This window comes from Plectropomus leopardus, chromosome 13 (genome assembly GCF_008729295.1).
Source record: "Plectropomus leopardus isolate mb chromosome 13, YSFRI_Pleo_2.0, whole genome shotgun sequence".
Classification (NCBI taxonomy): domain Eukaryota; kingdom Metazoa; phylum Chordata; class Actinopteri; order Perciformes; family Serranidae; genus Plectropomus; species Plectropomus leopardus.
This window is the reverse complement of record NC_056475.1, coordinates 2,335,869-2,407,957: the sequence shown is the minus strand read 5'-3', so window position 1 is coordinate 2,407,957 and position 72,089 is coordinate 2,335,869. Positions and strand designations below refer to the sequence as shown.

The 72,089-nt window shown below is 37.5% G+C and overlaps 3 protein-coding genes across 3 annotated transcripts; 1 reads left to right on the top strand and 2 right to left on the bottom strand.

Moving 5' to 3' along the window:
• Nucleotides 1-17,441: 17,441 nt before the first annotated feature.
• rps6ka4 (ribosomal protein S6 kinase, polypeptide 4) lies at nucleotides 17,442-33,065 on the bottom strand. Its single transcript, XM_042499518.1, is given in 20 exon segments — nucleotides 17,442-17,665; nucleotides 18,981-19,144; nucleotides 19,780-19,939; nucleotides 20,025-20,216; nucleotides 22,737-22,740; nucleotides 22,837-22,900; nucleotides 22,903-23,005; nucleotides 23,690-23,783; nucleotides 23,911-24,044; nucleotides 25,044-25,169; nucleotides 25,941-26,102; nucleotides 26,213-26,363; nucleotides 27,245-27,348; nucleotides 28,124-28,204; nucleotides 28,334-28,441; nucleotides 28,694-28,809; nucleotides 29,010-29,160; nucleotides 29,965-30,032; nucleotides 30,538-30,609; nucleotides 32,179-33,065. Coding segments are annotated over 20 exon segments (2,355 nt in total). The 5' UTR covers nucleotides 32,267-33,065; the 3' UTR covers nucleotides 17,442-17,452.
• A 4,690-nt stretch (nucleotides 33,066-37,755) lies between these two features.
• Nucleotides 37,756-49,377, bottom strand: stip1 (stress-induced phosphoprotein 1). The gene is made up of 14 exons (XM_042499739.1): nucleotides 49,318-49,377; nucleotides 45,041-45,250; nucleotides 44,080-44,221; nucleotides 42,829-42,970; nucleotides 41,505-41,670; nucleotides 41,285-41,411; nucleotides 40,816-40,918; nucleotides 40,250-40,370; nucleotides 39,465-39,561; nucleotides 39,254-39,378; nucleotides 39,113-39,149; nucleotides 38,906-39,009; nucleotides 38,325-38,497; nucleotides 37,756-38,239 (listed from the first exon to the last, which is right to left on the bottom strand). The coding sequence occupies exons 1-14, from the start codon at nucleotides 49,324-49,326 to the stop codon at nucleotides 38,167-38,169; spliced, it is 1,629 nt and encodes a 542-aa protein (XP_042355673.1). The 5' UTR covers nucleotides 49,327-49,377; the 3' UTR covers nucleotides 37,756-38,166.
• Nucleotides 49,378-51,876: 2,499 nt separating this feature from the next.
• On the top strand, nucleotides 51,877-58,130 carry LOC121953006 (spermatogenesis-associated protein 22). The gene is made up of 8 exons (XM_042499913.1): nucleotides 51,877-51,939; nucleotides 52,198-52,334; nucleotides 53,651-53,788; nucleotides 54,128-54,317; nucleotides 56,016-56,409; nucleotides 56,498-56,618; nucleotides 57,196-57,293; nucleotides 57,902-58,130. Exons 2-8 carry the CDS (start codon nucleotides 52,295-52,297, stop codon nucleotides 58,091-58,093), a joined length of 1,173 nt encoding a protein of 390 aa, XP_042355847.1. The 5' UTR covers nucleotides 51,877-51,939; nucleotides 52,198-52,294; the 3' UTR covers nucleotides 58,094-58,130.
• The last annotated feature ends 13,959 nt before the right edge of the window (nucleotides 58,131-72,089 follow it).

Sequence of the window (72,089 nt, the reverse complement as noted above, 5' to 3'; positions counted from 1 at the left end):
TATATATATTTATTTATTATTTTATTTCTGTTTGACTTTTCTTTTTTGCTAATAACAGGTATTTTTCTTGGTTTTTTTGGTGGGGCTTTTTTTCCTACAAATGTCTTGCTATTTTTGGGCTAATTCCTTGTTAAGTTGCTCATTAGCTTCTTTTCATGTTTTTTCAAAAGAAATCAAGCCAATTTGAATTTTAAAAAATAATAATTAGTTTTAGTCATCTTTTTAAATCATGAATGCAGTGTTTTGATTGTGTAAACGTGCTGGAGTGTGCAGGTAGATTGTCCTTTGCCAAGTTTGTCAAGTGCGTTGCATACTAAACACATGTTAGTCCTCAGTTTGGGAAAAGTTGGAAACACATGAGCAGTGTGTATCTGCTGGTGCAAGTGAGGAGACAATACATGAAAACAACTATGGAGCAACGCATGAGGAGGAAGTAAATTAATAATGAAGATACCACAACACAGATTTCTCCCCTGATCGTGCAGCTTCACCCCCCCGCTCCTCCCGCAGCCACCGCAGCTCTTCCTGCAGCACACAAGCGTCTCTGTGGTAATTATTATGCTTTGCTGTTTGTGCACAAGGGCAGGAATGCTTTTCACATGTCCTCCAGCAGCCTGCGCCCCTTTAAACACATATGTGGCATGTTGGTGCCATGAGCGATCGCTGTAGGTGCTCTGCTGGCCGCTGCACCCATCAGCTAAGAGCGTTTTAGTGCCTGTTAATAAGAGCGGCGCAGAGTTCACAATAGAGTTGATTGTATTTGCTCTGGAGCTGCGGCCCTGTGTGCTGCATGTCGGCCTTGTGCGTGCCTGTAAATGCACTCATGCATTACGGGGGCTTGACCCAGATCACAGATAGACGTAATAATGCATGACAGGTTGTCCTTTTGAAAGCCCTGTGTCCTAAAAGGCAGACTGGCCATTCACAGCCTCCATGTCTGATACCCTCGTGAGGAACATAAAACGTCTGAGATACACCGTATCTTTATCCTGCTCTATAAAACACATCCGCACTGCACGATATTATCACATATGTATTCGGTTATTGCTCTGATGATTTCATTTAGTCAAATATTTGAACAAAGGACGCCATTTTTTATGACTGCACTATAATTTTAAATGCAATGTTTGGTATCGTTGAGATATTAAAAGATCCCAGACACCTTTTTAAATCTTTGAAACGTGAGCAAAAATGTTTGATCCCTTGGAGAAAAAGGTAATAAGCAACAACAAACTAAACCGAAAAGTAGTTTTTAAAAATGGGCAAAATTTACTCCCCCAAAAAAGTTCAGAAAACTTTTGTTTTTATTTTTAATATTTCTGTTTTGGTTTATTTTTTTTAGGGAATTTCCTTGTAACTTTTTTTTTTTTTTTTAACCAATTTCTTAATCATTTTTGTTGAGTTGCTCATGGCCTTCTAAAAATGTTTTTTTTTTTTAAAAAAAAAAAGGGAAAATGCCCAGAAAACTATACATAACTGGTTATTTATTTGAAAATACAGCATTACAGGAAAAAATGTATACTTTTTTGTATTATTTTCAGCACGCAGCACAAGAAAACTGATATCGATCCAGGTTTCGGAGGGTTAATCAGACATGGAAATTACAAATATCTTATTCCATACATTTCCAAACTGCATAGAATATAATTATATTACATGTTATTTGGCATCTGTGTGTCGGTATCATATTGTCTTGCAGTACGCTGCGATAACATGCTGTCTCTGCACCTGTACAGACTTGTAGGTTTGACTTTAAACATGTTAACATAAAAAGCCGAGCCAAGATCTTATTCCAGCTGCAAGAAGATCTAAAAATAGTCAAACAGCAGGATGTCATCTTGGGCACAGTTTCCTTTGCATCTGCGAGCGTATCCAGATTCTATTTATTTATTATACATGGAGATGTGTGAGCATGACATTAAAGATGCATACAAACAGCTTATCCCAAAGACTTTAAAGGAGCTCCTCTCCAAACAAACAAAGATGCTGTATTATTCAAACAGCCTCATGTCATGAAACTGAGTTATTCGGAGTTAATGAGGCTGTATTCATCCACTGAGTGGTGTCACCTGAAGGGCACATACGTAGGAGGGGACGTAACTGTTCAGCCTGGCAGAACATTTACATTTCATACATCACGTAACTAACTCCACTTCATGGAAAGTATTAATAAACTGTATAAATCATCTCCAGCCTGTCGTCCAAATATGGTCACTTCTGGCTCCAAAAAAAAAAAAATCAAGACAGTGAATGCCAAAATGCCAAACTTGAGGCTTCAAAACAGCAGTCCACAAAACCAATGGGTGGCATCATGGTACCCACATCCATTATTTATAGTCTGCTCTGGATGCAGTTACAAAGACCTACAACCAATCAAAGCGACGAAACACGACGAAACACGACGAAACACGACGAAACACGACGAAACACGACGAAACACAACGTGGCGCTGAGCGACGAACAAATGCAACCAGACTATTGTCGATGTGTTGCAGATTTTATTAGAGATGCACGATAATTATCGTGCATCCCTAATTATGAGAATTATCATTATTGTCATTGTTATTATTATTATTATTGTTAACTGCTGTAGTATAGAAGAGCAAGAAAATCCTCATTCTGTCGGTGGATCAAACAAACTCTGGACTTTCACCCACAAGCCTGCAGATTTGTGCGGCTCCCAGCGAGTATGCCAAGCAGAGAAAAGAATTGTACTAAAGTAAAATAATTCAATCTGCAGCTCTTTGAAATGAAAGCTGAGCAGTACGGTGGCTTTGAGAGCTCAAAACATGTCCAGCAATTCAACAACACACAATTATAAAAACTACAAGTATGAAAACAAACTTTGGCAGCGTGATCAGCTCTCAGGGCCACAGGAGAAGTTACAGCTTTAGTGTCTGTAAATTCAATACAATACATAAAACATCACGAAGAATCGATAGGACGGAGGCTGCAGTATGCACTCAACGTTCATGTAAACACTGTCCCTGGATTTATTCACGACAGTGTCGAATGTTCCTGCTGAATCTGTGCGCTGGTTAGTATTCATCTCTCTCCATAATCTAGTCTGTTAACGTTTCTCGCTGTCTCCTCAAGCATTTAACCTTGTCGCAGATAGGCTGGGATCCATTAAGATTTCCTGAAAGGGTTGAGCATTACAGGCTCATTTAGGATGACTTCCATTTTTAATAAACTCCTCACAGGCCTGCAGATCAGATACCGAGGAGGTGCACTTAACAATGCCGCAGAGAAAGATATGCCTCATAATTTATACTACACAAAAGCTTAGGAAATCATACCATGATTTTTCTCCCCCTCTCGTTTTGTTCTGCTCCTTCCTCCTTTTTGTCAACGCTCATTTTACGCCGCGGTTTGACATATTCGACACGTGTAAAAGCTGCCTCGTCATCTTCTCAGGTTTGCCCCGCTGAAGCTCCGCTGTAAGTTTGTTTTTTGTTTTTTTTAATATGCTGCAATAATGTTTACCTTGTTTTAACAGACTCGGATTATTTGTTTGCACACGGCGTCACTGCTGCCAACTGAATCTATTACAGGCGGAGCCGGCTCGTTAAGTGTTTGTTACTGTCCTGTGGATGTGATTTTACTTTGTTTTACAGCTCGCTTTAAAAGGTACGCCACGCAGGATTCTCTGTTTCTGTTTGTAAACAGGCTCACCGGCAAAACGCCAATCAATCAATCAATCAATCATTTATTTGTCACATGGATTTATACAAGGTGTCAGCTCCTTTAACTCCTAAATGCCTGGCTCGACAGTTTTCTGTTCTGAGAAAATATGATCTTTTAAAAAGATGGAAAAAAGCAACTTTGCAAGGAATGCCCCACAGATTAAAATATTAATATATAAGAGAATATTATCCCAAAAATAGGATAAAATTACCAGAAAACTATTTTCAGAAATTAGGTGACTATATATTTAAACTTGTGTTTTTGTTTTTTTAGTTGTTGTTTATTTATTTATTATGTATTTATAAGAACATTCAAGGTCTTATTTCCTTACTTTTCTTTATTGTGACTAATTTGTTTTTATGTCTTTGCTATTTTTCTCATTTGCATTTTGTTCTTTTTCTTGTCAAGATGCTTATTGCTTTTTTCCCATGCTTTTGAAAGATTTCAAGCCAACTTGTGCTCTGTAATTTACTTATTTTCTGGCATATTCTTTATAGCATTTGAGGATATTGGAGGCTTACAGCCTGCTCTTCTGCCATTTTTAACTCTACTTTTGTTTAACGTATATTTATATCTAACCGAGTAATAAATTATGACATATATAGATTAAAAAGATAAGATATTACAAGATAAGACAGATAATTTTGGGGGGGGTTTCATGCTTGAGTGGAATGACAGATTATTAAATCCAGTTGTTTTTTTAATTATTAGGTCTAAATACATATATATACACATATAAATTCTACACTTAAATGTGCAGCTATTGAGGCTGAAGCCTCGGCTACATCACAGCGCCACTGATTCACACATTCAGTCCTCAACAAGGAGGCGAGGTTTTGTAATTTGAAAAGTGAAATAAGTGAAATGAGTGAAATTCCTGCCTTGAAGCAGCAGTGGAAAAAAGGGGCTCTGGATTCCTGCTGCTTACAGTCTTTGACCTGGTCTCTACCTTTTTGTGAAGTTATGGCGTCACCTGTGAGGGTGCATGCCTATAAATGTCCCGAACACAGAAAATAAGAAGGAAATCCAGTCAGAGGGCAGAGTCTTTAACTGGTGTTTGTATCAGTGCACAATCACGCCTAAAGACGGACGTGTGCGGAAAGATAATGATCATATCTGAGGGGGAGCTGGCAATGATGGGATGAGAATAAAGCGGACAGGGTTAACAGACAGTTAGAGCGGGTGATGGGTGCCAGAGGGGAGGGTGAGGTTAATGGAACTGGTGGAGTAAAAAGTGCAGGGAAGGCTGTTTAAATGGTATGTGAATTGAAAATGCCTTTTTAGCCGCTGAATCGATACGCTGTTTCTGCGTTCTGAGAACCTGTCGGTGAGCGGAGGCTCTTTTTAGAGTGGAGAGGGCGAGGAGAAACTCAGAGTAAGGACCTTTCTCTCTACTACGTGCCCACACTCATAACAGAAATCCCATTGTGTCGACATATTCATAAGGAAAGTTCACTCTTTTTTTCTTGCTCCGCTCCGTTGCCATCCTCCCAGTCAATATAGCAAAGAAATATGCAGCTGGAAGAATATATAAGTCCTCATCCTTTCCGAGTCTCCTGGCTCGACCTGCATGATTAAGTGCACGCAGCTCAGCGCGCAGCGCATGAGTCAGTTTTCTGACATCTATTCACAGATGTTAGCTACTGCAAAATTAAAGTTGCTTGTGTAAATGCCACTGAGTCAGAGGAGGACAAAGCTGAGAGGGAGGAAGCGGACCTGCACGACAAAGGATCATTCTTACTCGTCCTCCAACACGAGGTTCATAAAGCGCTCGCACAATAACGCGCACACAAAACGGAGAGAACGGAGAGATGATTCACTCATTAGCTGAGAAAATATGAATTCACATGCCGCTGTTAATTTACAAACTGTCACTGGCAGGTGAAAAACATCCTAAATGGCCGATTTTAATTTCTAACTTCAATTAAAGGAAGCTGGGAGCTATGAAAATGTGCTGACCTTCGGGTTAATGAAGCCTCCTCAACGCAATGGCATAAACTCAAACTAAAAAATGCACGGTCGTCCGAGTTCAGAACCTTGTCCCTGACATTTTAGAGTTTAAATTGTCATTTTGTCTGTGTTGTGACACGTTTTTAACATTCCTTCCTAAAGCAGCAACACGTCAGAAAAAGGTTTTTTGGTTTTTTCTATGAGATTTTGATCATTAATTTAACCACTTTTTCTTATTCAAAGATATAATGAAGTAATGAGAGTGAAGTCACGCTCCCTCTGTGTGTCTCATAACCTGAGCTTCTCTGTTTTTTGTTGTGCTATAGCTGGAGCCGCCATGTGTGCACGTTAAAGGGGACCTATAGACGGTGTGCACGTGGCGTTACAGCACGCGGGAGTCACCGCGATCAGGCCCACTGAGTGGCAGCGGGGGCCTGAATGCCGCGAAAACACAAAAACCACATCTAAAATGGGGAGGAGCTATTGTGAGATGAACTGTAAAAATAGATTCAACGAGCAGTCGGAGATATTTTTTTTACAGACTGCCGAAAAGAGAAGAAAATGGATCACCGCAATTTGCAGAAACATGGATTTGCGGTTCCCATTTCATATTTACTGTGCTTAAGTATCAAAAGTCATTTTCTGGCAATAAATATATGTACTCTTTGTAGTTATTTTGTGTCTCGTTGTGGTCTTTTTGCATCTATTTGTAGTAATTTTGAGTGCCTTCCTAGTCAGTAAATGTTGATTTGACATTTTGCAGCCTCTCAGTATCGCACAGAGCAACAGATGCTTCACATCAGACAGAACTGCAAACTCGTTACAATCCGTTTCCTTCTTCAGTCATTTCAAATTCAGTTTTATGCAACTATAAAAAAAGAAACAATAGCCATATAAAGGTTTTTTTTGACTGAAAGTTAAAGATTTCATCAGTTACGAAGCTCAAGAATTTCACGGTCAAGTTGAAGAACAAAAACAAGAAATAAAGCTCATAGATGGTAAGAGTACTGGAATTTTGTTCACAAGTAAAAGTACTTGTGTTAAAAAAAAATAAATACAAGGCAGGTTATGATGATATTTTATATTACTGTCAAATTACAGTCTTTCTAAAATAATCGCAATAAATCCCAAGTAACAACGTGCAGCGACACCAGCAATATATGACCTCTTACTACCAAAACAGCAACAGATTCCATTTCCACAGATGTCAATATTCAGAGCAGCTGATTATCGATTATTAATATGCATACGCCTTTCTCAGTGTAGCTGTAAATCAATCAATAAATAAATCAAAAAATTAAAAAATCAACGAACACCTGAGCAGGTGCAACAGTCCTAATTAAACAACCTAAATTAAACTTGACATGTCAGACAACAAACACTGATGCAACATTTTTGATGATAAAAAACTAAAGAATATAAGATTAGAAACGCCTTTTTGACTTTAGTCTTTTGCACAGAGCTGAACTGCGATTTCATTCACCAACAAGCTCATTCAACATGCCGAATCAGCCAAAAAACAGCCGAGACAGCAGCTTCAGAGTCACAGAGGACTTTATAACTTCACAGGATGAGTTGAGCCCCAATAATGAGTGAACTGACCTTTGTATGTAAAATCTGTGGAGTGAACCTTTAAAATTCACTTTTCAACCTTACATTCTGATATTTTTTTATCCAGTATAATAAACTGTATTTTTTCCATCATACGAAAGAAGTCAATATAGCGTCTTGATGCGTGTTGCATCACCTCAAACACATTTTGAGATTATTGACCTGTTTAACAGACAAATCTAAGACCGCAGCTGCTCTGAAAACTCATCAATAAGTGAGCTACTCCAGCTTTGTGTTGCTGCTGGCAAACGTTTCCTCCTTTTGTGTGTGTGTGTGTGTGTGTGTGTGTGTGTGTGTGTGTGTGTGTGTGTGTAAACGCTGCTGACTGAAAGAAGTGCACTCAGTTCTTGGGTCACTTCCAAGCCGTACGGAGTATAATTGATGATTTTGAGCGAGCGTTCCATCCAGATCCGTCTTTGTCATGCTCGATATATTGCATTTATTCTGTGCAAATCATCCACCCGGGGATTGATTTGATTAATGACTCAATGACACATTATATTCATGTTATCCATCGCCTCCCCATTGCTCAGCGTGGCTGTGGCGCTGTCACTGCAGAGCGCCCTACTGACCCCCGGTGGTGTGGAATTTATGGTGCAGCGCTCAGGACCACGGACAGCGTCATGAAACTGATCAGGGAGCTAATAGAGCATTGTGGGCAACATTTTGTTTGACGCATATATAATCACATCCCACAGATTTTAATAGCCTGTTAAATATTTCATTAAACTCTCTCATTCGTCAGTGTACAGTCAGGGTTCCTATATTGTCATGGACAAAAATTCAAAACTTTTCAATGACTTTTCAAGGACTTTTCTTGCCCTACTTGCCCAGCATTTTTCAACATATAAGAGTTTAACTTATAGATATATATAAGTTAAACTCTATTCAAACAAAATTTCCGCATCCCACATTATGTGTTTATAGATCGGAAATTTGAAAGTCCAGCAATAATTTGTTTTCACAGTTTTGTCTATTATAAATTGTGTAATTTTGGCTATTTTTTAAGAAATATTTCATTCAAAAATGTACAGAAACAACAACAACAACTGTCCTAAATCTTTAAGTTTTGTGTAAAAATTGCCAAAAGAAATCATTAGGAATAAAAAAAGTTGTTTTTTTTTTTGTTTTTTTTTAAAATGGCTACCAAACTATTGTAAATAAAACATGCATTCCAATCTGATTTTCTTCATTTAAAAATAGAAAAAAATCTCCAGAAATAAAAACAAAAGAAAAAAAAAAGAAAAAAAATTTGAAGAAAAAAATTGCCAAAATTTCATTTAAATAAAAAAAGCAAAAAGTTTTCAAGAAAACATACATTCTTAACAGATTTTCTTTTAAAAAATAAATAAAAATAGATCTACATACATTTTTAAGTTTTCTATAAAAATTCCTACTAAAAAAATATAAAAGAAAAAAAATCTAATTCTATTCCATGACTTTTCCAGGTTTTCCATGACCGTGGGAACGCTGTGCAATTTTTAACATAAACCTAGAAAAAGATAATTTCCCATACACAGAACTGAAATGCAGATTTTAGTGCAACATTAGGTTCCATTGCTTTTATTAAAGCTGTGAGGTCTCACACTGCAATGAAACGCAACAAAATATTGTGCACAGCTATAAATGGATCGCATGTTGTTGTTTGATTTATGCACATTTCATGCTGGTTTGTCTTGCTTTTACTTATTTTGTTTTTATTTATTCTCTATGTGTGACTGACTTTTGTTGATTTTGCGTTGTTGAGCATCTTTGAGCATTGTGAAAAGTGCTCTATAAAGAAAATGTATTATTATTATTATTATTATTGCATCTCAAAGGACTTTTATATTTTTGCAAATTGTTACTAGAATAACTGCTTTCATTTCAGTCCTCCACACTTTCATGGGCGTCTGCAGAACTGTTAATAAGCTTAAGATGACACTTTAATTCCATCTTCTGATTAATATTTAATTCCTCACAAATTTAAACATAGTTTCACGTTCCAACGAGGCTTTTTTCCCCCAGCAGTTTGCTGGCTCTAATTCTTGTTGTGCGAGCTTTATGAGTAAACACTCCTCCTGCAGAGACAAAAGTCCTGCCCTTCAGAAGGTGCAGCTGTTTGTAAGCGATGCGGTGCCAATAACGGCGGCCTCTGCTGCAGCACGCAGTCTGTAGAAGATGTGGAGCGAGGAGTTTGATTAGCCCAGAGGCTCAGCTGGGAATTCATCCGCTGCCAGCGATCAATGAGCGGGCTGCAAAGCATGCCAATCAGTTTTATTGGTTTCTCCTTGCTTTTGTGTTATCACATGCATCATCGCCGCCAATATAATATCACCTTTTGTGGCTCCGTGGCAGAGTCGGCGTGGGCGTCCGCGCTGAAATGTGATGCAGATATTCAGGCGCTCAGAGGATGAACCCTGATGACTTTGATCTCTGCACAGACGCAGGAAACACCGTGTGTTCACACGTTACGTTTGCATTTTTTATATGAATCATAGCTTTTCACTTTCACTTTTAAAAACATATTTTTATCAAAAGGCATTCCTAAAGTATCTTTTTAATGGATTGTTTTATTAAAATATGGAGCCTGAAATTTTTTCTTTTGTGTTGTATTTTTTGCTTTTCTAACTTTTTCTCCGCTATATTGTTCAAGACAACATAACACGACATTACAACAGAAACAAACAGTGATAAAAATTAATAGTACTAATAGTAATCAATAAAATAAATAAGTGAACAAATTTTTTAAAAAAAATAATAATGTTAATGGTAATACCAAAATACAACTACACTGAAAATAGTAATTAAAGATAATAAACATTAATTCACCAATTAATCAATCAACTAGCAACAAAAATGAAATAAAATAAAATAAAAACAAACAGTACTAAAAATTTGTAATAATAATAGTAATCAATAAAATAAATAAGCAAAAAAATTTTAAAAATTAATAATAATTGTAATACCAAAATACAACTATATTGATCTGTAGTAATCAAAGATAATAAATTAATTCAACAATTAATCAATCAACTACCAATAAAAAATAAAAATAAAATAAAATAAAACAAAAAAAAAAATCAAAATTATTCTTAACTATCTTACTCAAAAATCTACATAAAATAACCAATTAAAAAATAATTGGCAAAAAATAAATACCAACCAACAAACCACAGCTATTCAAAGAAGACACTACATCTTCCCAGAAACACCTTTGGTCTAAACTAGAATAAAACAATCATTAAGACCACCTGTAATTACGATCAAAGTGACACATACACACATTAAATCAGGTTATGAAGTTAGACTTTAGCTCGAAGCGCGGCTGAGCCTCAGATAAAGGACACAAAGGTCACGAGGTGTCTCAGACCCTCCGCTCTGTGCTCCTCTTTACGGCCACAAACCCTTTACAATGTGGTTTACAGGCTCCCGGCTCGCTGCGACACGAGAAAAGGTGTAATTTAGCGAGAAGGTGTAATTTAGTGTCTTGTCCTGTGTAATGAAGGTCTTGTATCATTAGGTGGCCGCTGTGTCCTTCTCTGTCCTGCCCTGTGTCGGCTGTGTCCCGTTCCCCGTGTCCCGTGCTGTTAATTGCCGTCCTGTCCTCTGGAGCGGCGTCTCCAACATTCATGTGGTCTAATGGGGAAACGTAGTCTAATCCGGCGCTGCCGACCGTCACGCATCACATCACGTATGAGTAATAGAACAATCACGTAATCCAACATTAGACACTTTTAAATGATCTTACAAATGAGTGTTAGTGAGCGCAGTGACGTATTTATATCTCTCACAGAAGAGGCCACATGAGAGAGGGGACACCTGACCCCGGGATGAGATGAGGGGACAGATAAAACAGGACACAGAGGACACAGGACACACACAGCAGCCACCTAATGGTTCAGTAAACTCATTACACACAGCGGAGGACTGCAGCTCCCCGACAGCAATAAAGAAACCAACTATGAAATTAAATTAAAGGCTCATTTTTGGTTTTACGGCATGTAAAGACAAAAAGAAAAAATGCCATATTACAGCATGGGCGGATTATGAGACAATGGGCCCCTGGGCACAGATCTGCAAAAGCCCCCCCCCCCCCCCCCCCCCCCCCCCACCTCCTCTACAGAGGAGCAAAACACTGACTTTGTGTGGTCTTTCGCCTCTTTGTAGTATTTTTGTGTCTCTTTGACATGATTTTGCATCTTTTTCTGTCATTTTCATATTTTTTAAGTCATTTTGTGTGTCTCCTTGTGGAGTTTTTGTGTCTTTCTAAAACATTTTTGTGTATTTTTAATGTAATTGTGTGTCTTTTTTGGTAGTTTGTGTTTCCTTTAAGTATTTTTATCTCCCTGTGGTTGTTTTGTCTCTTGGTTGTTGTTCTGTTTTCTCTTTGAGATCATTTTATGGGTTTTTGGGTCATTTTTTTATCTCTTCAAAGTAATTTTGTGTCTTTTTTTGGCTGTTTTGTTTCTATTTGTAGTCATTTTGTGTCTCCTTGTGGCTGTTTTGTTCTCCTCATCATTGTTTTATGGCTGCTTGTGGCGGTGTTGCATTTCTATATTGAGCGTCTTTGGTGTCTTTTTGTGTCTTTTTTAGTTGTTTTTCTCCTCTTTGTAGTCATTTCGTGTCTCCTCATAGTTGTTTTATGTTTACTAGTGTTCATTTTGTGTCTCTCTGAGAACATTTTGTGTGTCTCTGATATAATTTTGTGTCTTTTTTTGGTTGTTTTGTCTCCTGGTGGTTGTTCTGTCTCTTAGATATTTATTGTCTCTTTGAAGTCATTTTAAGTCTCCTTGCAGTTGTTTTATGTCTGTTTTAGTTATTTTGTCTCTTTGCAGTTATTTTGCATCTCTTTGTGGTCTTTTTAAGTCTTTTAAGCTGTTTGTAGTTATTTTGCATCTCTTTGTGGTCTTTTTATGTCTGTTTGTGGTCATTTTGAGTGCCTTCCTGGTCAGTACATGTTGATTTGACACAGCAGCCTATCAGTGTGGTACAGTGCAGCAGTTGCTCGATATCAGACAGAATATACACAGAATAGTCAACTCAACGTGCAGCCAGAGCAGGTGCATACAACTAATTATCAGTTATAAATATGCATACACCTTTCTCAGCGTAGCTTCACTAGAATCAACTAGAAAAGACACGAAAGTCAGCAAACAAAACTGTCGGCAATAAATAAAATAAAATAAAAATCAATGAACACCTCGGCGGGTGCAACAATCCTTATTAAACAACAGAAATTAAACAGCTTGATATGTCTTACAGAACCGCAGAATAAAACCAACAGAGCAGACAACACATTGATGCAACATTTTTCATGCTGCAAAACTAAACAATAGGATTATAAATCAAAGTTACAACATACAACCATTTTTTTCTTCTTTTTTTTTTTTTGCTATTTTAACTTTTCTCTGCCAAAAACAGAAAATGTCACATGACTTAACCCTGCAACTGCCAGCTATATCCAATCAATTTAAATTCAAAATGATGATTCAGGCCAAGCTCATATATGGTAACAAAGCAACAACATGTTTGGTGACAAACCAGATTAACCCTGAGCTCCACAGCTGCAGCCAAAACACACACAGTCAAGCAAAATTAAGCTGTTTTCACACACAAACAGCAAAGCTGCACTGCCTGTTAGCTTGAGTCTGTTGCTCTTACCTGTCTGACCGGTGAGTCTCGTGCACCGTGAAGTCCTCGGTCTCCATGAGTCCACTCTCTGTCCCTCTGTCCCTCTGTCCCGCAGTAAAGTTTCCCCTCAGATTCATAAAGTTGGCGCAGACACACAATCTCACACACACCTCTGAAGGTAAAACGTCCTCAGCTGGAGCATCCCGCCATACTTTTAGCGCGTTAGCATTTAGCCAGCGTCACGCGACACCCTGGGTGTGTTTGATTTGAATCACTTTAGGTAGGCTACCTGCGGGGCGGGGCGTTAAGTCAGCCATCAGTTAACGCAGACGGGATATTTTTTATAATTCTAACCATAACTATAACCCATAGGGATGTCATCCTTAGTTTGACCGCACTGTTTCGCATTTCTGTCCACTCCGCCTGGTGCACAGGTGTTACCAGGTGACTGCAGACTGTCTCCTCCCGCAGCTCCGCCCTCCCGCAGCTCCGCCCTCCCGCAGCCGCAGACTGACCTGCACCTCCTGTTTCATCACCTTTCCTCTGATCCCAGTTTTTTTATTATTTTCACATTTTAATGGCAGATATTCAAGATTCATTTTATTCTCTTTCACCAAAATTATATATATATAGTTTCACATGCATCTATCTATCCTTGTTTGTTGTTGTTGTTTTTTTTTGTTCTTTTATTAGGGTTTTTTTTAATTTCCAAAAAAAAAAAAAAAAATACATTTATAATTCTGATTATAATATATAATTCTTTTACTTTTTTCCAGCACTTTTTCCAGGTCATTTCCTTTTGTTATTGTCATTTTTCTTTGTAAGTTTTTTTTTTTTTTTTAAATTTGTTTGTTTTGATAATTTTTGATTATTTATTGCCCTTTCCTATGTTTCCCATGACTGATATATAGTTATTTAGATATAGATATAGATATAGATATAGATAAAGATATAGATATAGATATAGATATAGATATAGATATAGTTATAGATATAAGATATAGATATAGATATAGATATAGATATAGATATAGATAAAAAAAATATATATATATATGCTGCCTCACTGGAAAAGCTTACTGGGACTGGGGCACTTAATGGAATTGAGACATCCTTAATGGTTCAGCTGTGCTTTTACTGGTATGAAATGACAAAATGTTTGTGTGGAAAAGGTGTGTTGTCACAGTTATTCACAACTTTTTCATGTTTTTACTATGTGACATATTTGACTTGAAATGTAGGTGAAGCGCCTCAATTACAAAGTCAACTTACACACTACGTCATTTTATAAATGTGCAAATGTAATGCATTCAATGTATAACACTCACAGGACAAAAACACAACACAACCATCTATTTAAAAGTTTATTTTGCACCAACCAAAAAATATCTTGGTGCAAAAGATAAATTCCCAGTTACAACATCAGTGACAGTGCATCTCAGTAAAATAGTAATGCTCAAAAAAGAAGAGAGAGAGAAAAGGAAAAAATATCATTTACTACATCAAAATAATATCAACACCAATAAAAGCACAGTTCCTTAAGTAAAAATTTCAATGTTCAAACACAAACAACCAGTTACCTTTAAAACAGACAAAGGCGGCAAACAACAACAAGGAAATAATACAGTAACTTGCAATAATGCTTCATCTGGTAGAGAAATTTCGGTACAACCAACCTCCCAGCACCATTCACGCTCGCTCTCTCTCTCTCTCACACACACACACACACACACACACACACAACACACACAAACGAAACACACTCACAGTGCCGGTATACAAGAGCCAATTTAATCATCATCCCATTACCACAGCATTAAAATCAATTACATGTAATAAATATCAGTGAAAGCACCTTTAAAGCTGAAATGTGTTTAATTGATCAACTGACTGTGCAACATGTAAAAAAAAAAAAAAAAAAAGTCCAATAAAAATACATCAGAAGACTAAAATACCATTAAAACAATTTTAAAATCATTACATACATCTTTTTTTTGCTTCAAATCAAGGGTGAGTATATACAGATCTCTCAGGTGGTCTCATCAGAGAAACCATATTAAAGTCATGATTACGTGTCTCATTCTGTAACATTATTTCAATTTAAAAGCCCTATAATGTTTTAAAACCACATCTGTAAAAAGATTATTGAGCGACCCTTTACAGCCCAGGTAACGACAAGCTGAGCGTGATGAGGGCCAACAACACTGTATCAAATCGGATTGTATTCGTGATAGCCGCATATGGCGCTGGTCTTATAAGGGCAACAAAAAAAACAAACTGTAATACCCTTTAAAAGTTCACAAAAGGCGACATAAACGCAAAATGCTCCCAGATCTACGTGCTCGAGCTGCGCCCGCAAGCATATAAAACATTCTGCATGACATTAGTGAGATACCAAGATACCAAAATATAGAAAAAAAGTTCTTACAGTTCATCATCACGACAGATTAGCATGCTGGAAATCGTCAGAGCGGCACAATAACGCGAGTAATTTACAGCAAGTATGACGAGAAAATCACGCTCCTTTTCATGAATGCGTCCGCGTCTTCATCTGTGCTACCGTTGGACACTTGGTTGGTACTGAGACCACTTCACGTCAAACTCTGATTGCCCAAAATACTTTATCAGAGCCATCGATCAAGACATGCGCTCCCCGCTGTGTTCAACGGGATCTGTAGAGTTGGTAGTGTCCTCGAGGCGCAGCAGTTCGGACTGACGCAGAACTGCACCTAAAACTACAGCGTCCTCTGCTCTCAAAGGTTTTACAGAACATAAACAGTTTCCCTCTGCGCTCAGTCCTTCCAGCAATTTGCCTTTTCTTGATTATTTACATTCTCTGCAAATAGTGCAACAACAAAAATATCTAAATTTATACAAAACTGCTCTCTGCCTACACGTGGCGCAACACCGTGGCCAAAGATTGGCAGATTTTTGCCAAAAATTACATAAGTGGCAAAGTTTACAATCACGGAGCCCCTAAAGTCCCAAAAGGTGATGTTTTTTAATCTTGGGCGCACAAGTTATCTTCTGGGAACAAATTATTATCTTTTGGGAACAAGTTATTATCATCTGGGAACAAATTATTATCTTTTGGGAACAAGTTATGATCGTCTGGGAACATGTTGTTATCTTTTGGGAGCAAGTTATTATCTTGTGGGGACAAATTATTATCATGCAGAAAAAATGTCATTTTGGATAATTTTTTTTCTTGTGGGAACAAATTACTATCTTTTGGGAACAGCTTATCACCTTGTGGGAACAGGTTACTAATTTTTGGAAAGAATTATCATCTTATGGGAATACATTATCATCTTGTGGGGACAAATTATATTATCTTTTGGGAACAAGTTGTTGTTTTTGGGAACAAATTATCACCTCATGGGAACAAATTCATACCTTGTGGGAAAGAATTATCATCTTTTGGGAATAAATTATCTTAAGAGAATCGCGTTACTAATTTGTGAAGACAAATTATTACCTTGTGGAAAATAATTATTATCTTGTGGGAGCAAACCATTATTTTGTCAGTACAAAGAATACATTTGTGGGAACAAATGATTATCTTGCAGGTACAAATTAATATTATTAGAGAACAAATTATTATTTTGTGGACAAATTACTATCTTGTGGGGAAAAAAAACAATATTTTGAGAAAACAAACTATAATTTTGTGGGAACAAATTAATATCTTGTGAGTACGAAGAATACATTTGTGGGAACAAATAATTATCTTGTGGGAACTAAATTATATCTTATGGGAAAAAGTTATTATTGTGTGGGTACAAGTCATTAATTTGTGGCAATACATTTTTATCTTGCGGGAGCAAATTAATATAGTGAGAGAAGACATTATCATCTTGTGGGAACATAATAATGTCTTGTAGGTACAAGTTATTTTATTTTATGGAAACAAGTTACTATCTTATGCCCAAAGATAGTAATTTGATCCCACAAGATGTTTTTTCAGGACTTTCGGGGCACCGTACAAAGTCACTAGATACAATCAAAGATTAATCCTGCAAATTCCTGGAAGGACTTTTCATTTGCTTTTGTGCAAATTTCTGTGTAATCACAACGGCTCATCTGATAAATTCACTGCTCTGCTGTGTATATATAGATATGGCTTCTGCTCATTTATGGCTCCTTTTTCCCTTTATCCCTATATTATAGCCAGGCACTGTTTCTGACACACAGTGAAAACAGGTAAATGTCTCATTTTTTAAACTTTTAGTGTATGACGCTGTCACCATATTATGGTAAGTGAATACTGAGTAATAATATTTTTTCTCAAGGCCACAGATTTCTGTGCATCTTAAAGATGCCAAACTAGATTTCTACCGTCTTTTCTTCCATCTGCTCAAAGATAATACAGTTTGGTTTGGGGAGAACATGGCATGTTGACAGAAGTTGTCGTAAAAACATGCAGTTTGATTTCTTCTTGAAAACACTAACCTAAACCAGTCTTTTGGTTTGCCAGTATGTTTCTTTTTTGGAACTGGGTGACCCTATCACCACCGGAGGACATCGTGTTTCCAGTTTAAGCACATACCTCTCCGTCTTCCTTCTTTCTTCTTCTCCCCTGCTGTTCAGGCTAGCTCTGCTTCGGGGTCACAGTTTGCTTTGGCTGTGTTTTAGATGCTGTTGCAGAGGCAGAGGAGGACGTGGAGGAGGACGAGGAGGAAGAGGACGAGCTCCACCGCGTCTCCACACCTGTGCTCGTCATCTTCAGCTTCCTGCGTTTTGCGAGGGGAGCGTTGTCGACACTTTTCAGAAAGAAGCCCTCTCTCTTACCTCGGTTGAAAGCCTGATGAGAGACGGAAATGACCAAAGAAGATGATGATGAAGCACAGTAAGGTCATGCGCTGATACTATTTTAAACCCTTAAATAAGCAGGCACATATGAATATTTTTTTGGAAAATATGTTAATTACTATTTTCTAATGTATCTAAACTAAATGACATGATTTCATTTTTTAAATATGACCTTACGATTATTATGATTATGATTATGATTATGATTATTATTATTATTATTGTTGTTATTTCAATTACTTGCATAGCAGGGTAGAGGAATTTGGGCATAATTGTACATATGTATACAATTATACAATTATGCTCTATATCTGTTAAATCAAATTAAACACAAATATATATATATATAATATATATATATATATATATATATATATATATATATACATCTCCCAAATTAAATCATCTCCTGAAATCAATTGTCCATTTAAGGTATAAATCTAACACCTTCCCCTTTATCGAAGTATTCATGTGCCAACATTTAAAACATTTTACAAACAATTTATTTTCTTACATTTCTATCATGTTTTGCATACAATTATTTTAAGTGGAAAAAAAGAAAAATAATTAACATAAAGTATGTTTTAAATGTTTGAAACAAATCTAATCTTTAAATGAACAATAATATTATTTAGAAACAAAACTTTCAATTCCTGTTTTAATAGTATCATCTTCACTGTGGCGACGCGACACTTTCAGTATCCTTTCATGAAGAGTCGCCGTTAGTGCAGCGCAGAAGTTTTCTGGTGCAGTGAAGAAAATCGCTGTAGCAGCCTCTAAATCTGATCAACCATCAAGTAGAAAAACAATAAGAATAAAAAAATGAATGTTTTTTATATTAGTTAGTTTTGGGTTTTTTTTGTTGGTTTGTTTTTTGTTATTACTTTGTTTCTTCCCTTTCTTTCGTTCGTAATGTATGAATGATTTTGCAAAAAAGGCTTTGTATTTTTTACTACTCTCTCTCTCTTGAATTGTGTTGTCCAAAACAAAAACTAAAAAATAAAAAAAAATGTCAGTATGCTGTGTTGTATGATGTGTACTAATTTGACTCCAATAAAACCTCGAAAAAAAAAAAAAACAACTTGAAAACAAAAAAATGAAAAAACAACATCACGTACCTCATGGCAATTGACATTGTTCACGTAGGATTACATTTTAAATTTTGATACAAATGCTGAGTATATTTCTGAATGTTGGCATGAAGTCACATGACCTCTCGCCCCTCAGTTTTTGTTAAATGACTGTATCTCCCAGCATAAAGAAACCATTTAAGTGGAAAGAAGAGATTTCGCAGACAGCGATGTTACCTTGTAGGTGGCGTTGACGTAAGTGCGGACAGTCGGCCCACTGGACTCCAGCACATCTGGAGTGCACAGAGGAGTGGTGGACATGGACGCTCCGCCCTGAAGCCAGCCGTTCTCTTTCAGATCCGAGAGTTTGAGACGCATCTCCGGGTCCACCGTCAGCAGACCTTCAAACACAGAGGACGTGGTCAAAGGAGCACAAAGGCAAGAAAAAAATGTCTCTATCATCCTTTTTTATTTCTTTTCTTCCGTTATCAGATAACCTAAACACTAAAATAAAAGATTTCCCCCTGACTTTGCTCATTTGTTCTGACCAACATACCATCAATCTGACAAATAAAAGCCTCAAGTCTCAATTAGTCTTGCTGGAGATAACCTTAGTTAGCAATGACACGTACAAATATGTACATATGTTTAAACTTTTGTCAATATGTGCATGCTTTACACATTTACTTTCTCTTTTTGTTTTGTTCGTTTTATTGGTAGTATAATCTTTCTCATGTTTTTGAATAAAATATTTGATCGGGTCTCAAAAAGTTTCCTAAATAATTTTATTGTATTTCCATCTTTGCTGAGCAACAGTTTTGTGTGAAAGGAATTTAAAGCCGGTCGCACCAAAATCAGTGCATGCACGCAGGTTAACAAACACTGGTAAACCTGCTAAATATAGGCGATTTACAAACTGCTTCTTTTGTTTTTTTACACTTGCCCAACCCTCGCACGTACTATGTTAGTTACATAATGTGTCCCAAATACACAAAACTAACTGCTCTTGTCACTTCAAACTTTCTACATCGCATACCTTTAACGAGCTCTTTGGCATCCTCCGATACGCCCTTCCAGGCCTCCCCATCCAACGAGAAATCGCCCTCCTTAATCTTTTGCATGATGTCAGCAGCGTATGATGAGGTCATCCCCCGCTGCTCGCTCTGAAATGGCACCTGGCCTGACAGCATGGTGTACTGATGGAAACACACACAGAGAGTCATTAGTACTTCAGTTTGCCTTACCGATGTGATTAAATCAGCGGTTTTTAGATGAAATTACCAAGATGACCCCGAGACTCCAGAGGTCGCAGGCTTTGTCGTATCCCGCGCTCTCGAAAAGTTCAGGTGCAGCGTACTGCAGCGTGAAGCAGGGAGTCTGCAGGGGGGCGCTGCCTGCAGGGCACAGGCGGGCAAACCCAAAATCTATTACTTTGAGCACCGAGTCCTCCCCCTCGCCTGCAAATAGCACGTTCTGCAAGAGAAACAAATCAAATCCATCATCATCCTCTCTTGTTTTTCTTTACTTTCTACAATCAGGGCACCGTTTTTTTGAACTGTTTTTGACACTTTCAAAATCATAGGGGAGAAAACAATGAGCATCTCAACAACATATGGCCCAAAAAATAGCAAGAAATTTGTTAAAAGTAGGGCGCCAGGTAGCTCAGTTGGTAGAGCGTGCACCCCTTATTCAGAGGTTTGCAGCGACCCCGGGTCCGACTCAGACCGGTGGCCCTTTGCTGCACGTCATCCCCACTCTCTTTTATCTCCATTTCCTGTCATCTCTCCAGCTGTCATATCTAATAAAGACTAAAAAAAGCCAATAAAATGATATTTTATTTTATCAAATTATTTCATTTTATTTCAATTTTTTATTACTTTTATTGGTTTTGACTTAGGATTACTTTTACTTTCACTGGTTTATTACTTTATCTATTACTTTAACTCGTGTGTGTTATCATCTCTAATTTGACTTTTATTTTATTTAATTCTGTTTTTAGTTTTTTTATTCATTTAAAATTCATTTTTTTTTTTGCAAATTATCAGTTGTGACTCACATGTCTTGCATCTTGTATGGTTTTATCCTCATTTTGATCTTTTGTTATGTTTTTATTCTTATTTTAAAATGGATTTGATTTGCTTTTATGGTCAGTTGACAGCTTTGTGTTCATGTTTGACTGTGCAGCACATTGTGCTTCCATCTGGAATAAAATGTGCAATATAAATAATGTTTTGCTCTCTTGTTTACTGAACACCGTGGGTTGGTATGTTTCTGCGCAGAGTGTATGCTTTGCACACGTGTTTGGCATTTTTGTGCCCAATGCAGCACATGTGGTGCAAAGGTGGGAGCAGAGGGCAAACAGATGGGAGCTTCATCCAAACAAGCCACATTTATTTGTTGATATTTTAGTGAAAATTAGATTAGATGCAGTAGGACACTGGCTTTTTCCACATTTGACCATGATTCATTATTTGGTATTTCTGTTAATAAACTCAACAGTTTAGATAAACTGTGCAGAAATTATGGAACAGTGTAGATAAACTGTTTTAATTAAAAACTCTCCGACCAGTAAAAGCATTTAGATTGGCATCAAAAATAAAAGTTGTTGTGATTACAACATGCATCTCCGTGCAGGACTTAAAGTTAATGGGTGATTCTTACCACTATCTGTCATTCACAGCTGCTTTATACTACATGAAAGCCGTCTCCTTCAGTTAATTAAATCCCACGGCCATCTGAAGGCTGCAGGATATGTGTGTGATAAATCTGCAGCCCTCATTTTGAAAAGTGCTGCGCTGCAGCGGAGACATTACGCTCTGTCGTCCACTGTGTTTACCTCGATTAAATCATGTGCAAATGATGCTGCACAATAACCACACTAATGTCCCATCACATCAGCTCTGACTCCGTATTCAGCCACGTTAGGCAAGACATCCTCAGGGCTCAGAGGACACATGCAGTTCACAGTGAAAAAATACTGAGACAATTAAAACTTCACTCTGTTCTCGTTCCCTCTCATTCTCTCTCTCACCACATTATTCGGGCCAATAATTCCACTTTCATTTCTTTTTCACATCTAACTTATCCAGAAAAGGTTTCATTTTTAATTACTGAAATGCATTTTTAATTTCAATATCATGTCACAAAGTTGAAATATGGATGTAATGACTTTGGACAAATGTTTTAATCTGAACCGAATCACACATGCAGCAGAGTTATTTTAACTTTTAATTTTTTCATTTTTGTTTTCTATTCAGTTTTGTTTTAGAAACTTTCCAGCACAAGAAAATGACCTGAAACGAGTTTTGTTTTAAAAAAAAAAACAAAAAAACTAATCATGGAAAAAGTGCTCAAGGCAAATAATATTTCTGTATCTCATATTAAATATGTAATTATGATAATGAGAAATATTGATTTTTCACTGGCTTTTTTTCTTTTTCTCCCTTGACATTCTCCCTAGCTTTTTAAAATATAATTTTTTAAATCTACTAATTCAATTTGTGGTACATTTCTTGCCAATCTGCCTTTTTTCCCTTTTTTTTTTTTAAGAATTCAAACCAATTAGTTCAGCGTTCAAAGATTTAAACACTGGTGAAAGGCGTCAAAAAACGGCACAAGAAAAGTGATATCGCTCCAGGTTTCAAAAGGCTAACTAAAATGTTTATTTATACCTAGTTTTAGCTCATGATTTAGTTATATTATTATTTATTATAATAAGGCAACATTTCTTAAATGGGGCTACGGGTACTCTTAGGGGTTTTTTTTGGAGTTCTTCTGAATTAACATTTTTTTAAAATGTTAATTTAAAAAAATATTAGCCATGCATAATTTCGAAATAATTATACTACATAAAAAAATAATAAGTTTAATAAACCACATTTTATTTTCAATATTCTTATTTTTGCAATCCTTCAACTGTCACAACAAACAGTCAGATTCACACCACATTTACTCACTGTCGGTTTCTATCAGAAATGTTTTACACTGGGATACTGAGCTGAAAAAAATATTGTAAAGGAGGTACAATACTGGAAAAAAAAGTTTGAGAACCACTGTTATAAAGAATTAATAAAGTTATTAAATTCCAGCTCACCTCTGTTTGAGGTCTCTGTGCACGACTCCCGCCTCGTGCATGAAGCTGACAGCTGAGACCAGACTCGTAACAGCTGACTGGCCTCCGCCTCTCCAAACAGCTTCTTCCTCTTGATCCTTTCCAGCAACTCGCCGCCTCGCAGGAGCTCCATCACTAAATATGTGTGATACTGACAGAGAAGACAAGTTTATTTAATGGTTTACACCCTTCAAAGTACACACAGTATATTCATGATTTTCTGTGATGTCTTTTCTGTGACTGCTGCAAATCTTTTAAGATGTTTTATATGAATAGTTTTTATGATATTATCATTTAATTTTTGTTTTTAACTTGTTTTTTTTGGGGGGGGGGGGGGCAAACTGAAGATGTACAAAACATCAGGTAAAAGGTACAGCGTATATATATATATATATATATATATATATATATATATATATATATATATATATATATATATATATATGGAAAATATAAGTAAAACTGCAGTATACAAATTATAAAAAATGATACAGACAAGAAAAAAATCGGTAAATAAATAAATAGGCAGCAAGAAACCCAACAAAAATATAAAGTAACATAAAAGAAAAAAAAAAAACAACAGATGTACAAACATACAAATATACAATGCAATCAGTCAGAGGATTTGGGTAAGAAAGTGGCATAATTTTCCAAAAGCTTGACAGTTTTATTGCAATTAATTAAGCTGACTAACATAAAAAGAGCTTTCAGTTCCAGCTGACGAGTTGACTTCTGTATGTGAATGAAAAATGCAGCATTTCAAAATCAATCTAAAATTGTAATAGAATTATTATTAGTAGTAGTAGTAGTACCTACTACCTGGTAGTAGCTGTACCTGATCAGTGTAGACTTCGTACAGCTTGACGATGTTTGGGTGAGTCTCACATTGCCTCAAAGCAGCAATCTCCCTCTGGGTGTTTGCCTCCATCCTGACAGTCAACACAGTCAGTTAAAAACAAACTTTACACTGTCAGATGGTACAGTGTCACTGTAAAGCACAGCTAGGTACAAAAACTCAGAGCTGCTACTAAGGCGGTGCATCGTATCTCCGCTCACCTGCGGCTGACGATCTTGACGGCGTACTCGTGACCAGTCTGCTTGTGTCGGCATTTCCTGCACACGGAGAAACTGCCCTCGCCGAGGGGTGGCCCATGAAGACACAGCTCATAGTGCTGAAAAAACTGTGATTCCTGAACAAAAAAAGGGATTGTGTGAGTCACAGTTGGCTGTTGTTTAAGAGAGATGTGCTGTTAGTTTGGGGTTTTGTTATTGTGCAATAGGATGCAGCTTTCAGTAGTGTGAAAAGGATTTTGGTGTGCATTAACCAGAATGTGATACAATCTAAAAAGTCAATGTTTATGTTCCCATGAAAAGTCTGCTGTTGTGGATTGGCTTTACATAGAGATATAATTTGATATTTGATTGAGATAACATTTGTCCTTTATTATCTATAACTGCAATCATACTGTGGGGTTTTCCTTCATGTAATGAGCTGTAATACACATTTTTGATGTTAAATAACTATTTGAAAGCAATCAGAAGGTAAGATTTTACTGTTTTTGGCTGAAAACAAAGAGGCAGCTTTACTTTGTTTAGTCTAATGTGCAAAACATCAACGACACAACCTAACCAGAGATTTTTCAGATTTTAAAGATACCAAAATATTTCTTTCCCATTTTTTCCCTTTTTCTTTCTTTCTTTATTTCTATTGTTTGTAACCTGCCAAGGGACTACAGATGTAAATTAGCAGTCCTGCTAACTCATATTGACGTTTGTATTTTACACTGATGTTCACTGACATGCCGTGTCCTTTTTAAATAAACATTAAATAATATAAACTATGAACAGTTATATAAACATTATAAACATTATTACAGTCTCCTCCTGATTGTGATATTTCTTCAATTTTGACTAGCCCTTGAAATAATGCGACAAAATATGCTGTGAAACAAGGTCAGCCAATTTTTGTTGATACAATAAGTTCAATGAACTAGTTTCTCTTCCTGTTTTCCTTCCTGTGTGTCCTCATTAACAAACACCACTCAGCCTTTTTAAAACACTGTTTTAATTTTGTCTAGACCACAGAAGTCTTTCTCATACAGATGCACCTCTCTACCATAAAGTAAAGACCAAAAACTAAATGCCAACTTTAAATTGTGAGCAAAAATTCACTGGTTCAGGGTCCGTACCTCTAACATCGCACTGCGTTGGACTGAGGCTGAAGCTGGACGATCGGCACCGATATGGGACTGTACGAAGTCTCCCATGACTGCGTTCTTGTTGAACAGGATGGAGGGAGCAATAAACGAATAACCCTGAAATAACAGAGAAGTCATGTTAGGTTCATGACGAGGCAGTACACTTTGAAATGTCTGCTATGAAAGAGCGAGAGCAGACTGCCTAAAATCAGACACGATTTAGGGAAAAAAACACTTACCTCAAACTAGGGGTGAGCGATATGGCTTTAAAATAATATCGCAATAATTGAAGGCCATATCGCAATACACAATATATATTTCAATATTTTTAAATGTCCTTAAAATTAATGTTAACTACTAAAATACAAAATATTGAATAAACTACAGTACTATGAAGTTGAATAAAGTAGCTACTGTTATACAATTAAGTTGAACACAGTGCTGTTAAAATAAATTAATAAAATAGATTTATAAGGGATTTAAATAAAGTACTTTTGTGACAAAACTTTCAAAAGTATTGTAATTAAATCAAAGTGGAAAAGCCTCGCTTTTTGTGTGTGTGTGTGTGTGTGTGTGTGTGTGTGTGTGTGTGTGTGTGTGTGAGAGAGAGGCAGCAAGCCTTAGGAAAGAGAATCAAAACGCTGGTGGCTTATTAAAACAACGTGACAATTTATACTTGATGCTCACGAATCGTGATAAAGTCATTTCATATATCGTACATGGAACAAGTCAAAATATTCGAAATATCACTCACCCCTAACTATAATCTGAATTACTGTTAGGCAATCATTTACTTTGTCAGAATAATTGAATTTTCAGATGGTTATATATATTTTACTTGGAAATCTGTCTTTTCTAACGGTCAAGGTTGAGCAAGCAGACGCTAACCTGGAACAGGCGATCAGTGCTTGGGGGCGTGCTCGCCGGAGAGTAGACGGGATCCATCCCCGTGAACTCCTCAGCAAAATTCCCTACGTCAAGTTCACTCTTCAGCTCTGGCTTGAATGGACTTGCCACCTTTTTCTGTGCCAGGTCAGCCCAGTTCAGTCCCTGTTTGGTGAGGAAGCAAAAAAGCAGAGGAGGAGTTACGGATGAATGAGAAGAAGTGACAGAAAGGAGAAGAGCGACACAAATTGACTGGCTGTTGAGGTGAGTCGGACCTTGAAGAAGGGATGTGCTTTAATGTCTTCAGACCCTCGCGGTCCAGAGCCCAGCCTCTTGTGGGGATCTTTCACCAACAACTTCCTCAGCAGGTCCTGAGCGGTGGATCCGATCATTGAGGGGAACGGCGGATCACAGCGCAAAATACGTCTGGTGGAAGGACGCAATAAAATAATGCCCATTCAGATGGCATAATACCCTCATAACATACTGTATGACAAAATCCCAAAGCAGTTTCAAGTTATTCACTGTGGTATGACCTGGGCCACACTGCCTATGTGAGGAGAGCGTTTGTATCATGGAGAGTGTTTTTTATTTGGGCGTCCACAAGTTAGAGCAGCCACACAGTCTGCATGAGGAGCGCAGGTGCAGCGCGGCTGCTGCTCTGCTGCGGCACATGAAGAGACTCAGAGTCTCGCTGATACTGACTATGTGATGCATGGTTTTCAGCGAAGGTAGACAGTGGAAACTTTTTATAGTCATGCTGACTAAATGCAAACTTTTACTGCAGTTTTAATGTGTACATCTGTCAGACATGAGAAAATATAAATAAATTTGCTTTAACTCAACCTTTCCTGTTTCTGATTCAAAACAAAAGCCCTCTGACAATGTTCCCATCATTAGAAACCCTTCATTTTTTCCCACAAGGCTTTTTAATTGTGCAAGATTGTGCTGTTGACAATTCAGTGGCTTGCATGGCTCCATAAATTACTGGAGTATTGGTTTTTAATTGTGGATGTACAGTAGTTAATTTTAGCAGGTAGCTCTGCAGCAGCGCCGCAGCAACAATGCTGTCTGAGTGAACACTGCGGGCAGCAGCAGTTCAGCGAGATAGCCGTCACGCGTGGATCACGCGTGCAGTGAGGCCAGGGTGTGAGGATAAAAAACGTATAACTCACAATTCCAAGTTGTGCCAGATTAATCAGGAGATACCTCCAACACAATGTCTGAGATCATTTTTATGATCTTAAAATGAGGAAGGTTGATCATATAAATACATGTTTTATGGAGATGGAGGCAGCTGCACTCACTTTGACACCTCACTCTGGGAGTTCCTCTCCCCCTCCAAGGTAAAAGGAGACGCTCCTGTCAGAAGTTCAAACATCAGGATCCCAAGGCTCCACCAGTCTACAGACTGAAGAAGAAAACAAGTTAAAAAAAACATTACAGGAAAAAGGAAAAAATATGAGTATATAGGGCACCTGCTGTGTTTTTGTTAAATTGAACCTGGGTTGTCTGTTATGATACTAATTGCCTTCCATAACAACAAAGTTGGTGACATGAAGCCTCAAAGGGACACCTGATACTTGTCGCTGCATGATAAGCGTGACGTATATGCATAGATATGTTTTGACCAAATATATTTTTTAGATGATTAGATGATTTAGATAATTTAGTTAAGGTGCTTTCCCTGAAGCAGCAGACACACAGAAGCCCAGGATGACAATGCAAGCGTTTAAGCGTCACTTCAATGGGAACTCGGCGATGCCATAGATGGCCACGCTGTGTCTTTGTCGCTCTTAGGCCGGAGATATACTTGCTGTTTAACCTTGTGTTCGCGTGCACATCCAGCTGCGTCGTGAGCATTTTTGAATATATTCTTGCCTACGCATAACGTGTGTTACTGGAGCATACCTCTAGACGGCACACGAGAGTTCAGGCCTATACAACATGTAAACAACAGACATGGTGGCACTTTAGGAAGTTTCTATCATGTTAAAGCTGAGCTCAAGGCAGAAAAGGCGAAAACATCGGCGGTACCTAAGGCCAGTCGGGACAAAGGGGGAGTACGTGTCTCTCGTGCTGCGATAGGTTGATGGTGAAAAGCACCACCAGTACTTTCACATACAGTCATCTTGCATCCATGTCGCCTGAATTTCTGAGGATGTGCACATCCGACATTTATTTACCTTGCCGTGCCCGGATTTCCCCCTGATGATTTCAGGCGCCATGTACTCAATGGTCCCACAGAAAGAGTAGGTCCTTTCCTTCTGTAGAGAGGAGAAAGGGAAGACCGCAAAAACACATCTTATATAAAAAATGTATTGTGATTGTAATAAGAGATAACACACATCCCATGTATCTTTGAGGTCTAGATTTTTAGTATCAAGGTAACGTACCTCTTCTTCAAGAAACTCCTTGCTGAGCCCAAAATCCGTCAATACCACATGGCCTTCACTGTCTAGAAGAATGTTTTCCAACTTAATGTCTCGATACACGATCCCAAGCTGAACAAAAAAACGTGACAACTTTAGCAACGACATTCACAAAAATTAAAGAACGATTCTAGGATTTCAGCGTGTTTCTGTGTCTGCAAAATTTTGGAAATTATGCAAGTCTTTCCCAAAACATAAGGCATAACAATATATAAGCTAGTATGTTGGTGCACTGTCTCTGTAAGTTTGTTTTGTCTTTCTTCTGGTATCCAAAAATCAATAAATGTAGCTCTAAGTTACAGAGCTGGAAGGAGCAACACCCACCTTGTGCAGGTGCTCCAGAGCCAGGATGATTTCCCCAATATAAATCCGCACCGCCTCCTCAGAAAAGTGATCCCGCTGGTACAAATGAGTGAACATCTCCCCGCCGCTCACGTAGTCTGCACTCACACACACAGGCAAAGACACAGGGAGCTTGAATAGACATCATGCAAAAGTTACACAAACACACGTTATGCACAACATGCCAACAGACAGACAAACAGTAATAGACAGAAAATAAAGAGAACATCTCTTCAGCGCTTCAAGACCGAGGAAACAAAGAGTTCTCCATGTTTGGCTGCAGCGTGCCGTCACTCACCCAGGATGAGATGCAGCTTGCTCTGCGTCTGAAAGGCGTAGTGGAGCGTGACCAGGAAGGGAGACTGTCGGATGTGCTCCAGCACCTGCCTCTCTGTGCGAGTGTGTTCTGTCGTCTTTGCCTTTTGAACAATAGCTGCTTTCTTTAACACCTGGGGTAGTCATCAAAATAAAAACAAACTTTCCATCAGTGTATGAAGTCAACACCAGGACAATCTAGACACCATTAATAAAAAATAATTCAAAGACCAGATAAAGTAAAATATTCCATTAATGCAACACAGCAATGTGTCTATACATACAGCAGCAAAACAAGATGTCAAAATCAGAATATTATCTGTATGTGAGACAATTTTAGGTTGTTTCTCAGATTTGTGGACGATTCTTAGATGTTAGGAAGTTTAAGGATTTTAGGGCATTTCTGGAATTTTAGGACGCTTCTTGGATTACAGGACATTTCTAGGAGTTTAAAACATTTACCAGATTTTAGTACGTTTTCAGGATTTTAAGGTATTACTTGGATTTCAGGATATTTCTGGGATTTTGGGACATTAGGGGCTTCGCTAGGGTGCAGGGATCCTCCACTGGCACTTTTTTTAAATAAACATGCTCTATTTTTTGTCGTTTTATGCACTCTGGCACCTTATGTATACTAAAACTAAAAAAATGATTCCCAGTGTGAATCACTTTATTTTTATTGTGAATTAGAAAATCACTGGGGGACCACCCAGCACCCTATCTGGAGCCAGATTTGGTCCGCATGTAGTAAGTTGAGTATCACTGCTTTAAGGACACTGGTATTTGTATCTGTATCATATAATTTAATGATGCTCAGCCCTACTGACAAGGAGGTAACAGGAAAATCCGCGAAACACATTTTAAAACCAAGTGTAAACAGTCGAAGAAACTGTTTTATAAATTACATTTAGTTTAATATTTTAAACAAATAGTCTCACCTTCATGGCATAGAGCTGGCCCACATCGTGGCCGGTGTTTTTCCTGACCAAAAACACTTTCCCATAAGCTAGACAAAGACACAAAGATATTTCATCAAGTCATTCAAATTACTTTCAAGTACCAAAGTGAAACTCAACTGGAACATATGCAAAAACATTCCTGCAAACCACATTTAATCAGGTGTTGTTTTGTTGACAGAAACAGCCTCTCGCATCTCTCAGGTATTCATTATGGATGAGATCTAATAACAGAGACATATGGTCGACCACTAAACATTCAAGTACTTCTTATGCTGTCTTGATGATTTGAAAGTCCCAAATTCGTGATATGGTTGTTAAGAAATGTTTTACCGCAGTATTTAAGTCACGGGGGACGCTTTACAGTCTGCGGAAATCAATTACAAACACTTAGTTGCCCTTAAGGTACTTTGGCAGGAAAATAAATCAAAGTGGAAAATAAATAAATAAAATCTGCTGCGGGTATATGTCATGTTGACATCTTACTCGAGTATTTATTAACAAATTTGTCAACAATTACATGTATACTTCATATATTGTATGCTTCACGCTTACCTCCAGTGCCCAAAACTTTGAGCAGCTCAAAGTTCTCCATGCCAACCCGCTCAGTGTGACCTGTGAGGTTAGCTATACGCAGACAGAAACAACATGGTTAAAACATTCAGTATGTTCTCAAACATAGACATTGCAAAACATAAGGATAGGAAGAAACATTTCAAAAATAGATATGCATCTCTTGTGCTGTCAAACTTTTAAGAGATAAAGAAAAAACTAACAGCTGCACACTTTCTCTTGAGATACTGACTTAATTTGAGAACCCAGAAGGATACTTTTATTGAAAACTGGACAAAATGGATAGTGCATGTTTCAAGTATCAGACCTGATTTTGTGCAAATAAATATTAGAAACACATTGTAGTATAATTAATAGCCATCCAACGTCTAAGTGTGTATGTTTTGATCCAATACCCTTGTTTACAGAACAAATGTTTTCATATGTCTCTCAACTTAGTTTTAACTGTTATTTTATTTCAGATTTTTATCTGCTTATTTACTTATTTTCCTTTTCATGTGATTAAACAGATTAGAAATGACAGCACTAGGGGTCAACTGATACTGGTTTTTCAGGGCTGATACTGCTTATCAGACGTTAATGAAACTGTTGGCCAATATTTGGAACTGATAGGAATTTTTTTTGTCAATATTTAAACATTTGAAATATTACGAACTCCAACACAAAACCCCAGCAAATGTTTAATCAAAACTGAAATTTTCAAAGATATATACAGGAAGTTTCCATCAACTTTTTTGAATAAAGTCAAGTGAAAAGTTAAATAAAAAATAATTAATAAAAATAGCCCCTAAGATTTCACAAATTAAAATCCTCCTATGTTGACACTTTCTTTGCACATATTAAATAATTGATTTTATCTGCCGTCATTAAAATAAAATGTCAACACAGATAAACGGCAAAATGCCAAATATCCGACCCAATAATCTGCTGACACCTAGACTACACATAGTAATTTCTAAATCTGCAGAGATAAATTAACTCTCTTAGAAAGCAAATTAAAGAAAATACACATGTATTGATCAAATGATGGAATTAATTATAGTGTGCAGGGGTTTCTATATTAATGACACTGCCTCCTTTTTGTTTATAAAGCACTACTCAGACTGTTATCCACCTACCTAACTTCTCTTTTAAAAATAAAATCTCCTCTCATTCCACACACTCACAGGAATTTTTATCCCTTAAAAACTCCTCAGGTCTGTACTGAGCTTTATAAATGAACTTTTTTTTTTGCACCAAATAATTGGAACAATTTACAAGAGCTATTGATATTAGATAGGTATGTGTCTGTAGATCTTTTTAGCTGATTATTATTTACTGTTTTTTTTTTATTGTCATCATCTTTTCTTCTGTCCTGTTGTTATGCATTTTTGTTTCACTGGTTGCAGATTTGTTTGCTATTTAATCTGTTTCATGTTTTTTACTGATTTTATTGCAATTTGTGACTTTTAATAGCCACTGTTTACTTTTGATGAATTTGTTGTTATCATATGTTGTATATCCTCTAAGCCCTCTGAATGTGAATCCAGGGCACTGCTGTAAAAGAGCTTCATGCTCAATTTCCCCTAAATAAACAGTGGTTGATGATGATATTTGTGATTATAAACAGTAAACTCGACTTACCATTGGTGATTTGATGCTTGACGGTGCAGGCCTTTTCATTTGTTTTTGTATCAGAGTCATCACTGCTGTCAGATGCGTCCCCAGACATAACTTACAGAAAAGTAGACTGTAGCCTGTACAGACTGTTTACAATGAACTAGGTGTCTAAATATTTTTGGTAGATACAATGCCTTCTACAAGCATCTACTGTGGCTGCATGATAAAGAAAACAAAGATTACCGAGATGACCGGACAGCTGTGTTTTTTAGACAATACTGCTGCCCTAATCCCCGTGCGTTTGACATCCTGCTGTTTAGCATTATTTATCTCACAAAACAGACACGATATTCAGATTACAGCTGTTTATCGGCTACTGCTTGCTTTAACAAAAATGCTGATTTTCTTTAAGTAACTGTGTGTCAGTTACAGTGAAGTTTAAGTGGCTATCGTTAGCATTAGCTCAACAGTAGTCATTATTGATCAGTTAGCAATAATAACGCTGGTTTTAAATGAACCGTTAATTAAAAATAACGCGTTATTGGTGATAACGTAAACACACACGATGCTAGTTAGTTAGCACACTCGCTACAATACTAAAATGTTACCTGGCTAGCCCGGAATGGTTGTAGTAAATTAAACTAGCAGTTAGCTAAACGAATTGTTGCCCGTCAAAGTTTGAACGTTAGCTAATGTTTGGTTAGCATCGTTCACTGGCCTCTTCACGTATCAGCGATTAAAAAAAACATGTCGGAAACGGCAGTTTGAAGAGGTCCTTGTCTTCTTTGTCTCCGCTACAGCCACGTTATTAATTCGTCCATTGTAAAAAAAAATATCCACGCCTCAGTTTAGGTTTTTTGTCAGCGGTTAGCTAAATGCTAACACCAGGATGCTTTCGACACAACCTGGGCGACGGTCAGTCACGTGAGCACCCGGTGTGGGCGGGGCCACGCTGACCTCGGGACACCCTGGAAGTTGGTGTTTTTTTCCCCCAAAAATATGATACATTTTTAAGTAAATTGTACTCATTTCTTCTGCATATCAAATTAAATAATTAACCCTTAGAGCCCGCATTAATACTACACACACTGATATCGTTCTGCGCACAAAATACGCTTTTCAAAATAAAGCTTGATTATACATATTTCCACTTTCAGTGACGTGATTTTTTAACCAACATCAGTTCTCATCATAAATATTAAATATTCATTAATTTTAAGAATTTTAACTCTTTAAAAGTCAGGTTTTTGTCATCATGCCACTATGTTTTTAAATGGGAATTTTTATTAAAAATTATTATTAAAATTATTTTTCAAACACAACAAAGTAGTTTTTATTATTATTATTATTATATTATTATATTATTATTATTATTATTATTAGTATTATTATTATTATTATATTTATGAAGTTATTTTTTGAGTTTAAACAGCCTGTTTAAAATCATCATTAATTAGTTTAATTTTCTGTTAAAAAGAACACTGACGTTAAAAAAATGAAAAAAAAATAAAATATCACTGAAATATTGCAAAATTGAAAAAGCCCTTCATCTATGTAAATATTGATGTGTTGTGGGATTTTTAAAAAATTGTTTTATGTTTTGTTATTTATTTTTTGCTTGTCTATTTGAGGCTGTCACATTTTAATTTGTTTGATCGCAGCTCTCGCTCAGTGCAAATGATGTAAACATAACCATTATGTGCCTTTATTCACTGTTTGATATTATTGTTCAGCAAAAAAAGTTGATTTTTTTCCAAACGCGATAAATCATTGGAGTTTTATGGGGCCTCCGAGTCCTCAACTCCTTCTTTATTACAGTTAAAGAATTACAGCTGATGCACATAAATGGCTGTTAATATTAGCTTAGCACTGAATACTCCCTCAGATCCTGTGAAATAAGTTTAAACAGATGAATCATGCATCCGCAGGACGTTACTCAACTTTCTCATCAGGGCTGCAAAAGCTCTCAAATGATTGTCAAAACCTGTTAACCATGTTTCTAGGATTCTAGGACACTTCTAGGAATTCAGGATGTCTCTCGGATTTTAAGAAGTTTCTAGGATTTTAGGACGTTTCTAGGAATTTAGGAAATTTCTAAGATTTTAGGATGTTTCTCGGAATTTAGAACATTTCTCAGATTTTTGGTCATTTCTAGGATTTTTGCATGTTTCTATGATTTTAGGATGTTTCTAGGATTTTAGGGTATTTCTCAGATTTTAGGACATTTTTAGGGTTTCAGGACATTTCTTGGATTGTAGGATGTTCTAAGATTTAGAACGTTTCTCAGATTTTAGGACATTTCTAGGATTTAGAACATTTCTCTGATTTTTGGACATTTCTAGGATTTTAGTACATTTCTCAGATTTCAGGATATTTCTAGGGTTTTGGGATTTTTGGATATTGTGGTCTTAGCTAGAACCTCTGTCATGGGGTGCAGGGGATCCTTCACTCGTACTTTTTCTTATAAACAAGTTCTGTTTTGATGCTGATTTGTGCACCCTTTTTCTACTGAAAATACAAAAACAATTCCCAGTGTGAATCACTTTATTTTTATTGTGAATTAGAAAATGGTTGAAGGGCCACCCAGACTTGAGCGGTCCACTTGTGATCCGATCACCCAAGATTCATGATTCTAACTTTCAAAGGCCTACACTCTGCAAAGGGATATTTGCCAACGCGTACCACAAATATCCATATCTTGGAAGATATTATTTTAAATGATGGTTAGCATAAGGATTTACACATTTTCTTCTATGAAGAATCTGTCATTGTACTTTTTATTGGTGTGTACTCTAAGTTTAAATCCACAAAGACTGTACCATAAAATGTTGGTTTACTACTGCATTGAGTTACTGCCAGCATTGTTCTGTCTTACAGGACAAAAAAAAGCCACCACTGACCTTTAAAATACATTCAGATACTGTATATTTCACTGTACAACTGATTTCCATTTGACATTACACATCTTGGGACTGCTTCTTTTACATCACGCGAGTTCCACGTTTGTTGTGTGTAGTTTGTGTTTACAGCAAGACTTTGATGTGAAAATGCCCAAAAACCAGCTGCTGTGTTGTTTGCCGTAGAGAAATCCAGACCGAGCAGTTCTTCTGTGGTAACGTGAAAACAAAAACAGTTAATTTCTAACATATTTGAGTCCCTCTTGGAAACCACAGCACAGAGGCACACAGGCTTCGGTATCCTTAAAGACAAGTCAACAAACATTAAAGATGTATTATAGAGTGAGACAGTTGTGATCCCCATTACTCAACCAATAGAGCGAATCACAGTGAGCACACTAACACTTCTGGGTATGTGAAATAAACAACCTTTTTTCGGCTTTTTCCTTCATTTTATCGGACAGATTGGGAGTGAAAGTGGGAGAGAGAAGCGCCGTAGCAAACTTGTTTATTTCTGCTGTCATTTTCGGCTGTAACATTTAAAGGTATATAATTAAACAGGGTGGTTCAATTTATCTGGGATTTCTGCTGTAATTATTTTCTGATAAACCAAATTTACATCCACGCTGTGGACAGGAAACCTGTACCAGACACCTAAAAAAAAACAAAACCCCAAAGGAGAGGTTGCAGATGTTAGTTTCGAAATTAGTATCCTGCCAAATGTCCCTCCTTTTGTTCCTGAGATATGATGCCAAATGGCCACAAATGTGTTTTTCACAGTGAAACTGACCTTTATAAAATGTCATTACTTCATCATTATATCCTATTTAACATTTGTGTCATCTTTGTCTTAATTTGCTTACATATGAATTCTTCAGTTATGGAAGAAAACATGTTTTGTGTGGTCACAGTGACCTTGACCTTTGACCACCAAATTGTTACCACTCAATAGTTAAGTCCAAGTAAACGTTTGTGCCAAATTTGAGGAAACCCCCTCAAACCCTTCTTGAGATATCACATTAATGAGAATGAGACAGACATAAGGTCACAGTGACCTTGACATTTGTCTATCAAACATAATCTGTTCATCCTAAAGTCAGAGTGGATGTTTGTCCCTAAAGGTCTTCATCAGATCCAATCCAAATGGACGTTTGTGCCAAATTTGCAAAAACTACGTCAAGGTGTTGATGAGGTTATGGCTTTCACAAGAATGAGAGAGACATGGTCACGGTGACCTTGGCCTTTAACCCATGAGCACCAAATTTTGAACGGTTCATTTTTTAGTCCAAGTGGTCGCTTGTGACAAATTTTAAGAAATTCCCTTTATGTGTTCTTGAGATATCGTGTCCATGAAAATGTGCATACGGATAAGTATACGACATACTGCATTAGGAATATTTTTACTGAAAATATAGTGTACGCTTTAATTTTTTAAGAGGGACATTTTTAGATGGCTAAAAACTAACCGAGGTAGCATTTGCTTTCATTTTATGTACTTGACGCACTAGTTTTCTACCCAGAAGTTATTGTAAACAGACACCGTGATTCGGTCTATAGTTACTTGTTTAGAAAGGCAAATCCACCCTTTAACTATCATTTTATTCCCTGTTAACTTGACATATTCAAGTCAAACAAGTTGTCACATTTTGAAAAGTAAACCTACACTTTTAGACCTTTTTAGAACAAATATTTGAGGTCAGTCTAAAGTATCTACTTCTCCCAAAGTTTAAACTCAATCACCAAATCATAACACTGAGGACTGTATTTTTAGGTCAACTCATCATGCTTGTTCTCACAGAGAAGTACATCCTCCACACTTCTCCTGCATGTTGCTGATATTCAACTGACACAAGAGATTTGCATACAAGTTATACATTTTTGACTAACAAAACTACTCAAATGCCTTAATCGCTTCACCCTTTGAAACCTGGATCGACATATTTTTTCTTGTCGTGCATTTGTACACCTTTCACAAGCATTAAGACTTCTGAAATGTGAGCAATTTGGTTTGATTTCTGTCAAAAACATCGGGGAAAAGGCAATTGGCAGTTTGGTAAGAAGTGTTACGCAAAAGGCAAGAAATCTGTAAAAGATGAAAAAAGAGAGGTAGAGATTATAAGAAAAGATCCAAAAGAAAATAGGGAAAATTCCCCAAAAACTATAGTTCTAATTATCATAAAGTATATTTAAATGATGTTAGAGAAAGAATATTTCATTTAAATTATTTCTCTTTTTTTTCTAAAGGCAATTCTTGTTCAATTTTGGTTTTGTTTTTTCCTTTCTATTTTAATTTGTTTTACAGGAAACTTTTCTTGTAACTTTTCAGTGATCTCTTGCTAATTTTGTGTCATTTCTTGTTGCCTTTGTCCCATGTTTTTGAATTAATTCAACCTAATATGCTCAGGTTTCAAAGGTTTAATGAACTTGTAAATAAGCCAATTAATATTCCATCACTGCAAAATAACCCTCTTCTATAATAGCATTGAACAGTAATCTCCCAGTCCTCCAGCTACCACATTCAAGGAAACAATCAGCGTTTCCCTGAGTTCAGCTGTTCACAAAAAAAACATCAATTTAGCCAAAAGGCTCAAAAACAGCATAAAGGATATTCAGACCAAAAGAGAGGAAAACAAACTTTAAAGCACGGTGATTAATCAACCCTAAAAAACGACAAAGAGTTAAGAACAACGACCAAAGTTGACAGTTTTAATTTGTGATCTACATTTTATTTTGTGTGTAGAAATTCTTCTTTTTTTGTTCCATTTCCTTAATACCATGAACCAAACAGGAAAATGTGATCAGCCTCAGGGTGGATTTCCCCTTTAAACACTGCGCTGTGCTGTTTTAAGATGTATTTGAGCATCTTTAATCCAGTTTGTTTTTTCTAAGGTTTTCTGGAGTCCTCAAGTTTTTTTTTCAGATGACACACAAGATGCTTTTTTTAATACAATGTAAAAGTCATGAAACTGATTTTAAAAAAACATAACTTACACACAAAGTCTCAGGGAGACTAAGAACAATATATTTTTGAATTTGAAGGCAAGAAAGGAGGATGTAGTATTTTGGAGGGATTTGCACGTTGTTCCGCTGTTGTCTTGGAGTCTCTTGGTTCTCGTCAACGAATGGCTATCAGTCCGACATCAATGAGTTTCTGAATCTTCTGAGCAATGACTGGATTCTTTAAGTGGCTGAGAATCGGACACAAAGAGAGAAAACATGAAGTTTTATGGTGCTACTAGACAGAAAGAGACGGAAGAACGTTGGTAAACTTACTCGCTAAGCGCCTGAGGGTCCTTCTGCATTTGCTCGAGGATCATGCGCATGGCTGGGTCGCTCATAATCTGCTGCACCTCGGGATCAGCCATGGCCCTTTTCTTCACCTCCTCGGGACTGTCGTTCCTCATGGCCTGACTGACCATGCAGCGCTGCAAGCCTTCTGTGGCTTCCTGAATGTGAGGAGGGCGAATAATGGTTAAAAAAAAACAAATCAATCCATTACAGGGTCATCAGAGTATCTCAAAATGTCACTTTTTAGCTTGTTTTATAGAATTTGACGCGCAATATTTCTTCCAATTTTATTTGGGTGGTCACCTAAGCCTTACTGATAGGACCACCATATTGACAATTTTCAGAAAGGCGGCATATTATTTACTCACAAGGACTGTTTGGAACATTTTAAGCACTTTGATAATATTGGCTGTGTTCATGCAGATGGCATTTACTTTTTACATAATGTCAAAAAAATGGAATTGAGGTAATAACCTGCTTTTTCAGGTGGTAAAAAGCATTTATAGATCATAAATGTGCGTAAATCTCTTCTATCGCTCTGAACTGTGTCGTCTCGTGTAAAATACCTTTGAGGAAGAGTCGAGCTCCAGAGCCTTCTGATACGCATCCATAGCTTTTGAAAAATCTTTCATGGCCTCCAATGCAGCTCCTTTACGTGTGTAGCCTTTTACTGTTGACAGATGTATTTACATTAAACTCTGAATCTAAACTTTTAACATTTACAGAATATGAAGAACTATTCTATTAAAGTTCAAATACAGTCTCCTACTTACTGAAGGTGGGCTCCAGTTTGATGCACTCTTCACAGTCCTGATGAACAAAAAAAAGACTATCATAAGCGTATTTTTTACATGCAGAGGCACTTTTTCGTCAGGTTAGAATCACATTAACAGATTTAAAGAGCTGCGTCGTACCCTCAGGGCGAGCTGAAACTCCAGCAGCTTCGTGTAGCAGGCGGCTCTGTTACTGAAGAGTTTGGCATCGTTGGGGTTTCTCTTGATGGCCTCGGAGTAATGTTTCATGGCTAAGGGGTAGTCTCCTGTGGAGAGGGAAAGACGAGCTCATCTTCATGCAAGTTCTTTAAAGAAGAAACAATGACAACAAACAACCAACCACTGGACACACCTTTCTGGAAGGCGTCATTGCCTTTGTTCTTCTCCTCCAGGGCTAAGTCGGGGTTGATGTAGGCTAGTTTCTCCTGCTCCTTCAAAATCTTCTCTGCCTGCAGACCCAGATGCAGTATCAAGGTGTAAGTCAAGTGTTTCCCCGTCCACATGCACGCCATGCAAATTTAAACAAAAATCAGCTGAAGGGAGCAGTGTGTAAAATTTTAAGGGGATAATTTGTCGATTTTAGCTTTGTATCATAGTATGTGTAGATGAACTGTGGTTAACTTCCCTCTCTTATCAGTGCCAAAATAGTCTTTAAAACTCAGACGGAAAAATCTGGGAGGAACTACAGGCGGACAATAGCAGCTCTGCTAGAACCTGGTTCAATGCATCTCTCCCAGTTTTATATAAAGTTAATGTTTGATTGTGCGCTGTCACTGTCTAAATAAAATCACATTACATTATCTGCACAGGTCTCTTCCTCTCCAAAACAAACAAATGTTGGTCACGAGTCAGTGTTACATTTGTCCTTTCTGAGCTGCAGAAACATGGCAGAACTTGCTCCCTGTGTGAGTATAAACCGCTCATTCCTAGGTAACGAAAACACAATTCTTATTTTTTTAGTTGAATATTCACCAAAAAACAAAAACACACACTATATTATATTCTATTTGTGCAAATACACCCCCCTAAATCCTACACACTGAACCTTTAAAATGTAAAAAAGTCTGGATTTACTGCATAACGATCTGAGGTTTAATCATTAAGCTCCACTCAGTGTGAAATCAGACCGCACTGCACCTGTTGACACTTCTTCAAGACGTCTGGAGTACGATGCTCCGTCAGGCTCTTGTTGAAATACTGAATTGCCTCTTTGTATTTTTCCTGCTTGTAGTATGAGTTTCCAATCCTAGCCAACGCCCTGTGCACACAGAGGGAGGAGAAAGCAGAAAATAAACATAACATTACACCAGAATGCTTTTTTTTCAACTCAAGACTCAAAAAGCGAACGACTCAGTAGCACCTATGTGCTCTTGAACAAAATCCTCAGGTTGAACAGACGGATATTTAGCATCCTAACCCAACATCACTGTCTCATCTTTGGCCAGTTTGTAAAATGAGAAATAACAGAGCAGCACTGCCACCTAATGGTTCTTGTAAAACACAATTTTCTCTAGTCTCACGCTGGCTGGCCGCATGTTGTTTCCCATCCAGATTAGAGAGTAAATAAATAAATTAGTAAATATATTCCCACAAGACCCACAAAAGATCCGTCCTGCCCTCTGGGTTGAGGTGTAGAGTGAGGTTAAATTCACTCAAGTAAAAAAAAAAAATAAATCAAAGACAGTACTTTTTGCAGAACTTACTTTGCAATTTGTCTGTAGTCTTCCCGGTTCTCTCTGCCAACATCGATGGCCTTCTCACACAGCTCTCGGCACTTCTCATATTCTCCCTTCTCAAAATACACAGCTGGAGGAATCACACAGACAAGACAGCGTTAAGAGCGAAATGCAATCAAACAAATCCAGCCCTCGCTATAGCTTACATTACGTGACGGGGAAAAGTCTGAAGAAGAGGACAATGCGTACGCGGTCGTGGTTGGGAAAAAGTCGCCAACTTGGCACGCCAGTTTCGCAACGAGAGCTCAAAGTATTTATTTGCATTTAGCATGCACAAGCAGTGTGGCGCTGATCAGTGCGTCATTTCTATTGATTGGTTCGTGGATGTAGATTTTTTTTCAATATTTCTCAGTGGACAACCCAGATTAAACTCCAGAAATTCAGAATTATCTTTGCGTGTGCTGCTATTTGCTTTCCAACACGTGAGAATATTTACCTGCTTTATTGGATATATAGGTCATGTTGGTGGGGTCGTGTTTGATTGCTTCGTCATAATGTTTCAGAGCCGTGTCAAAGTCCTTGTTCTTATATGCAGTGTTCCCGAGCTCCTTTTCCTTCAAGGCCTGTAAGAAAAAGGAATTAGAGGATTTAAAAAACTAAGAAAAAAGGATTCAACATAAACTCGTTAAAAGTGAAAAGAATATTGAAATCTTTACGTTTCTCTTGTTTTCAGGAAGGTCGTCCTCTTTGGGAGGTGGTGGCTGAGTCTCTTTGGGTTTCGGGGGTGGAGGGGGAGTGGGCTCCTCTTCTTCTTCCATCTCAGAGAGGTTCAGACCCAGCAGCACGGACAGAGTGGTCATCACTCGGGGATCCTGCAGCTTCCTGCAAGACGGTCGGGCAAAAAGAGAAATGCATTTCCAATATCCCAGCACTCAGCACCATCATACACTCAAAGTGTGTGAAGGAGCGATTCTGCAGGTCCTTCCTTCCTGCTGCTGTCAGACTGTACATCCAGCACTGCTCCCTGTTAGAGGTCGACCGATAAATCGGCCATTATGAGCCTTTCACACATACATCGGAGCGTATCCGCATATATTTTTTCCGATATGTGCTAATAAAACTTTTTTACACCATATAATACAGAAAACAGGTTTAGAAATGGTCAGCAATTGACTGATACTGAACAGTACTGATGTTTATTTAGCTATTTATTTTAATGTATTTATTCTTCATTTAAATGCTCAGCCCAGTGCGGATTGAATTTTATTTTTATATTCTTTTTTTGAATGGTCAGTGAAGACTAATGCTGAACACATACAGTATTGATGTTTGTTTTATTTGTATTTATTCTTTATTTTTGTTTGTGTGTAATGTTACATATGTAAACTGTAAAAACTTTAAAAGAGAAGCCTTCTGAGTACTCCTGCATAGTCATATTGGTGCTAAATTAGTGAACAATCCACATAGAAACGATCTATTTTCATTCCAGCTCAAAAGTTCACTATATCGGTCGATATATCTGATACATTTTTCCACTATAAAATCGGTATTGCTCTCAAAAATCCCATATCGGTTGGGCTCTACTCCCAGTTCACCACACAGATTTTGATTCGTTTTCAGTGTTACACATGCTAAGAAGGATCGAGCCACAACAGAGAGGATGATTTTTCACAATAAGAAGAAAATGTGGAATTATAGTGAGCCTAGAAAAACTGTAATCTTGCACTGGCTCTGAGCAACAACATTTCTCAATACATTTCCAGACTTTTTTGTGCAATTCTACCCAAAGAAACCACATTTTTTGTTTTTCCAGTCCTGCCTCGGGTCATAATTTGTTAGTCTTAAATCAATGTTGGCACATGGGAGAGGTTTGTCTCTTAGGGCTGCTATCCATTCAGATCTATTCATTTTTACCCAAACCACAATTTATTTTCCTAACCACAACCAAGAAATCGCTCTCTGGCACAAAGCCCGGAAGGCAAACTTCTCCCAGCAGCAGAGTGTTGCTAAAACTGACACATTTTTAAAAAATGCACGTACGTGCCGAGCTCCGACGGTTTGTTCCTGAGCTGCTCCAGCAGTTCTCTGTAGCTGGGATCTGACATAAGCTCACGGGTCCGAGAATCGCTCTCCAGCTTCTGGTACAAGTTGGGCATGGCGAAGGGGTTCATCATTGATTTCTCTGGTGAAGCAAAAAATTATGATTATTAGTGTAATTTACATGGTCAGAGAGAAGTAGTTCACTGCCAATATGTCATGCATTAATATTATTTTCTACTTTTAGTGAGTTCATTTTTAGCCAACATCATTCCTAATTAGAAATATCAGATATTCATTAATTTCCCCTTAACTGCCAGTGGGGTTTTTTTCAGGATGCCACAATGGTTTTAGATGAAAAAACTGATTATTTTTCATTACTACATGCTAAGTAGATTTTTTTTATTATAACAGCCTGAGATATGTTGATGATTTTCAGCAACGCTGATTATGAAACAGCATGTATTTTCTCCTTATTCAAAATATGATTTAAAAAAATAAACCTTATCAGGTGGAAAATAGTAAAAATGCAAAGCAAAAGCAAAAAGCAATGAAAATTTTAAATTTTTTTTTTTTTTTTGACTTGGAGATGGGGGCCATTTCCCCAATTTTATTTTTAGCATAAAACTTATTTGGTGCTGTTAATGCCAGAGACATTCAATAAATTATATATATATATAAATGTTGTCAATTTTTTGAGATTTTACAATGCAACGTCAGAAAAGGACTACTTCCAATAATATTATGACTTATGAAAGATCGATTTAAACACATTTTAATACCAATCAAGGTCTTCTTTTTAATTAATAAATTGAATTACTTTTAAGGATTTTTAAGGATTTGTGGGAACCCTGTGCATATTTGATTTTGTTCTTTAATAAAGCAAAAATATTTCTTTTCTAACAATTTCAGGATTGATCTATGGATCAATCAGTAGAATACGGACAACTAAAATGATCTCCAGCTGCAGCCTTAATGCCAACACATCTTGCACAGGTCTAAGATTTAAATTTAGCAGCTCTTTCACTCATCTGAAACCTCTACTACTTGCTTATTGTCTGAATGAATCACAGCACTCAAAACCCAAGTGGACTGCCCACTTTCCTTTTGAAAACTCGCGCACTCACAATGGGATTTTACTTCAGTGATCCTCTCGGCAGCCATCTCTAAATCCTCCGCCCACATAGGAGGGGAAAGTGAGTCACATCATAATGCCGTTTTTCTGTCGAACATCGCAAATTCAACTGTTTTTACCTGCAAGCCGAGCCTCGATGTTCTGTAAGCCATCCTTTAGCTGCTGGTTACTTGGCTCTTGCCGGAGTCCCTCTTGGTAGGTTCCTTTAGCGTCCTCCAATCGGCCGAGGAACTCCAGCGCTGCAGCTTTGCGGGAGTAGCCCTGGGTGATAAAAAATGAAAATATTGCAGATTCTCAATTTTAATTCCTACACGTCCTGTCAACAGAATAATAACGCCGAGGTTCATACACACGAGGCAAATTTTCAAGATCGGACGCTTTCTGAAACAACCATCGATACTCCTTATCGGTTCTTTTTCATTACCATGTAACAGCTTTTTAAAATATAAATTATTTTTAAAAATGATGAATTCAGAACAGGATTAGAGTCGAATATTTAAATATAATAATTATTATATAATAGTTATTTATGAAAGGGAAGTTGGTGGTGCAAAAGCTGCATTTTTTAACACCCTCTGAAGCCCTGTTTACTTCAAAAACAAAAAAAAGTTTGTCTTTAAAATTTTTGGCCATTTTTTTCCAAGTGATTTGAATAGAAAACCTTTTGACTTTTTTTCCCTTTAAAATGATTTTAACAGAAATCATTTAAGTCTTTTTTTAAGATGACTTTTAAAGTTAAATATTTTTTCTTTTATTTTTCTTTTTAATTTTTGGGGGGATTTTTGAAGCAAACATTTTTTCCCCTGAAAATCTTTTGATGACATTTTCTTTAAAAATCCCCCAAATTACACTATTTATCACAATTATTTTTTAGATTTTTCACATTTACAACATGGACACATCATGTGTTATTATACAGGTTTCTGAACAGATTTCCATGACTTTTCAAAAACTGTTTGGGTTTACTATTTTTACCAAAACTTTTCCAAGCCTGGACATTGCTTTTTGCAAATTAAATGAATTTTCCATGTTTTTTAATGACCATACGAACCCTAAAAGGCAGAACAGACGACTTCTCACCTTGCCCCAGTCAGGCTTGATCTTGATGGTCTGAATGGCATCCTGGAGAGCGTTTTCATAGTTGCCCTTCTTGGCGTAGGCGGCCGAGCGGTTACTGAACAGGACGTGGTTTGAAGGGTCGAGGGCCAAAGCTTCGGTGTAGCAACGAACAGCCTCGTCAATGTTCCCTGCACTCAGCGCCTTGTTGCCCTGGTCTTTCAGTGCTGAAACCTACGAGCCAAAAAGATAAAACCAAATTAAGAATTAAGAGACAAATTCACCATTTAGCACATATTGCTGAGCAGATCAGACTTCATACGAAAGAGTGAGTAAAATGAAGAATCCCTAGGGTTAATGGCTACTGATTTTGAAAATGTGCTACTACTTGTTTCACTAGAGTAAGTCCTTAATTTTTATTTATTTTTTTGACAGGAGTAAAAAGGTTCAGTGGAAGGACAGAGAATAGAGAAAATTCCACCTTTGTTAAACTTGAATTTTTTTCCTTTATTTTCTTATTTGTGTTTTTCTAATTATTATCATCATCTTATTATTATTATTATTATTTTCTTGTTTTAGTACAAATTTATTGTCCTTTCTTATTTTTTCATATTAGTTTTTTTAGTTACTTTTTAAATTTATTTTCTGATTGTGTATTTATTTTATTTTTTCTCTTGTTTTACTTGAAATAAATAAAATATTGAATAAAATATGTGGACAGATATGGATACGTACATGTATAATTTTGCGCATGCAAGGACATATAAGAGGGCAAATAGGGAGAGAGAAGCATGGATATTTTACTGATGTTAATCTCAGTTTTATGCTTTTTTTTTTATATTTTTGTGTTTTATCTAATTATTATTACTATTATTATTATTATTCATCTTATTTTATGTATATTTTCTTATTTTTTATATTAGTTTAATTTTCTTGTCCTTTTCTTATTTTTTTTTCTTATTTTATTTATTTATGCATTTTCTCTCTTATTTTATTTGAAATGACTAAATGAAAATATGTGGACAGATATGGATACCAAAGTGTATATAAAATATATGTTTGCAAGGACATATGAGAGGGCAAAAGTAGGTTAGGAACCAGAGCCTTCAGCTACCACGCTCCTCTCCTATGGAACCATCTTCCATTTTCGGTCAGGGAGGCAGACACCGTTTCAACTTTTAAGGGTAGACTTAAGACCTTCCTCTTTGATGAAGCTTATAATTAGGGCTGGCTCAGGCTGCCTGGACCAGCCCATAGTCAGGCTGTGCTCGTGCTGTGGCTGTACTGATACTGTGCCCCTCGCTCGCCCTGATCGTGGTCTGGTCCTGGTTGCGCCGATGCTGTGATCCTGCCTTTGGACTCCTCCCTTTCAACATATGCATGAGACTGTTATCATCACCCTCAACATCATCATAGAGTGCAATTACTAATTTCACACCTACCATTATTGTAATATGACATGCATCTGTTTCTATTATTGCTGTGCCTCTCTCCCCCTCTCTTTCTCTTTCCTTTTCTGCCATGATTGTATTTCATTTGCTATTTATGACATCTATTGCTCGTCTGTCCGTCCTGGAAGAGGGATCCCTCATTATCCTCTACCGCTCTTCCTGAGGTTTCTTCCTTTTTTCTCCCCCCGTTACAGGGGGTCTTTTTGGGGAGTTTTTCTTCGGGTGATGTGAGGGTCTAAGGGCAGAGGGATGTCATATATTGTAAAGCCCTCTGAGGCAAACCATGTTTTGTGATAATGGGCTACATAAATAAAACTGACTTGACTTGAAAACTGACTTGAAATAAGGAGAGAAACATGGAAATAGTCTTTTGCTGTTAAGAGGTCAGTCCTTTTATTTTCTTCTTATCTGTAATACATTTTTTTAAGGAAAGAAAAACATATAGAGATGATAAAGTGTTTGATGGATATCATGTCCTTGTCTCAATAAAAAAGATTGCTTTTAAAGTCACAATACTACAGCTCTCTACCTTCTCTATCACAAAATCTGACACAAAAGCACACGCACACAATCCCCTTTAGCTCTGACCAAAGGGAAGACATCGCTCGCAGCTGCCACTCAGCTGTTCATGTCAGACAGGTGCGGTGGTGATGCTGAGCGATAATATGTCTTTCTTGTGCAAATGTAAATTCACAGTCCTCCAGGTGCAAACTACACTATTCTTCAATAAGATGGCTGGTGATTAGCTCGTAGCCTTGCAGCAGGAAAGTTCGAGACAACAAATGATGACCCCACTTTTTAAAATGTCAGTACCAGAAAATAAACACTTTCTGTTGTTCAGACTAAAACAGTTAATTAGGTTGCTTAGGTTATTTTAAAATGAGCGACAGTTTTTCAGCAGACTGCAAACACATCAGCTGTTTTTTTGATACTCTAAATGTACCTGCACAGAAATGGACATACAGCTAAAAACAAGGGCCAGAAAGCTGAAGAGACGATAGTAAATCAATGGAATAAATATGGAAATTATGAATCTGTTAGCCCTTTAAGCCCTGTATCGACATCAGTATTTAAACCTTTAAACTCTGAGCAAATTGGTTTGATTTCTTTCAAAACGATTGGTGGAAAGGCAATGAGCAACTTGTAGCAAGAAACGTCCCGCAAACTGCAAGAAATTAGAGTTTTTAAACATTATTTTTTTGAAAAAGCTAGGGAAAAATGTATAGTGTTATGATCTTAATTATAATTATATATTTGAAATTATAATATTACAATGATTGTTGGGGTGTTGTTTTTTTTCTGAATAATTCCCTTGTGGGGTTTTTTTTTTTTGTTTAGTTTTTTGTTTTTACATCTGTTTAATTCTTTATTTTTAATGCTTTTCATGGAATTTGGTTGTATGTCCAGAGGATTATATCTATTTTATTTTATTCTGCATACTGCATATTCAAGAATTATTTTACAATATTATTATAACAGTTAAACAGTTTTTTAAACAGTAATTTTCTTGTGTGTTTTAACTTTTCCCATTTTTTTGATTGTTTAGTTTTTTGTATTTTTTATTGTTATTATTTAACACTAATTTTCTTGTATGTCCAGATGATTCTAATAAACATAATTATTTTTTACTTCACATTGGTTTTTTTTTGTCATTGTTGTTAATTTAATTTAATTTAGTCTTATAATTAACTTCTTATTTTTAATGCTACCTGCTTTTAATGCAGGCATTTTAACAGGCAATTACCTTTTTTGTTATAGTGTTATAGTTTGTTTGTTTGTTTAGTATTAGGTAGTTGATATTTCTAATATTTTATTACAAAATTTCAGGTAATTTTCTTTTTTTTCTAACATTTTTGGTAATTTCTTCTTAGCTGCACATAGCTTCAAATGAATAGGTTATGATGACTTACCAGATCATGATCATTATTATTATTATTATTATTATTATTATTATTATTATATACAAGTAGAGTCTCAAAATGAGCTAAATGCCTTTACTTGGGTGAAGTGCTTGACCTGCCCAGCTGCAGGTCTGGTGACAGCCCGGCAGCTAACGCCAAAAATACGGCTGTAGCCATGACAGCGGCACCGTGTGCATCTAGAAAGATCCTCCGGTGTGAGTGCAGGGTACTCCGGTTGAAGCAGATCCAAAAATACTCCCGCAGCCATGTGCTACTGACGGACTGCAGCACTTTAGCTGTCGGTCCTTTAGACACAACATCTACACGCGACAATTAACTCTCCGGTTTAATCACGGCTTTCATTTGTCCGTCACCTCGGTAATGATAGCGCTCACGTTGTGCGCTAATGTTAGCTGTAACACTGTGATCTGCTAACTTGCCGGTAATTTGCAAGAAATTAGGGAGTTGTCTGTTATATTGAAGCCCGAGAAAAGGGGCTAACAGCAGCTGGCACACCTTGTTGTGTTATATTAAGCGATAAAGCAGTTGTAGTTAAGTCATATGCGTTAGCTTAACAATTAGCTAACCTTGCCGTGTGCTAACATAAATTAGCCACAGACGAGCACAAATTAACAAAAAAACACTGAATCGACACGTATTATACGAAGCTACACTGTAGACTAATATTGTCAAAATATGCTCTGTTTGCTAAAAAACTCAAACAAATCAGACAACATCAGCCCAACAGCTACAGCACACTACTACCGGATTTACGCTAAGCTAACAGGCTAACTAGCTGTATGATATCAAACAGAGTAAAGAGCTGCTAACTTCACCAGCTGCCGAATTATTATCGTAAACTGTATTAAAACCAAAATAACTCATCGATATTATTTTAAGCATGTGAGTTTGGGTATAATTAAGGAGATAGTTGCAGTCGGACACTCACTTTCTCCATGGTGCAAGCATGAGGTTCCTTCCAGAAACTACTGCGGACTAGCGCCTCCCCCTGAACGACACGCGGGTTGCCAGTTTGGGGTGTCGAAAAGACGTAATTCAGATTTTTTGTTTTATGTGCCCCGCTGACTGAAACGTCCAGAAGAAGCCAGAAAAACATGTGATACGCAAGATTACTTTTACATGCTGTCCAAGATGCACAGAGCTGATGGTATTTTTGGAGACAGATGAGGTAATTGAGGATCGTGGGGTTTTTTTTTTGTTTGTTTAACGCTTTGAAACCTGGAGTGACATCACTTTTCTTGTGCTGCTTTCTTGCCTTTTACTAGTACTTAAACCTTTGAACCACACACACACACACACACACACACACATAAAATTGTACATTGTTTGTCCTGCATGTCTTTCTTTCTTTCTTATTCCTCGATTGCAGTTTTTTTGTTGATTTGAATTTTTAATTATTTTCATTAGGATTGAATTTCTAAATAAGCTTGAGTCATGTATGACATATCTTTAAAAAATAAGTTTGTGAGTTCCTAATTAACACTTGATGTTCTCACCAAGAAAAAAAACAATGGAAAATGTTTTTTTTTTTTTTTTGCATTTTTTTTATTTACTTGGGGCTCTAATAACAAGAATCAGTGTTTATTTTTTAACATACATAGTGAGTTTATATATATGTGTGTGTGTGTGTGTGTGTGTGTATTCATATGTATGTATGAATATATGTACACATACATATACATATATGTATATACATGTATGTATGTATGTATGTATGTACATACAGATATACATATATTTATTTGCGAGTGCATGTACTGTTTATACACACACAAACACACACACACACACACATATATATGAATGATCAAAAGTTTATTATTATCATAAATGTTATTATTATTATTTCATAGCAAATAATCAATCTTAATTACATTATCTTAGCTTCACAACCACAAATGTGCCTTTGGTTAGAGGGTGGTAAAAAAATATTTGACCCTTATTTGACTTTATTTTTGCCATAAAGTTAGACTGATCTGTTCAGTAAGACCTTGAAAGGTTAACAGGGGGAGCAGATGCTCCTGGTTTCACCACACCAGTTTTAAAGGATGCTGCACATCTAAACTGTTTCTCTGTAAGAGCACAATGTCCTTCGAGCAGACACCGCATAAACAAACCCCATAAAGATGTCATATTTTTATTACATCAGAACATAAGTGGTGCTGCAGCATTCATGACTCAGTAACTGAATCATTTGTTTTGGACTGCAGAGCTGAAATGAAAGAGATTCAGAGGATTCAGGTAGCAGCTGTTTTGTCTTTCACCTGGAATAAAGTCTAATCATCTACACAAATTGTTTGCTGACCCATAGTTTCTCAGAAGCAGAGGGCGTAGCGGAGACCATCCTGAATAGACCATTGATGCTGCTGTTGCCATGGATTCACCGCCTGAGGAAACAGGAGACAGAGACTCCATGTGTGTCAGGATCAAACAGTGGTCCTCGGACTCAGCGAGGATGTCACACAGACATGCCGAGGCTGAGGTTTCGCCTCGGGCTCTGAGCGAAAGGATGGGCAGAGCTGGTGGGTGTGCAGCCTTTGCCCTTTTCTTTTCTTATAGACTCTCCAACAACACGTCTCCATTTCTGTTTAACTTCTCCACTGAAACACCACAAGAAGAGCAGTGAGGTTCACATGTAAGCAGAGCTTTGCAGTCAAACCTGGACTACAACGTCAATCCTTTGACACCTGTTAAATCTTTTAGGCATTTTGTTTGTTCGTTTGCTTGTTCTCTGTAGATACTGTACATATCTTATTATTACTATTATTGCTATTTTATTTTATTCTATTCTAAGTGCCTCCCTTGTATATATATATTATATATTATATATATATATATATATATATATATATATATATATACACACATACACATTTGCATTATTTTGCTCTTTTTAACAAATATTTCATTCAGTCACTACTCTCTTATTTTTTACCAGTCTGGTAAAAAAAATAAATAAAAAATAAAAAATAAAGTAAAATAAAAAAACTTGCAATCAAGACAAAAAAAATGACACAAAAAACCTTTCTAGATAAACTATATACAATTATATACATATGTATAAGGAGTATCAACCAAAGTATTAAGCAAAAATATTTAAAGTCTTATAAATATCCAGTTTTTATCAGCTTTGACATCATTCAGTCCAATGCGTGCAATGTTTAGATGTTAATGTCCTAAATCTATTTTGAATTCTTGTATTTTTTGGTTTATTTCGAGTCCATTTACATTGATGAATGGTATATTTTCCATACTAAATAAATAAATAAATAAACATTATTAACATACAAAAAAATTAAATAACCTTTTTACTAATTTAACCCTTGAACCTGTTGATATTTTAAAGAAATATTCTGCTTCTATTCAAATAATTGAACGCAAAGGCATTCATAGGTGAAAAAATAAAAACAAAAAGCAAGGACCTCACGAGCTTGCTAAGGGCACGTGAAGGCAACATACGTCATCAGTGACGTTTTGCGCGTGCCGAACTGTCTAAGGACATCTGGTCTTAGCTAACGTTGTAACTTTTTACTTTTCCTAATCATAAAATGTAAGTATTAATCGATTAATTTACTGTAGTTTATCGAAAACAAGTTAAGCTTGTGAAAATATAAAACGGTGACAACTGTTAGCCGTGTTTTACGGCAGTAATGGCGCCTAACTGAGCTGTTTAAAAATGTTAGCTTTTTAGCTAACGTTAGCTAACAACATTAGCTAAACTAGTAAAGAACCGAAATATGAGTTGGCTTCATTTGTGAAGTTTTGCAACTGAATTTACTCATCATTTTTTTCATCCTTATTTTTTTAGAACCAAGTTTGTGACCAACACGAACCGAGACATCAGTTCGAAGGTCTTTGAAACTTTTAATTTGGTGTATTTCTTTATGTAACTTGAGCTGATTATAATGAGGAGACAGGAAAACCAGCCGCCCAGACCAACAGCAGGTTTGTTTTTAATGTTATTTTTATAATCTGCACACTAGTGAGCTATATTTGTTTTAATTTTGAAAGGTAGCCAACTCCAGTGATTAGTGTTTTATGATATAGAGTAACAGATTGTCCTAGAATGTGTTTTTATATAAACAAATGTCCAGATATCCCTAACTCACTGCATCTGAACTCAAACCGCGTCCAGCGTGTCCTGTCATCATGTCCCCATCACACACGTAGAAGGAGGGAGGGGGGAGACAGTGGACGCTGACACCGGTGTTCAGCAGTTACTGTAAGCAGCGAGCATGCTAATAAACGACAGTGTCAGGACCGGATCGAGACACTTTGGTGCCCCAGACGAGATTGAGATTACCTGTCGGACAGTAAGAGTGGAGCGGACATCTGGAGACACAAGTGCAGACACCGGCAGAGAATGAGAGGGGAGCGGACAATCGGAGACACCAGCAGAGACACTGGCGGAGAATGAGAGCGGAGCGGACACCGGCGGAGACACTGGCGGTGACACCGACAGAGAATGAGAGCAGAGCGACATTCAGAGACACCAGCGGAGATGCGGGCGGAAAATGAGAGCAGAGCGGACACCGATGGAGAATTAGAGCAGAGCAGACAAGACACCGGCAGAGAATGAGAGCGGAGCGGACATCCAGGGAGACACCAGCGGAGAATGAGAGCAGACCGAATCAGTCAGCATCAGTAACTCATCCCTGACTTTCTCTTTCAGTCCGCAGCGCTGTCAGGTCTCATGGTGCAGGCTGGTCAACAGGTCAATGATGAGAAACAACAGGGGCGCTGAGTTTATGATTATTTCTGTCTTTATTTGTTCATTTGTTATTTTTAAGGCAGAACATGATGAAAGGGTGCTAACGGGCGCAGCAAATTATTATTGGGTTTTGTTTTGGGTTTTTTTTAGTGCATCCAGCGACGCCCCTCCAGCATGTGGCGCTCTAGGCGACCTCCTATATCCCCTATGTTTTGTGACCAAACTGTTTCTGTTTGATTTGTTTGTTTTTCTCTCTACTATAACTTATTATTGCTATTATCAGAGTTTTCTAGTTTTCATTGTTTGTTGTCATCAGATCTCGTTTGTTGCATTTTGAGCTGAATATATCAAATGTGCAATATAAAGAAAGTGTTTATTATTATTACTAGACTACTTTTACTTAAGTTTAATTTTAAATGCACTTTGAATTGAATTCTACTTGCAACAGTATATATAGTGTGAGTATAGAATCATTAAGGAGTACTAGTATGGCTTAATGAACCACACAGTCTGATATGTTCAGATATGTTTCCTCTACTGTCTCCATCAGGCTTCCTGTCTGTCCCGCTCTTTAACCAGAAGAAAAGAAACAGACTTCCTTTGACATCTGCCCCCTCCGAGAATGAATTTTTCTCCCACAGTGAATACACGGCAAGCACCAGCTCGGCTACATCTCACAGCACATCAGGTGAAGCACTCATTAGGCTTTACTGTATTTGAGTCACTAGATGGCAGTACATCCAAAGAAAAATATATACACAATGAATCACGGACAAATTGTAATTTCATTTTATTTTTTACTAATAAATCTACCTTATACCTTGAAAAGCAACAAATTTTTCTTATTGAGATTCAATGCTGTCTTATACAGGGCATCTAAGTATAGTTTAAATATGCTAAAAATCACCAATTGAGATTTTTTAAAAGATAAAACACAGGTCAACAGTGTATAGAAATCTCTCCATAAAATAAGATGCAAAGCAACAGACAGTAGAGGCTGCTTTAAGATGTTCCTACCTTTCCTCAGGTACCTATGGATGTTACCAGGCCTCAGGTCTGTCATCTAGTGCTCCACAAAGCCACCAGTGGAACAGACAGAGCGTCCCACAGTCTGCTCCGCTCCAGCAATATGGCAGCAACAGACCTGCTCCTGGACCTGCCCCTGCAGTGAGAATGTATACACCTGTACCACATCCATACAAAGCTGGAGGAATAAGGTATATTTTATTGATTTTCTAACCACTAGTCTTATGGTCAGTGGGTCTACCCATTTCTCAGACAGTTAAGGAGAACTGTGCAGGAATTGTTGGTTACTCTGGTAAACAGTAGACGGGGTTTCCCTTGACCTTCAAATTGCACAAATTGAAATTGAAAATATGAAATGCGCCAAATGGAAACACAATTTAGAAAAAAAAACAACCCAAAAACGTACATTCATTTTAAAAAAAAAGTTTACGCTTGCATGAGGTGGTATTTGAGGTGATTGGAAAAAGCCATAGTTGGTAAAACTGCAACGGAAACACTTTTTTCGCTTTTATAGGTCACATGATGTACAACAAAGAGTCACTCTGCACAGGAAGCCAGTTTATAAATAGCTATGGATATGCACTTTTCAGTAGGAACTGGCTCCCTCGGGCATGGTGCAGTAGGTGCTACAAGAGGTGTTATTGCATTGGATCATTCAGGAGTTTTGAATCCACATTCCTCTGTGAAATTATGAACTATCACCTCCAAGAAATCCCTCATAAGTGGCCACTCCCACATATAAGGGGCTTGCCTTGCCGTTATTGCTTGCATAACATCCCTATGTCGCTTTCAGTTGTAAATAATTAATGGCTAGAGCGGTGGCTGCAATAGAAATAAACCTGCTAATGTTCTGAACATCCATCACCATGCTTGTTTGAGTGGAAATTGCATAACATCACTCACAACATAGTCGCCTCTTAATTGTTTTTTTCGACATTTCAAAAATATCACCTCGCTACTGATTGGGTAACACATCTGTCACACCCAAACATACCTCAAAGCCGTTCCATGCCGTCTCACACCGCTTTGAGGAAACATGTTGTTCAATCCGGAAATAGTAGCAAAACGGTGCAAAATGTTCTAAATCCTGATTTAGGAGATCAGGGGTCATACATATGAAGGCAGTCAGCGAAGGTAGAGAAATCACACAAGAAACAAAGTCTATAAATCCAAGTAGAGTCAAAAACCACTGAATCAAACAGTAGGAAAAGGCTGGAGAGCTTCGACACACAATGGCGAATCGGAGAAACACTGAACTGAATACACAAGGGCTGATTTCTAAATACACACAGGTGAGTGACACAAGACAGGTGAAACACATGAGGTAATCAACAAAAGTGGGGAAGCAAATATAACACTAAACACAAGAAGAACACATTTCGGAATAAATCAGGAAGTGGACGCACACATAAATATATATATGTGTGTGTGATTTATGTATTCATTTATTCATTTTTTATTTCGGTAATTTTCTTGTAATTTTTTTTTCCCTAGTTGTTTTTCCTAATTTTTGGGCCATGATGTCTTATTAAATTGCTTGTTGTTTTTTTAAGAAATGCAACTGGTGTGCTCAAGTTTTTAAAGGTTTATCTAACCAGACACAGTTAGAAAGGGTTACAGAAATATGGACACCTTCACGTTGTTCCCGGCTGCAAAGGGCAGCCAAAAAGTTGTCAGTTTAATCTTTCTTTGTTACTGTAAATTAATTTCATCATTAAAAGAGAGAGAGTCCCTGGCAAGCACAGACAATATTTAAAAACAAACCACAAGGAAATTAAAATGTTGCAATTTCAAAAGTTAAAAAAGTTTGCATGTGATTGGTATGTGCTGAGCTTCAATTTTAGATCTCAATATGTGAAAATATATATTTTTTTAATATAAATTTTCAGCTCCAAGATGGGACAGTCCAGCAACTCAGTGAGACAACAGGATCCCAGCTCCGGTGTAAACTCCAGACAGAGCAAATATCAAGCCCCACACATCAGTGCACAAAGCAAGCCACCACCCCACGCTGGGTTCTCTCAGATGGCTCAGCAGTCATCTTACAGGCCGCCCAATCCCACAAATCAGTATTCCCAGCAGCCCAGACCTATCCCTGCTCCTGTCCCTGCTCCTGTCCCTGCTCCTGTCCCCGCTCCTGTCCCACCACCCAGCAGGCCCTCTGCTCGTGCAGCGCAGCCACTAAACAACTCCTGGAAGTTCACTAACAGCTTTGGGCCACAGAGATCCTCCTTTGAGGGGAACAGGAGCACAAATAAACCTCAAAATGCACGACAAACTCAGGTTAAAAAAAAAACATGGAAAATATATATTAAGCTTTCCAAATTTGCCATCAATGTGTCATGATATTTTTGTGATCTGTGCTCAGCAGGACACATTTCCAGAGAAGCCAGCAATCGAGAACTCCCTGAGGATCCTGACTGCAGTTATTGGCGGCATGAGACACTGGAGCCAGTTTAAAGACAAAGTCCCGTACTTATTTGAGATATTTGGTCAGTTTATGAGGAGTTGTCTACGATGTGTACAGTATTAAAAAACACCATTAACCCTTTGAAAGCTGGATTGACACAAGTTTAGCTGCTTTCAGATGCCTTTCACAAGCTCTATTACCCTTTGAAACCTTAGAAATTTGGTTTGATTTATTTCAAAAACACGAGGAAAAAGACAGGAAGCAACTTGGCAAGAATATCCCACACACTGCAGGCAATGAGTAAAAGAAAATAACCTCATAGTTAGTTTTAATTACGGGGAAAAAATAGGAGCAGCAAACGTCATTTATAATTACTATAATAATATACTTGAAATAATGTTACAGGAAAAAATGTGTATATCTATATCTATCTATATATATATGATTTTATTTATTTTATTCTATTTTTTAAGCACTTCTTTGTGGTGATTTTTTTTGAGTTTTTATTTTTATTTTTATGTCTATACTTTTTTTTTCTTTCACTAATTTCTTGCTATTTTTTGGGCCATTTCTTGTTAAGTTGCTCACTGCCTTCTCCCCTTTGTTTTTGCACGAAATCAAACCAGGTTGCTAAACGACAGTTTGAACTCTTCTCTCAGCTACTCTAGACTCTGCGGTCACACTTGGGCACCACGGAGCAAAGAACTTCCTCATGAGAGACGGGAAGGAGGTCGTGCAGTGCGTCTTCTATGAAAATGTGGGTTTGGAAATAAGTGAACTGAATGAATGTGTCAGTGTCACTTTGCTCACATTAACTTGCCCTGAGTCTACTCGGCCTCAGTCAGAAAAATGATGGCTTTTTATGGAAATGATTTGTGTTATCCATGTTTTGTGTGAGTATTTGTGAATATGTTACTGTCCTTGTTTTAAATTTAGAGGCTTTCACATGTAATTAAACTAAAAACTCAGCAGTAATTCCTCATCACTTTGATTCTGGCTGTGAAAAAGTTGCTCCTCCCTTTTACATTAGTTTGTGTTCCCCAACATTAGTGTTTTTTGGTTTTTTGTTTGTTTGTTTAAATAAAAGTCAATGCCAGTGATTCAGTTTATTTTATTTGATCAATTATTAATACGTTTATGTAATAAAACAAGGCTTGTTTAATTTTCAGCAGCTTTAGATCGGACCATTCACACTTTCACGTCGGCCATCATATTTCTCTTACACGCTTGGCAAATGGGAGAAATTTCAGATGATTGCAATCTGCAACCTCACTGCCAGATGCAACTCGATTTAGTGTGGGCAAACAAAATAATTTAATGAAATCAGACCTAATTTAATCTTCATTTGTGCCTCTTTTCCAACAGGAGCAGGAACTGCCGCGTCTCATCCGCGGTCAAGTTCATCGCTGTGTGGGGAACTATGACCGCTGTCGAGATGTCCTAAAGTGTGTGTCCGTCAGACCCGGCCTGCCGTCAGAGCTGAGGAACGCTCAGGAGGCCGTCAAAGTCTGCGACGCAGAGATGAGGGCGCTGGTCAAATCACTCAGTGAAGTCTGAGCGCGTCAAATGAAGGTATCATCAGCAGTGCAACACCAACCGCTAGAAAGTTCACCAGTATTTAATACATGAGAGCCAAAGTTAGAGCTACATAGATAACTTTTGTAATGGTTAAAAGTCCCAATAGTTTTTAAAAAAACATTTGAGGTTTTATAAAAGTTTTTTGGGTGCTGTTGTGTTGAACTTTAACAGTTGAATTCACTTGCATGTTCTAGCGTAATGTTATTGTATTTATTTGTGCAAAAAAAAATATATAAAGAGTTGTTTTGTTTAACCAAAACTTTCATGGAAAGTAAAACCTCTCTTTTTTTAGTAAATTCTGAAATATTTTTTATTACAAAGAAAATTCACAGAACAGCAAACATTGTTTCGAGGTTAATTCAGGTAAAGCAAACACGATGAGGTAATATCTCAAAATATATCTTTGAAAAACGGGGCAGTTAATAATAACATGTGATATCAAGTACAGTTAGTTTATTTACAGTCAAACATCACAATGGAAAAACAATAGTTCTACTCTACCAAAAACAGTTTCACCAGTGCTGAGACTTTACACACAATGGTTCAACAAATAGGGGAATAAGTCCAGTGCAGTCACGCCAGTCATTCCCACAGTCAAGCACAGTATGAGGTCCAATACGATACCAACATTATTCTCTCCTGACCTTCTTTCAAATATGGCAACATAATCACAATCATTTTCTTAAATGGGGAGCTTGAATTTCTGAAGTGGGGGTTGTATGAGGTACTCCAGAGTCAGTTTATTAATGAAAGTAGATGGCAGTCGATACACACCAGTTTGGAGGAGCAGGCGGGAGAACCACGATGGAAGCTAATCAATGTACTGCTGGGGACGAGGGGGGGCAAACAGATGTGTTTTAGTCACCAAAAAATCTATATCAGTTTAAGTGTATGCTATCAGGGTTCAAACTTGCTGTGAAAAGCAGGAAGATAAAAAATCTACCTGCTCAAAGTCAACTTTTACTTGCCCGAATACAAATTATTTTATTTATGTGCGATAAGGCTGGGCATATGGCTTTTAAAATAATACTGTGTATAGTTTAAGGCTATATTGCAATACACAATAAATACGTCAATTTTTTTATATGTCCTCTAATCTAATGTTACCTACTAAAATTTACAAAACTATAGACTAAACTACAGTTACAGTAACGTAAAATAAAGTAGCCACTGTCATATAATAAAGTTAAACACACTGCTGTTATAATAACATTAATAAAATATGCATTTAGTCTCTGTAAGCTGGAAACAAACTAAAAACTCTCCAATTCAGATATTAATAGTATTTGCAAATTGCAGTACTGCTCCGTGGGCGCAAAATATGACTAAACAGTCACAGACTGGAGCTCTGCAAAAGCCCTGCTTTGTGTGTGTGTCTGTGAGCAGTAGAGAACCGTTGGAGAGAGGAAGAGAGGACGTAAACGCCAGTGGCTGTCAAAAACGATGTGACAATTTATACTCAATGTTCACAATATTGTCATTTTATATATCTCATGTAGAACAAGCCGCGATACATAAAGTATATTCGATATATTGTACCCCTAATTTGCATTTTTTTAAAATAACAGCAATGAAATAAGGTAATCATCAAGTTGTGGCGTTTTTCGTAAATTTGACATCTTTAAATCTTTAAATTTAAATCCACCTCGCTCTCAAACTTGCGGCAAAGTTTCGCCTCATCCTCTAACGCCACCCAAGTAAACTCTTGTTTCTAGGATTATTTAAACGCTCTTTTGCGCCTCAGCTAAGAAACATTGTCTTTACTGATCTGCTTTCCACATAGACAAAGGGCAGATGGTCCAGAAAAGAACCATAAAGCCAAATATCATATTGCAAATAATGTCCTGGGCTATTATTTGAAGTTTTATGGTACTTGTAAAAGGTGTCAGAGAGCAGCGAGTTTCCAAGTTTCAAAGGGTTAACAACAACCGCTAAGGTAAACAGTTTGATGTCCTTTCTATCTACCGTAGGTAATACACTGACTCTGGATGCGTTCCTCACACAACTTCACTTTAAAAAAATCAAAACTATCCCTTCAATGTCAGGAAATGTCATTATGGGAGCCCAAATTTGGGAAACATTAAAAGCAAAAATCCAACCCAATATTCAACACTAATACGCACAGAAACACCCACTAGAAAAGGGAGTCTAGCTTGATGAAATTGGCAGTGTACAGGGAGAGTAAAGTGGAGACATTTCGTCCTTGGAACATGACAGGAACGGTGCCAGCGCTCAAAAAAGGAGAAGTGGATTGACGCAAACACAGCAACACATTAGCTTACTTGAGGAGCTAATTATTTTAAGCCACGTCTTACACATAACTTGAATAATGTGTCAGCTCAGCACAGATAACCGAAGGCGAAGTTCAATTTACACAGCTCCCTCCGCTGCCACTCAATTTCTAAATCACGTAAGACGCGGATGCCAGGAATTAATCTGTTAGCTGCGTGTCACAACCTTTTAATATCGCAATTCAAGTGATTTACCTCTTCTAGATAATTGGCAAAAATGTCTCAGGGCATAATTGAACACAAGTACACTGCTTTTCCTCTTTTTCCCCCCCGCCGTCGTCTCTCAGCAGTTACCTCCAAGGATTAGAAGACATCATCTTTTTCTTTTTTTTATCCTCCAGAACATTTCCTCAAGTTAATGAGATCATACTGCATCAAGTACAGGAGAAAGACTTCTGAGAGGAAGAAATATAACAGGGGAGAAAAAGTAATACGTCACACAACAGGAGCCACAGTTTTTCAGCAGAGTGATAACCTGATATTAAACACTTGTCTTGGTTATGTTAAAAAGGCACAAGTTGGTCAGATCACATTTAAAATCTAGATCAATTGTTCTACCGTTAACAAAGCCCATCTTATCATGCATTTTTTGACAAAATCCCCACATCTCCCTGCCTTTTGCGATCAATTTTTTCCTGAATTAGAGTGTTTAGTATTGTGACGGAAAACAAGCACGTTACACAAACAATTTTGGGGGAAAAGGGTTAACAAAAGGATGCAGTAGCCCAGCATATTACTACGTATTAGTATGATTCCTTGTTATGAGAAGACATTTGTCCTCTCGGCAGGTCTGATGCTGTATCTATTGTCCTTTTTCTTTGAAATGTCTTTGAAAACGTCTTCGTTCACCGCCTGGTCACAAGGCAGAAAAAGTCTGAAAAAATCCTTCAAAGTGTCATATTTCCCTTTTTTAATGTTGTTTTTTTGAACATCAGCTCTGTAAATCCAGATCATATGTACAGTCCAAACACAAGCGAAATACATCGTCAGCAGATGCAGCTCTTTTCATTAATATTCTCCGTCTTGGTCCGTTCAAAGTGTCTCTTGGCGAGTCAAACGTTCTTCAAAAATTCAAACATTTTGATTGGACGCTGCCTCATGCTTCAACAGTCTGTTTTGGAATGTTACTTCTCACCCACAAAAAGAAAAAAAGATAAAAGACATTTTTTTTTCAGCAAAAACTTGTGTAATTTTCTTAAATCACCTGAAACGAGGTCCTCGCGTCTTCTCACTGCATCATCTTCCAGAACTGACATGAAGAAAACAGACAAAAGCTGCAGAAAACGGATAAAAATCAAAACCACAGATCATTATTGTAACATAAAACATTCCATCTAAATCAATGCAGTTAGTTACACGACAGATGCAGGAAGACAGTGTCTGTTGGCCCAAACAGCATCACCTTGAAAAAATCGGGATGCGGGTGTCTCTCCGTGACATCCAGCCCGGGTTAGAGAGAGAAGGAGAAAAAAAATAAGACGCTGATGCACTATAAGAGCGTGGGGAGCGGGGTGGGGGACAGCTGCTCCTTTGGTGCATATTTGGCGAAAAAGGGCAAGAAGACGGTGAGCATGACTCCGACGATCGCCAGCATGTAGCCCCAGCCGATCTGGCACTCGCCGGCGTAGTAGATGTCAGAGTCCCCGCAGAAGGACCTGACCAGCGAGGAGTTCAGGCCGAACGGGTAGACGAGCAGTCCAGCAGCCATGATGAACACTGCAGAGAAGAAAGAGCGGGAGAAAACAGAGCAGGTTAGAGAAAATCATATCCATGTAGGCTGTTGGCGTGAAGATAAAGCACAAAAACACAACCTTTAAAACATATTTATTCTAAAGTATTTAAACTTCTAAACTCTGAGCAAATTGGTTTGATTTATTTAAAACAAACTAATGGAATACCTTTGTTGTCTATGTACAAGTATACACAATGAAAAAGTATAACGAAAACTTGGCATAAGCAAAATAATAAGAAATGTTCCTCAAATTGTTAAAAAAAAAAAAAAAAAAAAAAAAAGAAATTTCATATAAATTGTGAAAAATAACTGTCCTGTAAACTGCAAAAAATAAGTAATATCTTGTAAATTGCAAAAATTGAGAAATGTCCTACAATTGCAAAAACAACTGAAAATGTCTGGTGAATTAAAAAAAAAATGAGATAATGAGATATTATCAAAAACATTGAGAAAAATGTCCCGAAAACTATATCTATAATTCTATAATATATCCTATAATTAAATTAATTATGTTACCATACATACACACATATATATATATATATATAATTTATAATATTATTATTACATTTCCTTTTTTTATTTTCAGGTTCTTGTCTTGTAACCTTTCACCATTTTATCAGTAGTTTTTAGGCCATTTCTTGTTAAGTTACTCATCAGCTTCTTTCTTTGTTTTTTTGAAAGAAATCAAGCCAGCGTGCTCAGTTTCCGAAGGGTTAAAGGTCGGGTTCACCTCAGTTAAACCCACACCTGCAGCTCTGTGTGCTGTGCCGTGAGTCGGCTGAGCCACTGGGTGGCAGTAGAGGTTTTGCAGAAAAGCCTCACAGTCTGATTGAGAGTTCAGTGTGTAATTTAAATAGTCCGTCAGTGCAGCTGAACAAACTCCATTTGCAGTGAGACTTAATTTATTGCCTCGTGTTACATATATGAAAATAAATCATGAGCTAGATAGTTTTATAAGTCAAACTGAGCTTTGAATGTATTGAACAACAAAAGCGCTGATGACCTGAGATTGACAGAAACTTCTAATGCTAAGTGATTCACGTCCTGCACTCCTCTTTTTAAATCTGTGGCTTCATAAAAAGGCTCCTCCCCTCCTGCACTGCTGCTGCGATCAGCTCTCTCAGACAGCGTCCTCACGCAGCCACAGAGCGGCTCACTTTTACAAATTGAGTCAAGTCTCCCAGCCTGCGCTGCCAAGCAGTTATTGACTGCGCTACAGGCGATCATTGCTGCTCTTAGTCATTCTGAGTGCCGCCTGGATTTCCATTACAATGCCAGGTGTCATAGCTGCTTTAGCTCTGGAGAGCCGGGGTTACTGGAAAAGCTTGAACTCGTAACAGTGAGCAGCTCTCTAAAAAAAACAACACAACAAACAGATCTTTTAGGACGCTCTATTGATTTCAGGAGATGTCTGTTTTTCTGTATTTCAAGGGCAGCAGCCTCACGGTCAGCGGGAAACATGGCTGCGCCGCAACAGTTGAGTGTGAAATCGATGGTTTGTGTGGGCAGAGAAGGATTGGGGCGGTAGAGCGGGGAAGAGGAGGCAGGAAGCTTTCACTGATGTTGTAGTTGCACACGGGGGGTTTGGGATTCACTGTTAGGTGGAGAAAAAGGATGATGGGGAAGAAGCACAAAGAGGGAGGTGCAGGGGAGGTATCTCCTGAGTGTCTCGCCTGCTGTAGAGTCTCTCTGTGGACCTCATTGAGCCCCGGTCCTCCGAGCTCTCAGAGTGGCCCCGTGTTTTATCTGCAGGGGCCCGACTCCTCAAAGCTCACCGCCTAATGACACTTTAATGACCTTCTTTATCAAACTATCGTTGGCTTTTGTGGAAGAAACACAAACACACAGGCTCGCAACCACTCTGCTGCTACTTCAAAAGCTGGACACAAAACCAGAACGGATACATGATGAACAACGAAGCGTAATCTGCCAAATAAGCAGGAATTAAACATTGCTAATTGTGTTTGTTGCACCAAAACTGAGTATTTTAAATGAGACGTCACAACATTTCCAGTCGCATTTGTTGCAACAAAACAAGGCATTTTATTTTTTAATGACATGTCGGGACGTTTTCAGTCGCATTTCCTGGTATTTTTGAATGATGCGTCACAATATTTCTAATCATGTTCACTGCAACAGAACCGGGTATTTTTTAATGAAATACCGAGACAACAAAATCAGGTATTTTCAAACAAAGTATCAGGACTATTCCTGCCGTGTTGGTTGCAGTCAATTCAGGTATTTTTAACAGATCATTGGGACATTTCTAGTTGCATTTGTTGCCGCAAACCCAGGTTTTTTTTAATAACACGTCAAAATATTTCCAAGTATTTTTAACGCCACATCGGGACATTTAAAGCCTTATTAGTTTCAACAAATCCAGGTATTTTTCCAGGCTGCAGCAAGTGTCAGGGAAGCAGGTTGAGGGCTGGGTTTTATCAATCAGAGCGGGAGTATGCAGGGCGGGTGTCTGGATCAGATAAGCTGCTGCTCGCTCTGACTGGATCTCTGAGAGCCTTTAATGGGAGAAAACTGTTGAGAAACTGTAAAAATCAGCCTCATATCAGAGGCCAACTCCAAACGGATCAGTTTCTGATCTGAGAGGGATGAAACCAAAGTGAATTTATGAGTCTTAAAGGGGAACTCCAGCGATTTTACTCATCAAAGTCTGTTTACAGGTCTCGGGGTGTATTACTGTTGTATAAAGGCTTTTGCGGCTCCAGAGGGAGCTGCGTGAACTCTGATAAATAGCCTTGAGTGATCCTGCTCGAATCAGCATCAAATGGGGCTGAAGATGAGTTTGAAAATTTAAAAATCTGCTTGTGCAGAGTTAGAGAGAAGTGAGTTACGCAGACCTCTGCAGCCCGCTGCTCATCTCTGCTGCAGGCGAGAGGCTTAAGGCTATATTAGCTGCTACAAGCACAACACGCCTTAATTTCCAAATGAGCTGTTTGCAGTCGAGGTTGTGACACAGAACAAGAATGTGTTGAATAAACAAAAAGACACTTTTTTCAAAACTTTTTACTTTTTTTACTTACCTTAGTTGGTCTCATAATGTTTAAGGGTTGAAATACTGAAGTGTTTTTAATGCCAGGCTGCATGTTTTTATTATGTACAGCAGTGATACTCGACTGACAGCATGCAGACCAAACAACAAACGTCCTGAAATTCTAGAAACATCCTAAAATTCTATAAATGTACTAAAATCCTGTGAATATCCTAAAATCTGAGAAATGTACAAAAACAGAAAGAAATAGAAATATGATAGATAGAAATATGACATTCCAGAAATGTCCCGAAATCTTAGAAACGTCCTTAAATTGTAGAAATGTCCTATAATCCTAATCCTGAATAATTTGATTTAGTGCGACTTAAGTCGGACTAAATCAAATTATTCAATGTTGAGTTACATCTACTTTAAAAGTCCAGTTTTCATCAAACTAACACTATAATTAATAATTTGACTTTTTCAAACATCGGTTTCAACAAATGTTTTCATAAAATATGTCAACTGTAGCTTTTAAGATGATGGGGAGGGTCTTGCTTCTTACAAAATTCAACATTGATCTAACAAAGATCTAACTCCATAATCATTTTTGTGCTGTCACTTAGAGTATTTTAAGAGCTGTGGTCACCAGACAGTAAAAAGCGACATATATTACTCCTAATAGACCCTCCAACCCCAAATTAACGGTGTGCATTTGTAAGAAAGGAAAGTCCGGTCCTTTCTCCACAGAGAGGAATAAATAAGAGCGAGTGTGTCGGCCCAGATCAGATGAGTGCCGCCGGGTACACGAGGCTATCGTAATGGCTCAGAGATGATGAGACAGTGAATAATGGAGAGACCTCAAGTTACCGGGGCACTAATGTGTCCCAGTTTCATTGCAAACTTTACACACAGCGCCAAAGAAAGGGGGGCAGGATTTAAATTCACTCGCCATTAGCGTTTTTCCCCCCATCCGTCCAAAGTAATATTTCAACCTAAAAGAATCTAAACTTGTGCTTTTGAGCAGAAGTGACAGATCTGTCTAATAGCTTTACATTATTATGAGGAGTTATGAGACTGAAAAAAAAACGATAAAATAACTTCAAAGAGACACAAAACAAACAAAAAAGACACAAAATAACCTCAAAGAGACCTAAACGACCAGAAATCGACACAAAACCAAACCAAAAGTAGACCCAAACAAGATGTAAAATCAAATTATAAAGACATAAAACAAGATGACAGAGTCACAAAATGACCGAAAAAAATATTACTACATAGAAACAACGAAATTACCCCAAGAAATCTAAATGGCTACAAATACAAACAAAACCACAATAAAAAGCAAAATTAAATCTAAAAGACACACATCGCCAAAAAATTCACTCTCCAGTATCGTTTTTTTTTTTTTTTTTTTTTTTATCTGTATGAATTAAAATTTCAACCTTAATGAATCTTAACTTGTACTTAAAAGCAGACGTGGCAGTTCTGTTCAATTGTTTTTCATTATTTTGAGTTGACCAAAAGACAAAAGCTACCTCAAACAGACAAAACAAACAAAAAACAACACAAGGATGCAAAAAAGACGACAAAGACACATTACCACAGAAAGATGCAAAATTAAGTTCACAAAATGTCCAAAAGACCTCAAAGAAACAACAAAATTACCCCAAAGAGACCTAAACCGCTACAATTATAAACAAACCACAAAAACAAGCAAAATGAAATCAGAAAGATACACAGCGCCAAAGACGAGTTTTCGGTTCACTTGCCATTATCTTTTTTATTTTTTCTGTCTCAAGTGGCTGTTTTACATTATTCTGAGTTAACCAAAAAAACAGCATCAACAACAACATGCCTAAAAGAGCCAAAAAAACACCGAAAGGAAACAAAAAAAGAACACAAAGACACAAAACAACCAAAAAAAGACACAAAATTACCCCAAAGAGACCCAAACAACCAGAAATCAAAACAAAACCACAAGGAGACACAAAATGACCAAAAAAGATGCAAAATTAAATTAAAAAGACACAAAATTGAAAGCAAAACTACCACAAAAATAAGCAAAATTACCACAAAGAAACACAAAATTACCTCAAAGAGACACAAAATTACCTCAAAGAAACACAAAATTACCTCAAAGAGACCTAAACTGCTACAAAACGAAACACAAACACCAAAAGAAACAAAATTTAATCATGAAGACAGAGCGCCATTGTCGTTTTTTTCATCCGTCTGAAATAAACTTTCAACCTAAAAAGAATCTGAACTTGAGCTCATAAGCAGATTTGGCGGTTTTGTTCAATAGTTTATTTTGAGTTTCTTAAATTACTTTTCATTGAAAATGTTGTCACTCAACACAGTTACGGTCTGTTAATCTTTTTTGAAAAAAAGTCCTTGGATTACTTGCTTGTTTGAACGCACACTTCAGCAGCTTTGAAGTGCGCGCAGGCTTCACGCTGAGGGAATGAAATATCGATTTGGAAAGTCAAAACAGCCCGAAGCATCCGAGAGAACTAGATTTCATTGTTTATCAGTTTTTTTCGTAGGAAGCTGCAAGGCTGAGGAGGCCTTTGTGTGCGCTAATGAAAAGCGAGAAACACCTTTTTGTGCTTCTGTGTTTTGTGTAGAGGTTTGTTTTTTGCACGTTCACAGCGAAGGTAGTAAAAGAGAGACGCAAAATTAAATAAAACAGAAGGAAAACATTGTAGGAGCACACAAAGGCTCGGCTTTTACAAACTAAATGAGCTAAATTAACCTTGAATCTCTCGTCTCTCGGTGGTGTAGAAACAGAAGCTGCTTCCAGAGTAAAGAGACACAGTTTCAGTGAGAGTGAGAGAAAAACGCTGAATGAGTTTTCGGGGTGAGGAAGGTGTGTGATAACCTGGTGGCGAAGCGTGACTCTGAATCAATTTCATCAGAGACCTTTTTACACAGAACTCAGTGGCTTAGATTATTGCACAAACCTAGAAACGCGTATTTCAGTGTGAATGAGTTCAACTGTAGGAATCTGGTATCTACTCTTGTCTGAAATGTGAGAAATCCAATTTACTGTCGTCGTCCCAGACGTCCGTACGCCTCGCGTCTAATGTACAATTCCTCAGTTTCATTCTTACCGAGATATTACTCATAAAAAAATTCAATTCAGTGAGCTTCAAGGCTCCTTTCATCACGATCCCAAGACCTCTGCTTTGGATCAAACTCTATTTCCACCGTGTGCCGACTGTTATAACTCTGTTAGCGACGGGAAGGGTTAAATTAAAGGAACACTATACCACAAAAATGAAAATTTGTATGTCAATTATGCACTCCGTGTTACGTTGAATTTATGAAGAAATCTCAGTTTTTCTAACAGTGAACAAAAAAAAAAAAAATTAGAGAAAATTCTGGATCAATTTAAATAATAAGAGTCCAAATTTAACATCAAAACATCCAAAAAACAAACTTTCACATAACTAAAATGACTGCAGTTTGATTTGGGATGAGGACCCGGCGCCGCTTTTTTCAAAACCCGGAAATCAGTAATGTTTGAGCTTATCGATACTGCTGTAGAGTCCCGAGGGTCCCGTAACGTGACGTTACATCTCGAGTCAGGTCATTTAAATCCAGTCACTGCTCCGCACACATCGATTGTCCAATAAAGTTTGTTTTAATACAGCTGAATTGCCGGTCGACAGGTAATGAATCAGATCTGGTGGTTGGCTGAACGTGCAAAAGGGTCTAAAGTTTGGCTGCATTTTACCAAAGCGAAAGATTAGGAGGAAGCAAAATTTACGTTGCAAAATCATTTCTTGCAAAGGGAGGAACACAACCTCCATGGACAAGCACATCAACACCGTTCATCAAATTAAACCTAAATGCAGAACCTCCAAATTTCTACAGCTTAAAAAAGAAATTTTATTTAACTCCGTCAGCAGCTGCAGCGGCACACAGAGTCGTGCTGGTGAGCACACAGAAACTCTGTAACAAGTCCCATCAGTTCAAAATACTTAATTAAATTATCTTTAAAATAAGCAAAAATGAGATCGAGTCATTCAAAGTGTTTAAAATAAATAAGGAAAAATACCCAAAAATATATATCTATAATTATCAGAAAATATTGTTTTATTTTAACACTTTTTCAGTTCATTTCCTGTTTGTTTGTTTTTATTTTTGTTTGGCTAATTTCAGGGAATTTTCTTGCAAATTTTCAATAATTTCTTGCAATTTTTAATTTTTTTTTTTTTTTTTTTTTTTTGCCTTTTTTCCATGATTTTGAGAGAAATCAAGCCCATTTCAGGTTTGGTAGTTTGTAACCAGACAGATCTGTGTGCAGTTCTTATCGAATACAAATCAAGATGATGTTACTGCACGGCTTATTTCTCTCCTAAAATTCTTCATAAGCAAGTTTGTAAGTTGCGAACGGGAAATTGGCGTCATGCTACTTCCTGCACAATGAAAACAGAGGCCGAAAAAACGAGATCAAACTGTCAAAGAAATATGCAACTCACCTCAAAATGTTTTCAGACACGTTTTAGCGCACTGCTTAACTGTAATATGAGATCAGTGAGAGCATTCAGCTCAGATGCATTCTGGGAGTTGTAGGTTTTTCTGTCCCGGGTCCTGTAGCACCACTTTCAAATGTATTTGTGACTTTCTGCTGCAGAAACTGCCTCCTTTCATGTGAGAATCCTCTTTAAATCGGTGAAAATCGTCTTGATTGTCTGTTTTTCTGTGGTGTCGTGTGTCTGTTTGCCTCCTCTGGCAATCACTTACATAAAATATATTACGTGCAGTGATTATCATCACCCCGGCGCAGACACAGAGACGCCAGTGAAGCCCAATGTACTGAAGAGGAGTGACTCAGTGCCTAAACAATACGGTATTGTTGAACCTTTGTACGGATCAGAGGAGAGATTTACCGCTGAACAGCAGCTTGCTTCACTAACTAACTGTCTTTGTGTGCTGCTCTGTAGAGGACAGGCACTTTAAAGTGTTTTATAATGAGCAGTCAGCAAGAGGAAGACTTAGAGTGAAAAATAAGACAGGACACGTTATACAATTCAAGCCTCGCAGCCAGAAAGAGGGAACCAGAATATATTAGAACGGACTAATGCGCTGCTTATCTTCTCCGACCTACAAGCCAGACAGACAGTCGGGCGGAGACCACCAGCTCCACCGGGACGAGAGCAGTCGTGTAAATACAAAAACATTAAAGGAAGAAGCAAAGAACCGAGGTGGACCTTTGGGTGTCACTTATATGTCCTCCGTGTCACCAGCAACTCTCGAAAAAGAAACTCCTCATCTGGCCGCTGTCCGGGCAGGGACATTATCTGCTGTTCACTTCAAAGACACATGAAAGAGCGCACACATTACACCGCGGCCTTACGTTACCACAAACTTGTTTGATGTCGCATTACCTTGCATAGCAAAGACATCAACACACAAGCCGGCGGGAGGAAAAACACATTTTTCTCTCCTCTGCCGAGGATAATGGCTGCTTTCTTCCAGGTAAAGTCGTGGGCGCATGCAAAACAACAGCAAAATGCGCCTAATAAATCTGGATTTGCCGGCGCCGCGCTCATTTGTCTGCGTTGCGGGCCGTGTTTGTCGTTGATGAAACACAGTGACAGGAAACATATGCTGGAAAGAGCTGAGAAATGTTGCTTAATTACCGATGCAGGCCCAGAGCGATACATCAGAACCACTGTTCTTCTGCGGTGTTTTCCACCGCCACGTTCTTCATCATCTCGTCTCTGTTTTTCAACAAGCGAGCGTTTTCCACGAATAGAACAGGTGAACAGATCTGCGTCTGGTCCCGTGTAGACCATAATAAGCCAGATGTGATCAGGCGGCTGATGTAAATGAGGAGCTGATTTACAGCAACAACCTGGGGCAGTAAACACACCGTGACCCACACACACTCACTGTTGTATTGTATAGACACGTATAATCATATGTTTGAATCACGGATGGATTACTGAACACGCCTACAGGGCACAGGCCCCGGGGCCCGAAAGGTCAGAGGCCCCTCCAGGCCTTCAACTGCAAAATGTCGCTCAAATTAACACAAACAGACCAGGAGGAGACTCAAAGTGACTAAAAAGAGACGCAAAATAATTTCAGGAAGACACAAAATGACAACAAAGACAAAAGAATTATTATCTCAAAGTCATAAAATTACCTTAAAAAGACGCAAAACAGTCACAAAAAAGCAAAAAATGACCACAAAGAGATGCAAAGGAACGACAAGGAGACACAATAAAACTACAAAACAAACACAAAGAAAATATAGATCTACAAAGAGAAACAAAATGACCAAAAAAGACCAAAAATATCTAAGAGACACAAAATTACCTGAGAGAGACGTCAACTACTACAAAAAGACACAAAACAAAAAGAGACACAAAATTACCCCAGAGAGACGTCAACTACTACAAAAAGACACAAAACAAAAAAATGAGACACAACATGTACTTAATAAGACACAAAATTACCTCAAAGAGAAACAAACAACTACAAAAACACACACAGCTACAAAGAGGGAAAACACCCAAAAGAGACACAAAACAATCGAAAAAGACACACAAGAAGACCACAAAGAGATGCTAAGGAACCGCAAAGACACAAAATAACTACCAAAACAGGCATCACTACTAAAAAGACATAACACAACCCCAAGGAGACATAAAACAACCAATAAAGACACAAAATTTTCTCGAGACTACAAGAAGGCACAAAACAACATACAGACATAAAACACAAAATAGGACACAAAATGGCCAAGAAGGGACAAAAAGACCACAAAGTGATGCACAGAAACTGCAAGGACACACACAATTACTCCAATAAGACAAGGAGACAAAAATGACTACAAAGAAACACAAAACAACCGAGAAAGACACAAAGCCATAAGGAGACACAAAAAGACAAAAAATAACCTCGCAAAAGTGCAAAAAGAAGCAAAATTAAATCATAAAGACA

Bases quoted from the DNA above. Each gene is read 5' to 3' on its own strand.
- stip1 (XM_042499739.1), bottom strand. The intron at 44,222-45,040 runs GTGAGAAGTCGT...TTTATCACCCAG, and splicing joins TCAAGCCTGACTGGGGCAAG to GGCTACTCCCGCAAAGCTGC. The intron at 42,971-44,079 runs GTAAAAACAGTT...TTGCTTCACCAG, and splicing joins CATCGAGGCTCGGCTTGCAG to AGAAATCAATGATGAACCCC.
- LOC121953006 (XM_042499913.1), top strand. From the start codon at position 52,295: ATGAGGAGACAGGAAAACCAGCCGCCCAGACCAACAGCAG. The intron at 52,335-53,650 runs GTTTGTTTTTAA...TGTCTCCATCAG, and splicing joins GCCGCCCAGACCAACAGCAG to GCTTCCTGTCTGTCCCGCTC. The intron at 57,294-57,901 runs GTGGGTTTGGAA...CTTTTCCAACAG, and splicing joins AGTGCGTCTTCTATGAAAAT to GAGCAGGAACTGCCGCGTCT.